General features: G+C 35.6%; 1 protein-coding gene across 1 annotated transcript; it reads right to left on the bottom strand.

The window, feature by feature from the left end:
* Positions 1–6,326: 6,326 nt before the first annotated feature.
* Positions 6,327–39,644, bottom strand: LOC124887045. Its single transcript, XM_047396212.1, has 4 exons — positions 39,501–39,644; positions 39,265–39,390; positions 38,357–38,865; positions 6,327–6,441 (listed from the first exon to the last, which is right to left on the bottom strand). Exons 1-4 carry the CDS (start codon positions 39,642–39,644, stop codon positions 6,327–6,329), a joined length of 894 nt encoding a protein of 297 aa, XP_047252168.1.
* Positions 39,645–66,496: the final 26,852 nt, after the last annotated feature.

The following is a 66,496-nucleotide window of genomic DNA, read 5'->3' as shown; positions in this document are numbered from 1 at the left end:
TCCAGCTATCAACACGACACTAAATTCATATTTTAAGCACATTCTTCAAATTTTTCAACTTATACTACTCAGATTTCACACAAATTTGCACGTTGAAGTCCAACTCATGTCATTCAAACTCAACATAATAGGAACAAAATAAAAAAACAAATCATGCTCTTACACTTAATATGGACAACCAGAAGAGAAGGGTATGCATATACCTAGATTTGGCAGGTACGCTACGTGCTTGAAACTTCAATGACAAAGCTACGTTACAGATTCTAGCTCTTGCATTACTGTTTATTTATGATGAAGAGAGGGAAGTAGTGAGCTAATTTTATCCTTAAAATCTCACATTGGGTCAAATATGGAGTACTTATAAAGAGTACCAATTTAACCCGCCCTAATTTAGAATAAGGGCTAAAGTGACGGTGATATTGACGGTACGTCATAGATATGGTGGACCACCACTTTTAACGTCATTCATCACCAGAGTTTGGGTGTTTTTATTTCCATGTGATGGTCAGTAGGACGGTCAACCAAGAATGTGATGGTCCGCCACTTAGGCCATCGTGGCTTATCCAGTGAATAAACTTTATTTCCATTTCTTGACGGGTGAAAATGGTGGTCTGTCAGGGGACTAGTGGTCCGCCAAGTCATCCGTCACTTTTTTCCAGTAGCTCACTCGTATCCCTCTTTTCCCCTTTTATTGTATTTTTGGTCCTGCACACTTCACAAACTCATCAAAATTGCACAAAAACATAAAATAGACTCTAACTATGGTTACAACAATATGTTGTGGGTTGCCTCCCACTAGCGCCTGATTTATCATCGCGGCATGACTCAGTTATCTTGATTACTTAGAATTTATAGATATAAAAGATATCAACACTTTTTATTGAGTCTTTTAGACCGATATAAAGTTTTATTCGTTCATCGTTCACTTTGAAGACGCTGCCGTCTTCATTTTCAAGTTCGACTACCCCAGATGAGTAGAATTGACTAACTTTAAACGATCCTAACCACTTAGACTTGAGTTTACCTGGAAATAATTTGAGCCTAGAATTGAACAGAAGTACCAGATCACCTTTATGAAAGTCTCTAATTTCAACTCTTCGGTCGTGATACTTTTTCATATTCTCTTTATAAAGGTCCGGTCTTTCGTAAGCCTCGAGATGGAATTCATCCATCTCATTCAATTGCCCTAATCTTAGCTCTGCTGCCTCTTTCCAATTCAGGTTTAACCTTTTTAGAGCCTAAAAAGCCTTGTGTTCCTGCTCAACTAGTAAATGGAATGCTTTTCCATAGACTAGCTGATACGGTGACATACCAATTGGAGTTTTAAAAGTAGTCCGATACGCCCATGGAGCGTCATTAAGCTTTCGAGCCCACTCTTACCTATTAGCATTCACTGTTTTGGCTAGGATGGTTTTGATCTCCCTATTTGACACCTCCACTTGCCCACTAGTTTTTGGGTGATATGGAGTTACTACTCTGTGCTTTTTCACCCCACATTTCACTAAAGCTGCCCGAAACACTTTTTTGTAAAAATGAGATCCTTCATTGCTTATAATAGATTGTGAAACTCCAAAGCGGGAGAAGATGTTCTTCTTAAGAAATGCAACAACTCTCTTCCCTTCATTATCAGACAAGGAAACAACATTGATCCATTTGGATACATAATCCACAGTAAATAAAATGTACTTCATTCCATACGAGCTTACAAAAGGGCCCATGAAATCTATGCCCCAAACTCAAACAATTCCACTTCAACCATCTTGGTTAAAGGCATTTCATGCCTCTTGGAGATAAACCCCTGCCTCTGACATTGGTCATATTTTAGTACAAATTCATAAGCATCCTTGAATAATGATGGCCAATAGTAGCCACTCTGCAACACCTTTCTCGCTGTTCGATCACCAACATGGTGGCCCCCGACTGGGGAAGCTTGACATGCTTCCAATATGCTTAATACATCCACCTTTGGAACACATCTCCTTATTATATTATCATAAGATCACCGAAAAAGATATGGCTCATCCCATAAGTAGTGTGCCACATCATGAAGAAATTTCTTTCTTTGATGAAAAGAAAGATTTTCTGGAATCACCTCGCTCACCACATAATTCACAAAATCAGCGTATCAAGGAAGTTTCTCTGGAGCAGCAGTTAAAATTTCCTCATCTGGAATGAATCATTGATCTCCATCTTATCTCTAAATGCTCGCTCACCTTCCATCCTAGATAGATGATCTACCACTTGGTTTTCACAACCCTTTCTCTATTTGACTTCAAAGTCAAATTCTTGGAGTAGTAACACCCATCGAATCAACCTTGGTTTCGCATTTGTTTTAGCTGTCAAATATCTCAAGGCTTTATGGTCAGTGTGGACCACTACCTTGGTTCCAAGAAAATAAGCTCTAAATTTCTCAAAAGCATACACTACAACTAGGAGTACCTGTTTGGTGATAGTGTAGTTCTTTTGAGCTCCATTCATAGCCTTGCTGGCATAATAGATTGGATGAAACAATTTGTCCCTCTTTTTCCCCAAAGCAGCTCCAAGGGCAACACCACTTGCTTCACACACGATCTCAAATGGCTTGGACCAATCCGGTGCTACATTGATAGGGGCTTTCACCAGTTTCCCTTTATGGAATTCAAATGATTTCAAGCAATCTTCATCAAAGGAAAACTTTGCTTCCTTCTCAAAAAGTTTACAGAGTGGGTTTCTAATCTTGGAGAAGTCTTTAATAAATCTTCGATAAAAACCAGCATGGCCGAGAAAACTGCGAACCCCCTTCACAGAAACTGGAGGTGGCAATATCTCAATAACTTCAACCATGGCTTGATCAACTTCAATTCCTTTTGCTGAAATTTTATGCTCGAGAAAAATGCCCTCCTTAACCATAAAGTGGCACTTCTCCCAATTAAGTACAAGATTGAATTCCACACATTGTTGCAAGGCAATACTCAAGTTTGCCAAACACAACTCAAATGAATCTCCTACAAATGAAAAATCATCCATAAATACCTCCAAGGTGTATTCAACCATATCTGAGAAAATAGACATCATGCACCATTGGAAGGTGGTAGGTGCATTACATAACCCAAATGACATCCGCTTGAATGAAAAAGTACCATACGGGCATATAAAAGTGGTCTTCTCCTGATCTTTGGGTGCAATAAAAATCTAGTTATATCCAGAATAACCATCCAAAAAACAATACCATCCTTTTTCTGCCAATCAATCAAGCATTTAATCCATGAAGGGCATTGGAAAGTTATTCTTTAATGTCTATGAGTTGAGCTTTTGGTAATCCATACACACTCTCCACCCAGTAACAGGAATGAGTGGGATCAATTTGTTCTTCTCATTGGCTACCACTATCATGCCCCCTTTTTAAGGCACAGATTGTACAGGACTCCCCCACTTACTATCTGATATAGGATATACCACCCCTACATCTAACCACTTGATGATTTCTTTCTTTACCACCTCTTGCATAGGTGGGTTCAAGCGGCGCTGATGCTCAATAGTAGGCACACAATCCTCCTCTAGCTAAATTTTATGCATACATATGCCAGGAGGAATACCAATGATATCTGCAATAGTCCAACCAATAGCTCTCTTATATCTCTTAAGAACAGTAATAAGAGCATCCACTTGTTGCTCACCCAGATCAATAACAATAATAATGGGTAGTAAATTACTACTACCCAGGAACACGTGCCTTAAATGATCAGGTAACTCTTTTAATTCCAACACCGGTGACTCTTCGACAGATGGCTTTGTCGGTGGTGTTGGTCGATTCTTAAGATCAAGACCGAGCTTCTTAGGAGCATAAGAATATGATCTCATTCCTGTCAATGTGCAAACGGTCTCTTCATAATCCGTAATATCTTCATGATCAAAACTCATAAGTACTACGGCTAACGGCTCAACAGCAAGCTTCTTTACTATTGGTACTTCCTGGTCATCCTCATAATATATATCAACAATTGAGAGCATGCTCATCTCTTTATGTTTTTTCATTGATTTGCACACATCAAAATGCATAACTTTATCATTCATCCTGAATAAGAGCTCATTAGCTTCCAAATCAATCAACACATTTCCAGTTGCGAGGAAAGGTCGACCCAAGATTATGGGCACCTCAAAGTCCACCTTGCAATCCAGAATTATAAAATCCACAGGAAATATGAAGGTAGCCACCTTCACCAGCACATCATACAAAATACCAATAGGTTATTTTACCGACCCATCCGCCATCACAAGTCGCATGTTGGTGGGTGTGGGGTTTCCTAAACCCAACTTTTTATAAACAGCTAGTGGCATCAGGTTAATGATAGCTCCCAGATCACATAAGGCCTTACCAAATTCCAAAGACCCTACCATGTAAGAAATATCAACACTCCTGGGTCTGCCTTCTTCTGCACCAAGGACCTTATAGCTATAGTGCTACAATAATGGAGATTATCCATCGGTTCATAGCTCACTGCTCTTTTCTTTGTCAATAGGTCATTCATAAATTTGGCATACCCTGGCATTTTTTCAAGTACCTCAACCAAAGGGACGTTTACCATCAACTGTTACAACTAGACATGAATTTACTAAACTTCATATCCTCGTCCTTCTTCTTAAATCTTTAAGGAAAAAGAGGTGGTGGTTTTGGGATAGTGTTCACCACTACTTTCTTTTAATTGTCTTCCTCTCTTTTCAACACATCAGCCTGCTGACTATTTAATGCAACATTATGAATAATCTTATCTGGTTTTTTAGATTCTACTAGATAATCAATATCTTCTTCATCAACATTCTCGTCCATAATATCTACTATAGGCTTACCCACAGATGGGCTTGCCAGTACTTTACCATGCCTAGTAGTAATTTCCATGCATGAACCATCCTTTCTTGGATTTTAAACGGTGTCACTTTGTAGAGTGCTAGCCTTCCTCTGATTAAACACAGTAGAAAGTTGGTTCATTTGCTGCTCCAACTATTTTATTAAAGTAGAGTGCGAGTCAACCAATTGATTCATTGATGATAAATTATTTTTCATCTATGCTAATCCAGTATTGGTTGCTTCCACCCTCTTTATTAATTTAGCCATCATATCTTCTATGGATATCTTCCAGAGCTAGTTGTAGTAGCCTTACGATTTCTAGGAGGCATATACAATCCAACCCTGTCATTCTTGTTTTTCCAATTTCCTTGGTCTCGGTCCTTGTATCCAGATTATCATACTAGTTTTGACCTTGATTTTCTTGGCCACTACCTCAGAACCCCCTTGATTGTTCAAATAATTGGATTCTTCCTCAGAATTGGAGTTAGCTGTTTCTTGTGATACAACAGCTTTAACCTTCTCTATTTTTCCTGATAAAAATGCTTAGTAAGAAGGTCCATCTGTGTCTTTATATGAGCCATGTTTTAGTCACGTTCCTCTTCCCTTCGCCTCTATTATGTAGTCATGCCAATAGATATAGTAGAGCTTGTTACCTTAGAATCCCTGGTATGCCAACCTTTACTCTACTTTGTCATACGATCCAACATCGCAGACGCCTCAGGAAAAGTGAGGTCCATGAATGACCCACCCGTAGCATTATCCATCACTGGCTTATTGACCAAATTCAATGCCCTATATAATATCTCTTTCAGGTGGATATTGGTCATCTGATAATTCTGACACTGTGTAAGCTTCTTTTTGAACCTCTCCCAAGTTTCATAGAGAGCTTCAGTTGAAAGCTGCCTAAAATTACTGATTTTATCTATTAACTGTGCCTTCTTGGATGACAGAAACAACCTTTCTAAGAAAGCATCTTTCAATTGCCTCCAATTTGTAATGGAATTGGGGGTTATCCTATTCAACCATAAAGTTGCTTCTCCATATAGAGACAACAGGAATAATGCAGCCAAATAACACTTTGCCCTACTCTTGGATTGTCGAACAATTTGCATGTCGAGATAAATTTAATCAAATACATATTCAGATCATCACCCGCAAGTTCACCGAACAGTCCCTTAAGATGCAATAACTGGATCATGGTACTCGTGATATTAAACTTAGCTCCGGGTGCTAAGGGCAGAGGAATAATAGCCCCTGTAGCACCAGCCCCATCCAGGTCATCATCATTATTATCTAGAGCAAACTGGAAAGCTCGGTGTTCGGGTCTTATCTTAGCCTGAAAAGTTCTATTGATATTTCTATTCACTGGTACGGCTACATTATCTACACGCCTTGGGTTTAATAACTCATCATCGTCCAGGTCCTCATTATTCGGGTTTACTTCACGGCCATCATTATCTGCATTCTACTAGTTTACTTATGCTGCTGCCAAGGCTGTAGTCTAACCTACTTCTGCTGAGCAACTATTCTTTCCAAGTACTGTTGACCGTTCATTCTGCCAATGAGCTGCGGTTCTGGATGAACAGGTAATAATGGTTGAACTAATCTCTGCATACCTGGCATACAAAACACTCAACCTAAATAAAACAAAAACAACAAATAAAAAGTAAAATTTGGGAATCTTTGACCAAAGGGTCGATTAACAATCACAAACTTAGTTGACCACCGTATTCCCCGGTAACGGTGCCAAAATTTGATATGCCCAAATTACAACTCTCATAAGAAGTGTAAGCGGTGCTGTCAAATAGAGAACCCAACTAGGTTGGGTGTCGAATCCCATAGGGAATACTGTGCCCCCTAAGTATTGTAATCTTTACTGGATTGCTGATCAGAGGTTTCAGAATATGGGGGGGTTTTGATTGGTAACTAATAAAGTAATTAATTAGAACAAGAGTATTCCAATGAATGATTCTCTTTGCAATTAGTACTTTCATGAGATTAAACAAACCAGGGCTATGGTTACCAAAATGCTAGCACAACTAGGGTTGTGAATCACTTAAGTGTTCCAATTAACAAATTCAATTGTAAGAAGGGTTGAAACCTATTCTTTATCCCTTAGTTTCTCAACCTAGGTGGAAAGTTTATCCTCTAATTCTCTCAAACTCAAAGGATACATTGTTCATTCATCCATTTTCTCATGTAAGCTAATCATGTTAAGGTATTTGCCATTGATCCAAAGGTTAAAGACCATAGAATTCATGTAAACACTTTTTTTCCCAACAAACACTTTCCTTTTAGACAAGTGATGTTCTTGGGCTCACTTCTCAAGTTTGCAACCAAGAAAAGTCATTAATTTGAAGAAAGGTTTATACAATATCAGTTATTCATGGAACTCAATTAGATTTACAACCCATAGATGCTTTTCACATTAAGGATCCCATAACCCTAGTTATGGGAACTTAGCCATAAAATTCCATAAATGAAGAAGAAATAATTCTTGTATTATTCATAAATAGATTTAGAATTTACTTACAAAAATCTCAAGAATCAGTTCTTGAATTTTCAATAAAAGATTGAATGATTAACTTCACCAAAGATATGCTTCAATCCTTAAAGTACTAGGTTACAGAGAGTTTCTATAGATGTAAAACTTGTAAAAGATAAAAATCTCCCCTGCTAAAATTTAGTTTTATATGTTCCTAGGTAAAAAGTAACTTAAAATTTAAAATAAAAAAAACCACGTCCAAGTCGCGGCCAAAGTGGTGGTCCGTCAAAAGTTTGACGGTCCACCATTTAGTCCATCACTGAGTCCTTCAGAAGAGTAGTTTCTAGATAAGGCTTGACAGTCCAACTGGTGGTCTGTCACAAGACTGATGGTCTACCATTTGGTTCGTCACTGAGTCCTTCAGAAGAATGATTTCTAGATAAGGCCTAAAGGTCCAATTGGTGGTCCATCGCAAGAATGACGGTCCACCATTTGGTTCGCCATTCTGTCCTTCAGAAAAGTGCTTTGTGGATAAGGCTTGATGGTCCACCTGGTGGTCAGTCGCAAGACTGATGGTCCACCATTTAGTCCATCACTGAGTCCTTCAGAAGAGTGCTTTCTGGATAAGGCCTGACGGTCCATCTGGTGGTCCGTCGCAAGACCGACGGTCCACTATTTTGACCATCAAATTCCCTTTTTTGCTACTTTTTCCAAGTTTCTTCTATGGTTCATTCCTTTCCCTGAAACACTAAAAAGACTTATTAAATACCACTTTGATTTCTTGAAAACATACAATTTTACTAAGAAGATGATGCTAAATATTTCATCAAAATCCAGAACATCAGAGTTCAGTATTCCCACTTGGAAATGGGAGGAGGTGAAAATTGATTTTATGATGGTCTTTCCCTATACTCACCGCCAGCACGACTCGATTTGGGTCATTGTGGATAGGATGACCAAGTTAGCTTATTTCTTACTAGTTCATACATCTTATTCTATTGAGGATTATGCCAAGCTCTATGTTAGAGAGTTGTTTAGACTGCATGGAGTTCCATTGACCATCATTTTAGATAGAGGTACACAGTTCACCTCTCATTTCTGGAAAGCCTTCTAAAAGGGTCTTGGTAACCAAGTTCACCTCAGTATAGCCTTCTACTCTCAGACAGATGGTCAAGTAAAAAGGATAATTTAGACTCTAGAAGATATGTTAAGAGCATGCGTTGTTGATTGTAAAGGTAGTTGGGATGACCATTTGACTTTGATTGAATTTGCATATAACAACAACTATCATTCTAGTATTCAGATGGCTCCATTTGAGGCACTTTATGGGAGGATATGTAGATGTCCCATTGGTTGGTTTAAAGTGGGTGAGGCCGTAGTAGTAGGGCCTAACTTGGTATTTGATACCCTAGAGAAGTTCAGTTGATAAGGGAAAGGATTAAGACTGCTCAAAATCAAGCAGAAATCATATGTAGATGTGTGAAAAAAGGATCTCGAGTTTGATAGTATAGATTATGTGTATTTGAAAATCACTCCTATAAAAGAAGTGAAGAGGTTTGGCAAAAGGGGAAACTCAGTCCCTGATATGTCGGTCCTTACCAAATTCTCAGCTATTTTGGTAAGGTAGCTTACGAGCTTGAGTTGCCTTCAGACTTAGCTTCAGTTTATCCAGTGTTCCATGTATCCTTGTTAAAGAAGTACATAGGTGACCCAATAATTATAGTCCCTATAGAGGGTATAGATGTTCAGAATAGTCTCTCTCATGAGGAAGTTCCATCTAAAATTCTTGATTTTTGGGTTTACAGACTAAGGAACAAAAAGGTTCCTCTAGTCAAAGTTCTTTGGCGAAATAAGTCCGTTGAGGAAGCTACTTAGGAAGCAGAAGCAGATATGCGGATCAAGTATCCTCACCTCTTCTCCATAAACTCAGACATAGCTCAAGGTAATAGTTTTCCTTGAATTTACTTTGTTCCACCCTCAGATTTCCTTTATAACTCTATATCGGTTCAGTTGTATAGCATTCTCACATCATGCATACCTTCATGAAACAGCTTATTCATGCGTCATGTCTTTAGAACTCTATCATGCTTTAGTTATGTATGTTCAGTATGATAACTCAGTATATCAGTAGTTTCAGTCATGTAATCATTCTTCAGTTGTACATGTTCAGAATATAAATTTAGTCTATCAAAATTCTCAACTTAGTCAGTCTCATTCGAGGAAGAATGTTCCCAAGGGGGAGATATTGTAAGACACCATAGAATCCTAATCGCTTGAGTCCTTTAAAGCATGACAAAAGCGGTCCCAGACTTAGAAAATCTCAGCTAAGTGTTAGAACTTAGTCATTTCTAAAGTCCTCAAACTTTGAGGAATTTATTTACGACCTTCCCGGCCTTCGAAAGTTAGTTTTTAAGTTGATTCATGATCGGGGAAGTCTATAGTACATCTCAGGTGAGTTTTGAAATTTTTGGACAAGCATAAGGGCGTGTTTGAAACTCCAAAATAGTGGATCAGGACAATTAACCCATGGCGCCCTACCCAGAGCGGCACTCCAAAGCCCCCGATGCCCTGGCCAGTCCGGTCCAAGTAATTTCTGTAGTTGTGTTCTACATTTTTAAGGACAAATTGGTCATTTTCCCTTCGTCCAATAACTCCATAACACGTGATTAAAGCCTAAAATAGCATAATTGCTTATCTTTTTCACAAAATCCTCTCAAGAACAAGCCCTAGCTTTATCAAGTTCAAGAATAAAGTCTCAATAACTCACCCCAATCTCCACGAAATTGACAATAAAGGTATGTTAGGTGTTTATCCAAGGGTTCCCTTCAACCATTGAAGGTTAAGAACCTCTTTTAAATTACAAGATGATTATTTTCTTTAATTTCCTGTTAAATTTGGTTGTATTCATGATTATGATGTTATTTGGGTTTCTAATCCATGTTTCATGACAAGATTCATGTAAAGTAACTAACCTATGTATATTCATGTGGATTTATGTTAAAAGCCCCTCGAAATTGTGAGTTTGAATTGTAATCATGATGCTTACATGTTTATTATCATTATGTGTATGAATTATGCTCCCCAAGTGTTTGATAAAATGATCATATGGGTTGAATAGAGAAATTATAACATGTTAGCATGTATACAAGTTTATACCATGTATGTTTGATAAAATGCCTCAATGGATAAATTGTGATAAAGTGGCTAGTTATCATACTTTCAAGATTGTGCTATGTTTTACTTTCAATGCTATCGAGTCCTAGGGGTATTCCATACTTGAAACCTAGTTGTTTACTTAGAATATTAGTAGCTACTGAATAGTCTCAGTGATGTCACGTACAGTAGTATTCAGTCAGTTATAGAACCCAGTATATTTAGTCAGCTAACAGAACTCAGTGGACTCAGTCCAGTTCAGTTAGTTAGCACGATCAGTAACAGTTCAGTCTAGCCTAGTACAGTTTAGAAATTAGTTCAGTGTCTAATCAGTTGGGAGTAGGATTCATCATCGAGTGAACCCAAGAATGGGGACTCACTTGCTAGCCGAGGGTGTAATCCTTATAAGTAGTCCTTGAATTCCAAAACTACATAGCCAGCGTAGGTAGAGACATCAACCTTCCAGTTGAGAGTTGATGATGTGTCATACCTGCCAGTTGAGGGCACCACCATTCTCATTTAGAGAACCTGCCAGATGAGTGTGACTTAGCAACTTATCTTTAGTCGGGTACGGTACTGACATCCTTCCAATTGGGGTTGCAGGTTGGACCCCAAATTAGTTCAGAGAGGGGCAATGTCAGTTAGATGATTACCTTCTATGATTTTAGTTTCTTTATCAGTTTTGAACTCAGTTCAGGTCTACAGCACCAAGACTATCAGAAACAGTCACCCAACTCTGTATAGAACTCAGTTCAGATCTACAGAATTAGGACTGTTAGAAATAGTCACCCAGCTAACAGTAATACAGTTATTAGTGATCTCAAATATCAATCATTCAGTTATTAGAACTTAGTACCTAGTGTTAATATAATCTTAGTTATAATATACGTAGTCATGTGTATAGTATTGCATAATCAGTATTTATAGCAATTTCATAGATACATGTACTCTTATTAGATTATATTCATGTTACTCAGCCAGTATTGTTCATGTATACGAATCCATGCATTCAGACTTACATAACTTAGCATACCAGTACATTCAAAGTACTGATGCATACCTTTCTTTTGCAAAATGATATCTTAAAAATAGCTTCAGATGCACGAGCTCCTGATCGTACTTAACAGCCCATGTTATCAGCAACAGACTTAGTAGTGAGTCTTTATAGTCCGAGGAAACAGTTGGTATTTCAGTACATTTTCAGTAGTCGAATTTAGTTGGGGGCTTGTGACTTCAACTCCACCTTCAAACAATTAAAGGCTTTCAGACTAGATTATTTTAGACAGATGCTCATTTTTCAGTATTTATATACCAATATTTGATTTCAGTTATGAACCTTATGGTAGATTCAGCCTAATTTCTGCATTATTACAGCATTATTACTTAGTTATTGCAGTAGGTACCAATCATGGGTTAGCTTGAGGTCGTTTGAAATTTTGAGCACCGTGTGACGTTTGGGGTGCAGACTCGGGGTGCTACATATATATATTTAGAGAGATTTGGATAAAAAAATAGTATATAGATATATGTATACATACATACATACATATGTATACATATATATATGTATACATATATCTATCTATCTATATATATATGTATATATATGTATATATATTTATATGTATATATATGTGTATTTATATATATACACACACACATTCTGGATGCCGTACGTATATATGTATACATATACATAATATATGTATACATATATATACATATATATATGTATATGTATATATGTATATATATATGTATATGTATATATGTATATATATATATGTATACACACACATTCTTGACGCCGACTTCCTTCAATTTTTTTAAAATTTGGCATAATTCCTTTTTTAAGAGTTAAATTAAAAAATATGGACTTTAGTCAATATTGTTTAGATATATTTATTTTATCATATTAATTTGAGAAAAATAATAACTTGAAGTACTTTTCATAGTTTTTGAATATTTAAGTTTTAATTAAAAATATTAAATTAATCTTATCTAATTTAGCTTTGAAAATTAATCACATTGACTCTCGAGAAACGAATCATAAACACTAAAAAATAGACAGAGTAAATGTTTAGATTAGGTTGGGAGTACTACTACGTAAACATTAACTAATTAAATAAAGTCCGATAATTAAGGTACTGCTCGATATTTATAAATAATGAGCAAGTTACACATATTGATATCTCCAAAGAAAATAATTAATCTTATTTATAACGTGTTAGATTAATTTTCATACAAGGTATTTTAGGAAAAAATGTGTTGATTTAATTTAAAATGGACAATATCATATATTATTAAGAATATTTTTAGATTGTTTTTGCCAAGCATACACACTCGGCAAGACACAAATATATTCTCTGATAGGTTTTTCTAACTCTCTCATTAAGATGTTTAAATTCATAAAAAAGAGTGACATACACTTTAACAAGATATCAGAGCTATTTGATGAAAATGACATATGCATGAAAATTCATTAGGACCACGAGCATGATTTGATTTAATTAAACAACCAGACTTTCTTTATCCATCTCAGTTCTTAGTTTGGTTTCTCAATGCCATGGGAAGGTGTAACAAACCAATTCTTAATTTTTAATGTTTATAGATAGAATTGTACTGTTTTAAGACGTTGAATAAGTCTATATAATCATTTTGTACATGACATCAACTTTATCAGTTACTGCAAAACTTCTTTTCTTTATTTAGAGAGAGTTATAATTTATAATTTGATAAATTGATTTACCTATTAAAAGTAGTAAGAGGAGTGTGAATTACTTTTCTAAATACACAGTAGTCTTTTAACAACATACAATTTATTGATAAATGTAGTAACAGGAACTTTAGAATTTAAACTATTGAAAGAAAATAACATCAAATATTTTAAACTGGTTGGGACCTCTAATAGGTCTTACTTAAGTTCCCTTGGGTTGCAAGGGATTCTGCTAGTTCTTTTGCAAATAATATCAAAGTACCAGATTGAGCCAAGATTTTTGGCATGAACACACACTCTATTCTTTTCTTTCACTCTTTGATACAATGCCTCACAACTAACTATTTCTCTTCTACTTTTTTAATGACACAATAAACCTTTAAAGAGAATCCAATACTTGAGTAAAATAGAAAAAAGAACTAGAGAAGGTAGAGATAAGTGTATGTCTATCCTTTAATCTTTCAGTACTTATATAGTAGTGGTTGGGACTAATACTAGACGTGAAAGAAAAGCACACAAGGAAACCCAAAAGATTTTCCTTCTTAGAAAAAGGAATAATGAATATTCAATTTTCAAGGATAATTAAATTCTAACAAGAAAAATATCTATTAATAAAAGATAGAAGGATGCAAAAATTCATGAAGTATGCACCATAATTAATGCAACAATCTTTTTTCTCTTCCATTTCTTTTGTAGATGTTGCTAGATGTTTCTTCCTTTTTGATCAAATCTTATGGAATGCTTTATTCTTTTAAGCATTTGACAAAGTCAAGAATTTTATGCATTCAAATGCTTAATCATTCATCAAAATTTAACATTATCAATCTCCTTCTTTTGATGGATGGAAATTTTTTAGATTATTTAGATTACGTCCCTATTAGACATCCTTGATTCGTGACAGTGAATGAGCTCCCCTTGAATAGGTAAACTCCCCCAACTCCCCCAGCTTAGTTAGAGCAGATTTCAAAACACATAGTCAATAAAAGATGAATTCTCCCTCTTTGACATCAATAAAAAAGGAAGAGAAGTGACTCAAAGGATTAGCTAAAAATGAGTAATAAGAAATATGATTTGTGAAAATATAACTGTTTTAAAAGGATTTAACAATAATGTCAAGGAATTTTCTAACAAAACAAAATCTTTCTTCATATAGAGGTTTGGTAAAAATATCAGCTAATTAAAAATCAGTGCTGACAAATGATAACTCAATGTCTGCTTTGAAAACATGATCCCTAATGAAATGGTTCTTAACATCAATGTGTTTTACTCTAGAATGATGCACAGAATTCTTAGACAAGTAATAACACTAGAGTTATCACAAAATATCTTAATAGGCTTAAAACATAGATCATGATTGTTGAGTTGATAAGACATTCAATGAATCTGAGAACATCATAATCCAATAGCTATATATTCAGATTCAGTGGTGGATATAGAAACACAATTTTGCTTTTTGGTATTCTATGAAACAAAGGATTGTTCAATAAATTGACAAGTGTCACTAGTGCTTTTTCTATCAACTTTATCACCTGTATAATTTGCATCCGAGAAACTTTTTAAAATAATGTTAGCATACTTAGGATACCATAGACCATAAGAGATTGTACCAATAAAGTATCTAATAATACATTTTACAACAGTCAGATAAGCCTCTTTGGGAGCTGACTAAAACCTGACACATTTGCAAACACTAAAGAAAATGTCAGTTTAATTGGTTGTATAAGAGTGAATCAATGATGCTACGATAGTTGATTTCATCAATATTTTTACCATCTTCACAATATTCCAAAACATAGATAGAGCTCATAGGAGTATTAGATGATTTGGTATTTTTCATTTTAAATCTTTGAATGAGATCTTTGGTGTACTTATTTTGGGAGATAAATGCACCTTCAATAGACTGATGGATTTTCAATTGTAGAAAGAATGTTAATTTCCCCATCATTTTCTTTTTAAATTCACTTTGCACTAATTTAAAGAATTCATTGCACAAAACAACATTACTAATTTTAAAGATAATATCAACATAATTTGAATAATCAAGTTTCCAGAAAGGGTACGTTTGATAAACAAAGTAGAATTAATTTTTTCTCTTGAGAAATCATTGTTAATTACAGAGTTGTTCAGATTATCATACCAAGCTCTAGGAGCTTGTTTTAGACCATAAAGAGTTTTAGAGAGTTTGAAGACATGATATGAAAAGTTTGAATTTTCAAAATCTAGAGTTGTTTTATAAAGACTTGTTCATTAATAAAATCATTTAAAAGGCATTTTTCATATTCATTTGAAATAATTTAAAAGAAACATAGGCAAGTTAAATTCTAATAAATTCTAACCTTGTTACTGGTGCAAATGTCTCATCATAATTGACTCTTTCTTGTTGTGAATAGCCTTGAGCGACTAGACAATCTTTATTTCATACAACTTTACCTGATTCGTCTATTTTGTTTCTGAATACCCATTTGATTCCAATAATAAAGACATTTCTTGATCTTAGAACAAAAGTCCACATATTGCTTCTATCATATTGCTCAAGCTCTTTTTTCATAGCCTGTACCCAACTATCATCTTTGAAGGCTTCATTTACTTTATTTGGTTCAAGTTGATATATAAGAGCTATGTTTGAATTTCTTCTATTGGAAGCCCTTGTTTTCATTCCTTCCTTTGAGTCCCCAATGGTGAATTTCTAAGAATTGTCAGGTTCAACTCTCTATTCATTTAGAATTGAATCTTTTTTAGTTTGATTGTTTGGAGCAGTTGTAGACTGGTAAGGTTCTGTGCTAGCGAGATTCGAGGAGGAGATATTCTTGGGGGATGAACTTTGTTAAATTGTACCTACTCAATCTCATCATCTATAGATCTAACATACTTAACACAGTGATTAGTATAAAAAAAACAACATGAACATATTCCACAATGCACAGAGTACATTTATTGAAAATTCTATATAATCTATTAGAATTAGAATAACCCATGAACTTACTTTGTTGCTTCTTGGAACAAACTTACCAATATTGTCCTTGCCATTATTATGAACAAAGAATTTAGTTCCAAAAGCATGGAAGTACCCGTTGTTGGGATTTTTATTATTTCAAACCTCATATTGAGTTTTCTTCAGGATAGATCAAATGAGACACGTGTTCAAAACATGACATATAGTACTATCAACTTTTACCTAAAATTTATGCAGAAGAGAGTATTCACGAAAAATAATTTGTGCCATATCTTGAAATGTGTTCTATTTTTTCACTCAACCGTTTTATTGAAAATATCTTCATTCTAAGAAGTTATGAGTGTATATATGGGTATTACAAAATATTTTAAAATCTTTATTCTTAAATTCTCCCCCATGATCACTTCTAATGGAAGTGATGCAGTAACCTTTGTCTCTTTGAACCTTTTCACCAAAAAATCTAAAGTTCTTTAAGGTATCATTTTTGTTAGTCAAGAACATAACCAAAGTAAATCGAGAATAATCATCAATAATTACAAAAACATATATTTTCCATCAATGTTAGCAATTCTAGTTGAACCAAATAGGTCCATATGAAGCAAATACACGGGTTTAATAGTTAACATAATATCTTTGACAGGAAAGAAATTTCTAGTTTACTTGACAAGATGACAGGAATCACAAATATGTGTCTTTTTGAAATCAAGGTTTGACAATCCAGTTACAAGATCATGCTTTTTGAAATCAAGGTTTGACAATCCAGTTACAAGATCATGCTTGACTAACTTTTCAACATTTCTCATGCTTGCATGACCAAATTTTATGTGCCAAATTCATAAATCATCAGAAATAGACTAGACATATATGTGTTTCTTTCCTTTTGATAGAGTCTAGAACATACACATTTCTGTGTAAGTTTACAGTAAGGACTTACCTTTCATGTTGTTCAATTATACACCCTTTCTTTTTAAATCTTACCTCTAATGCAGTATAGCACAGTTGAGTGATGATTAGAAGATTGTACTTTAAATTTCTGACCAAATAAGCATTCATAATATCAAAGAAATCATTGAAAGAGAGGGTACCAATACTTATTACCTTGCCTTTGAAGTTATCTCCAAATCTGATGTCACCTCCATCAAAATCAATTATGGTTTCAAATAAATTCTTATTTCTTTTCATTTGATTTGAACATTCGCTATCGAGATGCTATTTTTCATTAGATTTTGAGCGGAGTTCCTATAAAATAGATGTATTACTTATTTCTAGGTACCCAAGCATTCTTAGGTTCATTGATATTAGTTTTTAAATTTGTTGACTTACTTTTAGGTCTCCAAATCCATTTACCAGCATTTTAAGATTGAAATATGTTGTTATAATATTTATGATTAGTTTTTTCACAAGGATAAAAAGACATATAGTATTGATTAGTGATTGTATAATAAGTATTGTAACTGTGATTTTATCTCCCAATCGACTGGCTTGAGTTAGTTGATCTTTGAGATTTGCTATAATATATTTTGTGATAGGTATTTGGACTATGATTTATTCCTTTGGTTGACTTACATGAATTAGTTGACCTTTAAGATCTTTCATAGCTATAAAATTCATTACTATCAGTTGACTTAGTTAAGTTAGTCAACTGATTTGACCTAACAACACTATGACTAGGATATTTTTTAAAACTATTAATCTTGATTTTAAAGTCATCAAGTTCTTCTTGAATAAAGTCCTTTTTAATTTCACGGATTTAAAGTATGACTTCACAGTATTTTCTTTCTCTTTAAAGAGCTCTCTTTTCTTTATGGGCTTTATTCAAATCAGCTATGACAAGGTCCAGTAACTTTTGAAGTTCTAAACATTAATTGCAGGAGTTAGTTCTTACCTGGATGGATTCTCTAATGCCATGAAAAATTAATAACCAATGTTGTAATTTTCTTGGTTTGATTGTTCCTAGTTTGAGGACCTATTTATTCAGATTTTTAGCTTTTGCCGTATTTGATCAGTTGTTTTAGTTTAGTTTGAGTCAGCTGGGGGTCTTTCCCAGTGACTCTCTCTTTATTAGAAGAAGAGGCTTATAAGACTGTTAGTAGTATTTAAGATTTCCAGTATTGGTTGTTTATATTTTTAAGTTAAGCACTTTCAGACTCTATGTATCTAAACTCAGATCAGTTAAGACATTAAATATAGTATTTTAGTATTTCAGTAGATTCACATGCCTAAGTAACTTTCATTATGAGATCCAAAATTAGTAGAAGGCTCAAAGGGTTATCTTGGGGGTACTTGTAGTCCTGAGCACCGTGTGACATCTCGGAACACATTTTTAATGTATTAAATATATTGAAATTGTTATTTTACTGTTGTGCATGTTAGATTTACTTTTATCCTTTTTAACGATGCATTAATCAATTATAATCTATTTTATATTACTATTAATTTTAGATAATATGACTCCCAAAAGAAAATAAACCCAATCAAATCCAAGTAAAGGAACAAGTGAAGCAGCTAGGTTACATCCACCACTCCATGAGCTTGCTTTATAAGAGTTATCTCAATCAAGAGCAGAAGATGATGAAAATGGAGAGGAGGAATGTTTCAAAATAAATGATCCAAATTCTAATATCCCTTTAATCAAAGAATTGGTCAAAACTTTTAACATTGATAGTTATCCTGTGAGAATACAGTGCAATGGTGCCACAGATTTAACGGGTGATTTCGTGGTTAGTCATCATGAAAAAATCTTTCGACGCCTTCAGAAAAATACTTCAAGAACAATATTTGGATGCTTATTTTAGGGATAGCTATTTTGGGCAATATCTTTATTTGGCGGAGGAAAAAATACTTGTTTCCAAATGATAGGTTTATGTATATAAAATAAGATAGGATGGATGAGGTGTGGATAAATTACTATGACATGCCTATTTAGTTTGGTTGGAGGGAGTTTGCCATAGTTACTTGACTAAAATATTATCCTCCTCCTCCTTCTCAAGTTATACCTATTCTAACCACAAAAAACACTCCACACACCCAAAAATGGTAAATGCAAGTTGAGTGATCGTGAAGACTTGGTGTCCCTTGTTGGTCCAAGATTCAAAAATAAAATTTTTATAGAAGCATGGAAAGGTAAAATACTTTTAAAGAAGAACAAACAATCATTGTGCTTGGTTTGTTTTGTACATAATATTCTTTGGGCGAGAGACGTTAACAACAACATACAACATGGTTTAATAAAGCTCTCCAAGGATCTTGAGGCATTCAACAGCTATCCTTGGGGTTATGAAAGCTTCAAAATGACAGTCAAATATTTGTTGACTCCGTTAACGCCAAAGACAGTGAACTTATATGGCTTTCCATGGGCTTTCATGGTAAATATTTCTTTTATTATGATATGATTCATTTTTTTATTCAATAATATTTTGATTTATTTATGTTATTTCATAGGCTTGGGCATTTAAAGCCATTCCTTATTTGAGACAACAAATGAACTACCAATAAGAGGTTTCATGTTCAAGAATCCTGAGATGGTTTTCGGTCAAAACTGATAAAAATGCAAAAAACAATTATCTCTTCAACCTCAAGAAGGAAGCAGTAAGTCTAATTCTAATTAAGTTATTATTTTAATTAATGATTGTTTAAATGATTTCATCATCATTCTAATATATGTGCTGATTTATTTTAGCTTTTCATCCGTGGCTTGTTTCGACCAATCAAGAGTTGAAGATGCCATTTTTTCTTACTTTACTGTCTATGAAAAATTTAGTGGACCCTAAAGTCATTGATAGAATGAAAAAAGAATTGTTTGGAGCAACAACCATTATAAGAAAACCAATTTTGGAGGATGGTCTTATTGTTGTTGTTGATGATGGTAGTGGTAGTGGTGTTGCTGTTAGGGCTTACGATTCTCCTCTTATAGTTTATGAAACAACAAACCATTTTGATCATGATCATACTGGTTGTACAGATTTTTCTCCTTTTAGCAAATGTTCCGTTTACAAATGTCAAGACTGCAAGGAGAAACATGATGGAGTGATTAATACTATTAATGCATTAACTACTTCTATAAAAGAATTGACATATAACAGGGGTGCCATTCCATTAAAGAGGATTTTATATCCATACACTCCACTAGATATTAAGGTGGCTAAAAGGAGAAGGAAAGAAATTTCCAAGGTATCATCAAGTATCAAAAAAAGCAAAATTGCAACTCCTCTGTCTTTGTGTTGTACCTTTGATCAATGTATAAGGGAAATAAGAGAGCAACATAAGCTGAAGAAGGTAAATGTATATCGTTTGTTCTAATAAACAAACAGACACATATCTATTTCAATAGATGATACAACTGCTATAAATTTTTAAACAGATATATCATTTATTGCAACAGTTATTTAACCTATTGCATCAAATACGTTATCTATTGCAGCAATTGTCTAATATGTTGCATGAGATGCATTATTTGTTGCAACATATGTACATCTATTTCAGCAAATCAAATAGGTTTTCATACAATTTTAATTTGTACCAACAGATGAGTCATATGTTTCAACAGATGGGTTATTTGTTTAAAATTATCGTACAACTCCTCCTTACCTATTTGAATTTATCCCAAGATAATCCATCTATCGCAATAGATAGATAATCTATTGTATATCTATGATTAGCATTGACAATTCTTGCGTTCTAGATGAAACAACATAATATCACAGTTAATAATCCATCAACTGCTTCTAAAGCAGAAGAAAATTAGAGTCTGTCAGTTTGGGAGAATGGAAGAATTACCCATTTTAAGGTTCAACATCTTAGATGAGGCTTCAAAAAAACTACCTAAGTTGATCAACAACTATTCAGATTGGATTAACGATAGGCTGTTAAAACATTATGCTGGTAGGTAGGGCTGGGCATAAATACCAAAAAATCAAAAAAACCAAAAAACCGAGCCAAAATTTAATTTTGGTTTCGGTTTTTCAGTTTTTCGGATTGATTTTGGTTTTCAATTTTTAAATTTTGGTTAAATGGTTTGTTTTTCGTTTTTCTTAAAAAGGAATTTGGTTAAACCAAAAAATTGAAAATTGAAATTATAAATAATATTATAATATATGTATGTATTATTAATTTATTATATATATACAATCATATATATTATCAATATATTATATTAATTATATATACATTTTAGTAACCCTAGTTCCAACTCCAAGGTGTCTAAATTTCTAAACAGTAAACATATTACCATTCACTAAGCAATTCGGGAGAAGTTTATGAGTTTTGTGTTTGTTTGTGGACAGGACTGTTTATGGAAATTAATATATAATGATCAATGACGTTATGTATTATGTTAATCTTATGATAATTTTATTTTATTTCATTCATGTTGAGTTACTTATAGTTATTTATATTTGGGAATGAAAAATAGATTTGAAAAAAATCATTTTTCTTAAAAAAATCATTAATTTTAAATGCTTAGTTATGAAAAAGAGAGGCTCTCTACTTTAATATTTCAAACCAAAATAAAAATTTGAAATAACCGAAATGCATTTTTAAAAACCAAACCAAACCGATTTTATTTTGGTTTGGTTATGGTTGTCATTTTTGTCAATACGAAAATTGATAAACCGAACCAATATTAAACAATTAGACCCAACAGACCGAACGCCCACCCCTACTGGTAGGTACATAAATTATTTTTAAAGATATTAATTTTTATAATTATTATTGTAAAAACATAACATTAACACATGTAAATCATGTAGAAAACAAAATGATGAATACTACAAAGTGAACGAATCAAGTATTGGTTTTGATATGCTCAACTTTGTTGTTGCACATGCCCAAATTAAGAATTGGTTTAATTTGATGTCACAACCCAAAACTTGTTGGAATGAAGAGGTTTAAATGTCATACATATTATTATTAATTAATACTTTATTTAATTGCATCTATGTATTAATTTTATCATCACGTAATCTGAAATATTTTATAATATGTGTAGCAGATCAATGTCATTTCTTACTACCTCAAAAAGAATACCAACTTGCAAATATAAGAATAATATATATACACGACAAATAATTAATTGTACAAAGTTTACATCAATAATGCCTGGAATAGGTATTGTCAACAACAGCCGGAAGTTTCCCTAATTAAGAAATGTTTAATCAACATCATCAAGGGTTTTAGCATGCCATCTGGCTTACCTTGGCATTTGGTCGATGAAGTGTACATCCATTGTGGTGATAAATTTTATTGGGTGTTGACTGTCGTCGTTCTAAAAGAGAGACGCATCCGAGTTTATGACTCAATGTCGGGAAGGAGAGGTTCTAGAACGCTGTTAACATAAACTAATTTTTAAAGGCCTTTGTATCCATAGTTTTAAATCAACATTATTTAGCAAGCCCTTGGTTTCTATAGATGATTTCAAATTGGAAATTTGAGAGTCAATATGGTAATATGAATTGGTCTAACATGTGTAATTAATCTTGCAAGATTAATGGTATAAAGATACCTAGTGGTTAATTCCTTAATGAATAATTCCCAAGTTAATGGTTGAAATTGTGTGCAACTTATTTTAATTCAGCTTAAAGGGGGTTGTGTAGCTCTTCGTGTAAGGTGGAGGTCCTGGGAGGGGTGATAATTGAAACCACATTTGTTGTTGTGGGGGTCTTGATGGCCGTGTACATGTGTCACACTTTATATATGTATTTAGAACGGCTAGTTACCTTGGTGGCTTTAGCTTTCCCGAGGTGTTTTCTCCGGTTCGTGTGGCTAACAGACACTGGGGCCCTTTCAGTAGGGAGAGCTGAATCCATATATCTCATGCATGCCATTAGAATAGTATGAGCTATAAAATCTAGGTTAATGATTTTAAATTCATTATTAAACCTTGTTCCCTATCCCGACATCTATATATGTATCTATACATAATGTGTGCAAATGGTTTTACTTTGATTTTAAAATTGGCATTATTTTATCCTTATTCCCTGAGTTACTTATTAGTTCTTATCCCACTAACCATCCACAAATGCCTCATCCCCACACGATGTAGGGTCTTAGGGGTTCTTCTATTACCTTATGCAGAGTAAGCAATTAAGATTTATTCATTGGTCAGTGTTAAAATGGTGAGATTCCATTCTCTGGAAGTCCTAACTTTTCATTATCAAGTCTTCATTTACATCTTAAACTGTCATTTTAGATACCTTTGGTTATGGGCGGGGGCCTGTCTCGATCTAGTTTAATGTTCAATTTTGTTAAAGGCTTTTGTGGACAATTGTGGATTGGGTATTTTTGAACTCTTAGAACCCCTGCCTTGGTTCATTAATCTACTATTCCTATTAATGTTTCAATATATTTTGTTGTTATATATATTGTGTTCTTGTTGGCTAGGCTAAGGGGGTGGCCTCTGACCCCTGGTGTTCTTGAGATACCCGTCATGACTAGGCCCAGGGTCAGGTTATGAAAAGTTTGGTATCTAAGCATAGGTTTATTGTCTTTAGGCATCTATAAATTTATGTCCAGTAGAGTCTTTTTTATAAGTGTGTATCACACCACACTTATAAGGAGGAGGATATAAAGTATTTAGGAATGTTTCCTTTTCTTGTGTTCTATTTTTGGGATATAGAGTCTAGTGTCTTAAAATTTCCCTAACTCCTAATTTATTTGCATTTCAGATCATGCCTTCCCAAAGATTCTCATACAAACTCTTCTGTCATACCTGGGTACAACGTGGATAGAACTCGCCTTGTCTATGGAATGCAAACCTAGCCTAGGGTCCCTATTCTAGATTGTACTGACCTACCTAGAGTTCCACAATTTTTACTAGTCCTCCTTGGACTCCCCGCGATGATAATACTAATGCCCTAATATTTCAGGGTAAAGTTTATAATGTAGAGTTTTGCCAATCTATTTCTCTGCTTACTTAGTTAGTAGCACCTTAGTCTCATTATTCTAACCTTGTTGCTCTTATTCATTATTCTTCTAAGATCACTAGAGTTGGTTAGTTCATAAGATGGAATCCCCCAACCTTTATAGGCTCTAAAGTTGAGTATCATCAAGGGTTCATAGATGAGATGGAAAAGATCTTAGAGTGATGTATGGTACCAATTTAAAAGGTGTGGAGTTTCCTGCATATCAATTGAAAGATATAGCTTATAAGTGGTATGACGAATGAGAGCAGTTTAGGGGTCATGATGCTGAGCAGGATGGGTGAGATGACTTTTTAAGTGCCTTTCTTGATAATTTTTTTCCTCAAGAATTGAGGGAAGATAAGGTTAAGGAGTTTGTAAATAAAAAGAAGGTCAAGATGAGTGTAAAAGAGTATTTTCTAAAGTTTTAGAAACTATCTTGTTATGCTTTAGAGCTGTTGTTTAGTCAGAGATCTAAGATGAGGAAGTTTGTTTCTAGGTTGTCTTATGACTTGGTGTTGGAATGGAAGGTTGTTATGTTGAAAAATGACATGTACATCTCTAGACTTGTGTTTATATGTAGTAGGTAGAGGATGAAAAGAATAAGCAAGTTGATATAGGGAAAGACAGAAAAAGTAGTTTAGGTATTCAAAGCAGTGAGGGGGTTAGTAGGATAGTGGGAGAAATGGCAGGCAGTGGACTAAGAAGAAGAATTAGAGAAATTTGTAATTGTCTTTTAGTGCTCCTTATCCTAAGCCATCTAGTGATCATCGTTTTTAGGCCATCAGTGGTCTTAAGGCACAAGGTGCCCAGCCTTAGGCTAGTGGAGCTTAGAGTGCCCTACCTTATTACCCTTGTAGATTTTGTAGGTAGCTTCATCATGGTTTTTATGATGAGGGGAGAAATTAGTTCTATAATTCTGGTCACTTAGGGTATTTGTAGAGAGATTGCCCTTCAACAAGAGTTGCTACAGGTGCTAATAAAGTTTTTATTGCCACATCTTCAGCTTATGCGCCAAAGGGTGCTACTTCTGGTACGAGCATTGTCCAGAATCGTCTCTATGATATCGCTACCCTCCAGGAATCTAAGGCATCTCAAGATGTCATCACTGGTATATTACAACTCTTCTCACATATACATATTATCTTATTTATATAGGGTATACCCTTTCTTACATGACTCCTTATGTGGCTATGCATTTTGGATTTGATCCCAAAAGAATTTTTGATCACTTCTCTTCATCTACTCTGGTGGGTGACCTTATTGTGGATAAGAAAATCTATAGGGGTTATGTGGTGTCTATTGTTCAGATGCAGAAATTGATGGATTTTTAGATTTGGATATGATAGATTTTCATATAATATTGGGGATGGATTGTCTTTATTAATCCTATGCTTCTCTTGATTGTAAGACCCAAAAGGTCAATTTTTAATTCCTTAATGAACCGGTAATAAAATAGGAGGGGAGTTCCTTAGTACCTAAAGGGATGTTTATCTCTTATCTTTGAGACCAGAAGTTGATTTTCAAAGGGTGTCTATACAATTTAGTTCAGAGTAAGAATTTTAATTATAAGGGTCCTCCCTTGCAATCTCTCTCTGTTGTTAATGAGTTTCCTGAGGTGTTTCTTGATAATCTTCCCAAAATTCCTCCTAATAGAGAAATAGACTTTGGGATTGATCTTCTATCAGATACCCATCCTATATCTATTCCTCTTTTTAGGATGGCTCCAGTTGAGTTGAATTAACTTAAGGGTTTCATTCACCCTAGTGTTTCTTCATAGGGTGCTCCCATGCTCTTCAGACGAAAGAAGGATGGGTCCCTTCGGATATGTATAGAATATCGACAATTGAATAAGGTTACAATGAAGAATAAGTATCCTCTTTCTATGATCAATGATATTAGGGCTCTAGATGTTTCTCTGAGATTGATCTTTGATCGAGTTACAATCAGTCGAAGATTTGGGAAGTTGATATTCCTAAGACTACTTTCTATATATGGTATGGTCATTATGGATTTTTGGTTATGTATTTTGATTTAACCAATGCTCTGGCTACCTTTATGGATCTTATGAATCGAGTTTTCAGACAATTGTTAGATCTATTTGTGATTATCTTCATTGATGATATCTTGGTGTATTCTAAGAGTGATGAGGATCATGCTAATCACCTTCGAGTTATGTTGCAGACCCTTAATGATCAAATATTGCATGTTAAATTCTATAAGTGTGAGTTTGGCTGTATGTTGTGACTTTTCTTAGGCATGTTATTTCTAGTGAGGGGATTATGATGGATACGTAGAAAGTTAAGGCGGTTAAGAAGTGGCCTAGACCCACAACTCCAATCGATATTCAGAGCTTCTTAGGCTTTGTCGGGTATCATAGAAAGTTTGAGAAAAGTTTCTCTTCTCTTGTTGCTCTGTTGACTAAGCTAACCCAGAATAAGGTGAAGGTTTTGTCGTCCGATGCTTGTGAGGGTAGTTCTGAGAAGTTGAAGGATAAGTTGACTTCTGTGCTAGTTTTGACCCTACATGAGGGTAATGATGGTTTTGTTGTATATTGTGATGCGTCCCTTGTAGGATTGGGTTGTGTGCTGATTCATGATGTGTTGTGTAGACACGATACTTTCAATGCTTAAAACCATGAATTTTTGCAAGTACCTAGGTAATTTTAGTAGATATGATGCACTTTGGGGTTTATTACAGGTAAAATATGTCTATAAAAGTGTTGGGATAAAAAGAAAATAAAATGACCTGGAAAGACCAATTCTGATCAAGATACGAGTTACCCTATGAGTCTTAGACAATCGATATGACTCATAGGCTGACTCGTAAGCCCAACAGAACCTAAAGCCAAACTAAGAAGTTAAGTATAGACAAGATATAACTGGAGCATCTGAGTTGTAAGTGAGGGTACGAGTCGTACATAAAGTCATAAGCATAACAGAATCTAAAGATGTCATCCAAATTGAAAGTCTTAGAAGTATACGACTCAAAAGTTTGAGTATAATTCATATGAGGAAACTATAAGTAGACCACGGTTCAAAGCTTGGTAAGATAAAAGTCCCAGGTTGATACGAGTGAAGGACACGAGTCATATACTAAGGTACGAATAGTGATCAAAAGTTGTATGTTGAAAAAAGTTGAAGCCTAGAAGACCAAAAACCAAAAAGGATACCAGAGGCACAAGTACGATTCGTATGATGTCGGCATGAGTTAAAGATTGAGTCGTACCGAGTACCGACATAACTTTAACTTTCCCATTTTTATTAGGATTTCTAGGTTATTTTGAGATACTATAAATATCCTAGGGTTTATCTGTTATTAGGTTACACATTCTTACTAGGTTACTTACTTTTACATACTTTAAATTTATTCTTAAGATTTTTTGGATTTTTATTCAATTCTAGACTTCGTCTTTTATTCATCTCATTATTGTGAAATTAATTACATGTCTATTTCATTGATAATCATGGATTTTTGGATGAACATGAGCGACTAATCAACTTTACTAGGTTTGTCAGAACCCTTAAGGATTTGCTACATAAAGAAAGTGTGATATTCATATATTCTGGGGTTTATGCATGTATCTTAATCTTTTTCACAATAATTAATCTCATAGCTACTACAGAAGCTTGAGATAGATTGAATTTGCAAACGTATTCACAAGGGAGTTTGTGATTAGGAAAAGTATATTAAGAAATTAATTTGAGATTTACCTCCACCTTATAATTCCCACCATCTCATCTAATCATTTGTACTCAAAGGGTGACAGTGAACTGAGGTCGTAAAAAGGAGGAGCAAGGAGATGCCCTAAGACTGAACCGTTAAAGAGTGAGATATATCTTTATGTTAACAAAATGGTTGATAATACCTATCTTGTTGACTTTACATGAAAAACAACAAAACAGTTTGGTTGATCACAAGAAATTTATGGAGTTAAGAAGCCAGGGAGAACACGAGAGTGGTGTTCCTCTTCTATTGTTTACAACTCAAAGAACTCAAGTTCAGTTACTACTTACTGACTACTTCCCAAATCCCCCATTTACTTTTCTACACTGCTCGTGAGTTACATCAAGTCAAGAAACTATTTCAACATCTTCCCTGTGGGTTTGACCCCAACCTATTTTGGTTACTATATTTTGCATCAAAAATAACATACTTCTATTGTATTTAGTTTTAGGATACATCAATGCAATATGGTAGGGTTGTGGTTTATGCTTCTAGCTAGCTCAAGGTTCATGAAAGGAATTATTAAGTCATTAGTTTTGATGATTGACAAATTCATAGTTTGGGACCTATTTCTTGGAGCCCTTGTTGTAATGAAAAACACCTTTACATATTAAGAAATAGGTTGGGCTCACCTGTCACTGTCATAGTTAACCTGCTAGGACAGACAGGCAAGTACAAAAGTTGGTGAAAAGTTGCTGCCACCTTTTTTCTAGCTAATGAGATTGCTTCTAGATTTTTTTTATCAAGATATATATATTGCTCATCTTCCATAATAAGAAAACCAACACTTCCATATACTCACAATTATATATCTTTCTAAAGTATTGCAGCGTTGGAAGAATCAAGTGCTGGAATCGTAGAAGGAAACTTGTTGCTCATCTAGTTCATCTTTATCTCCTTGTTATAGTTGAGTCTTTGTAATTTGTAATTAAAAGTTTTCCTACATTTGCTTATGATTGTAGTAGGTGTTTGATGTGTAAGCAGATGCTAACACATTTAAGGCTTTTAAGTCTAAATAATTGTGAAGTCTTAAGCAACTTTTGGTTGTTTTTGATCATTTTCTTGTGATATTTTAGTTGTAGCAAGGATAGGAGGAAAACATAGGAAAAATGAAAAAACTAAGTAAAATCTAGTACAAATGAGCTGATATGAGTCTGAAGGAATTTCTTGCAAGCTGTCAGAGATGTGGTAAGTTACCAAAAAAAGGTGTCAGGAAGAACAGTGAAGAAGAGTTGCTGGATGAAGGTGATAACATTCTCAATATGTCGTCACAAGTGTGGTAAGCCATCATAAGATGCCGTCAAGTAGGATAGAACATGGTGAAATAAGCTGAAGGTCTAACGACATTTGCTACACCCCATCACTCCTCAGGTAAGTCGTCGGAGGAAATCGTCAGAGTGAGGCAGAACAGGTTAAGAAGGCACAACTTCTGATGATATATCTGAGATGCCGTCAGAAGCTTGATGATCAACACCACTATGCCATAAGCTAAATCCGAGCCCAGCTGTGATTTTGTTATTTTATTACCTTAATTAGGCTTTAGTATAAATAATATCTTTTAGGGTTTCATTAAAAACTTGGGAAGCAGCTTTTGACATCTTGTAACTTAGTAAAGGGGAGTTCACTTGTGTTTGACTCTCTTAACTTAGAATTCAATTTTCCATCCTTTGATTTAGTTGTGGGAAATTCTTATTGTACTTGAAGGAGAAATAACTTTGAATTTTATCTTTTGTAAGTTCACATGCTTTAAGTTATGAATTTAATCTTTGTTATCTATTTCTATCTTATGGGCTACTAAAACCCACAACTAGGGTTATGGGATCTATGATTATTATTTCATTAATTTAATAGTTGGATTAGGGTTTGAGTGATTGTGGGAACGTCTTGAAATTCTGTTGTTTTAACTTGAATCTATTGGTTGCAAACATTAGGTTATGCCTTAGGTTTTATTTGCTTCTAATAGAGAAATAGACTAGAGGTCGTGAATTATCAACAGGGACTTGAAAGCTACCAACCTTCTATTTAATGATTGATGCCGTAACTAGATCAATCTATCTGAGATAACATTCGGTTGGAAATATATATGTTATCTAAGTTCGAGAGATAAGTCAGATAGTATCATCGGCAGGGATAATCTATTGTTCCCACCTATCACGAGAATCATGAACAGTTATTATTCAATGGAGATTAATAGTTATACTGATCACAACCCTAGTTTGTCTTTTCTTATTATTTATTTGAATTTACCTTGTAGCTATAGTTTCGAACTAGTTTATTCGCCACTCACATTATTCCCTGTGGATTCGGCCTCGACTCTGAAGTTGGGTAAATATATTGACGACGACCGCCTTGCACTTATTTGAGGTGTAAGTTGAGCGTCATAAAAAATGGCGTCGTTACCGAAGAACAATTTGACGTATTGAGTTGGTTTGGAATTTTACCTTACTTGCTTGAATTTGAACTTGTAAATATTTGTTTGTGATTTCCTTTGTTTCGTGTGTTAGGTAGAATTTCTTTATTTTTGCTTATTTCTTACCATGGAATCATGGAATGAATTTGAGTTTGATGGTTGCAAATCTTATCTGGATGATCCATGTCCATATTGTCATAGACCCCACTTTTGGCATAACTATAGATATGCTCCCCGGAGAGAGATTATGCACCATATCTATCCTACCGAGAGTATAATTGTTCTTTATGTGGTGGTCAAGATGGACATTTGAGTGATTGCTCAAATTCCCCCTCCCCTATTGCGCTAACCCAAGTTCTAGTTCTTCTTATGAGTATGACAGGTCTTATGGTCAAGAAAATGAAGAACGCAGCACTGGAAAGAGTAACATTAAAGCTACGCTTCAACTAATATTGGATCGTATAGACACAATGAATGATACCATAAGTGACATACGTTAAGACATTAGGGCATTTATTGGGGTAAGAGAAAGGATAGAAGAGATGGATCTCGAGGTCAATCATTCAAAACACTTTTCTACATTATGTTTAGATGATATCTTGTCTGTGGAATCATTTAAAATAATGGAAGAGTGTGATGATGAAGAGCAAGATTCCTATACTGATGATGAGATTGATGTTGATCAACCCTTGGAGATTTCCCAACCAACCAAGCCAACTATGAGGGATAATGCCAAGATTGACGAAATGGTGCTAGAGGCAAAAGAAGAAGCCATGCCAATCTCTTATGAAGACTCTAGCCCAATTCAAAGTAAAAATATTGAGAAGATGAATAAAAGTGAGTGTGTAGAGGATAGTGTAAATTTTGATGTAGGATTTGTTGGGCCACACTTGAAGCATTTTTACATATTATGTTTAGATGATATCTTGTCTTGGGAATCATCTAAACTAGTGGAAGACTGTGAAGATGAGAAATAAGAATCCTATATTCTTTATTTTACACTTGATAAAAAACATAAAAACACAGCTCACTTTAAGGTCGAGTTGTTTACCATGCATCATTCATTACTCGGCTTCTTAATCTTTGAACCACCTCCCTATGAGCGAGGAAAGAAGATGTACTCTAAGTTGGGGGTGAAATTCATATCCTCAAAGTGGAGGAAAAAGCTGAGTTGGGTCGTGCCGCGACATTAAACTAGGCGCTTCTTGGGAGGCAATCCAAGGTAATTTGTTGTTTGTATTCATATTATGTGATTGACATCAGATCTTCGCACCCATGGTGCCACAGGTATGTTTCTAACTCTCTTGTTTTGATTTGACATTTTGGGAACAATGCATGATATTAAGTTGAGGGCAGGGCTACTTGTAGGTGTTGATGTCCTCCTGTGGTTTTTGTTGCCGCACCTCTTTTCCCTGGAGTTTTGTTCCTAGTAGAGCCAACATGTTTAGGTGTACTGTGTTTGTTTTGTGATATATTGTGGTTAACTAGAGAAAAATAAGTATCTAGAGCAGTTGACATATTTTTGTTGATTTTTGAGACTGATAAACACCTCTCCATTGCTCTATTTTATAACTGTGTGATATACATTCATGTGTGACCACTGTGCATATTGTTATGACATTAGTACTAGTGACATGATATCCACTGCTAAACAATCTCATGAACTGGATAGGTAGTAGCTTGTGATGAACCTTTGTGCCATGTGTGTGTGAGATACTACTTAGTTCCCTTTGTGTGTTAAATCTAGAACTTGCCCAGTTAGTCTTACCTTGGTTGAAAGATAGAGGTTAGGAAAGGATCATAGGCCATTTTGATTTTTAAGTCACTTTTTTCCTAAATGACCTTCCCTGTATGCATGATATCTCTTGATCCCTACTTTGAGCCTGAATTGACCATTTCTTTCTATTACACCTATCACCTTCCTGTTTAGATCATAATGAATCTGTTTTGGCCCTGGTCCTCCTTGGACACTGTGAACCTAGACTTAGGTATACAACCTAAGTTGAGGGTGGCTATTATAGGGGTGCATAATGTAAACTGAGTATGAAGAAAGGTAGAATTAAAGGAAAAGAATACGTGAAAAAGAATAAAAAGCTGGGTGGTGTGGAAGAAGAACAAGAAAAGAAAAAGAATGAAAAAGAAAAGCCACATCCATCCTGAATAATGTGTGATCAAGAAAAGGAGAAAAAGAAGAAAAAGGTTAATAAGTGAACCCCAAAAGTTAAGGTAGCTCCAAGGAGGCTTAGTCACTCTAAATGCCATTGAATATCATACCAGCCCTTCGCCTACATTACAATCCGAAGAAAAGACCTATAGTGATCCTAACATACCTGTCTGGACACCTTGGTAATAAAAAAAAGGGCAAGCATATGGTATTTGACATGCATTGATTGGAATTTCTTTTTGAGAGTGAGTGTCTTTTGACCGTCCCCGCATTGACATGCTTTAGTTCATATATGAGTAAGGATAAACTTCTTTGTTGTAAGGACACATTGGTTGCATTGCTAACTGTTAACTTATTTGGATAGTGTAATATTGGTACATGCATGGTTGTTGTTCCTGAATTGATGCCATATCTTGATTCCTTTGGGTCACATTATCAATCTTCATGGATATGCACAATTGGATTGAACGTGGAGAGTGGCATGAGTTTTGAGCTAAACTTGATACTCAACTGTGATAGGTATCTTATGTGTCTCTTGGTTAAGCATCGTAGTATGGTGTTATGTAGTTGCTTGTGGACAAGCAATTGTTTTAAGTTGAGGGTGTTGATGTGTGAGCAGATGCTAACACATTTGAGGCTTTTAACTCTAAATAATTGTAAAGTCTTAAGCAACTTTTGGTTATTTTTGATTGTTTACTTGTGATATTGTAGTTGTAGCAAGGATAGGAGGAAAACATAGTAAAGATGAACAAAATAAGTAAAATCTGGTATAAGTGAGCTAATATGAGTTTGACGGCAATTCTTGCAAGCCGTCAGAGATGTCGTAATTTACCAGGAAAAGGCGTCAAGAAGAACAGTGAAGAAGAGTTTCTGGATGAAGGTGACGACATTTTCAATATGTCGTGACAAGTGTGGTAAGCCGTCAAAAGATGCCATCAAGTAGGACAGAACATAGTGAAATAAGCTGAAGGTCTAACAACATTTGCTACACACCATCACTCCTCTGGTAAGCCATGGGAGGACATCGTCTGAGTTAGGAAGAATAGGTTAAGAAGGCATGACTTCTGACAACATATATGAGACGCCGTCAGAAGCCTGACGATCAACACAATATGCCGTCACCTAAATCCGAGCCCAGCTGTGATTTTGTTATTTTATTACCTTAATTAGGATTTAGTATAAATAACATCTTTTAGGGTTTCATTAACAGCTTGGGAAGCAGCTTTTGACATCTTGTAACTTAGTAAAGGGGAGTTCACTTGTTTTTGACTGTTAACTTAGAATTCAATTTTCCATCCTTTAATTTAGTTGTGGGAAATTCTTATTGTACTTGAAGGAGAAACAACTTTGAATTTCAGATTTTGTAAGTTCACTTGCTTTAAGTTATGAATTTAATCTTTGTTATCTCTTTCTATCTTATGAGCTACTAAAACCCACAACTAGGGTTGTGGGATCTATGATTAATATTTTATTGATTTAATAGTTGGATTAGGGTTTGAGTGATTGTGGGAATGTCTCGAAATTCTGTTGTTTTAACTTGAATCTATTGGTTGCAAACATTAGGTTATGCCTTAGGTTTTATTTTCTTATAATGGAGAAATAGACTAGAGGTCGTGAATTATCAACAGGGACTTAGAAGCTACCAACCTTCTGTTTAATGATTTATGCTGTAGCTGGATCAATCTACCTGAGATAACATTCGGTTGGAAATAGATATGTTACCTAAGCTCGAGAGAATTAGATAATAAATTGTCTGGTGAGGTCGAGAGATAAGTCAGATAGTATCATCGACAGGGATAATCTGTTGTTCCCACCTATTACGAGAATCATGAATAGTTATTATTCAATGGAGATTAATAGTCATAGTGATCACAACCCTAGTTTTTGTATATCATTGATTTGAAATATTGAAATCAAAGTTTTGAGATCTAAAATAAGTTGAAAATTTAAAATTTGTTTGATTGATAAAAGCCCCTATTTTATCTTTTCTTATTATTTATTTCAATTTAACTTGTAGCTACAGTTTCGAACTAGTTTAATCGCCATTCACATTGTTCCCTGTGGATTCGACCCCGAATCTAAAGTTGGGTAAATATATTTATGACGATCGCCTTGCATTTATTTAAGGCGTAAGTTGAGCGTTATCAGTGTTGTGGTGTAACTTCTCATTAGAATCATCTAGAGTTAGTTGATAGCATCCGGTTAGAGTTAGATTGAGGAGTCTAGTTAGAGTTATCTGGAGGTGCTGTTAGCTAGAGTTAGCTGAGGCGAAAAGCAGTAGAGTTATTGCTTTGGTTTCTTTGTAATAGAGTTATTTCTATGAAATGAAGGATTAAGAGAATAATCCTTCGAGGCTGAATTCAAGAGTTTGAATATAGTGGACCTTTAAATACTGGAGGCTGGTTATGGTTTTTCTCCTTTGAGCAAGGAGTTTGTACGTAAAAATCCTATGACTTTACTTTTCTGCACTCCTGCATGTACTGTGTTTTTTATTTTCTAGTTCTTATTGCTATTTAATTTTGGGAATAGTTCCCTGAGTCGATGAGCAACTCTCTTTCGACCCTTTTATTTGATATTAGAGCCAGGGATTCCTATAAAAGCTAACACCTTTGAAGGATCCTGAGAAATGGAGGCTTCTGATAACGCTTAAATTTCACTCTTGAATAGGTTTAAGCGATCGTTATCAATATAAAACCCAACTAGGTTGGGATAGAATCCCACAGGGAATAAGGTATGAACTCAAGTTGTTTACGATTTAATTTACTGGTAGTTTACTGTTTCCTAAAATGGGGTTTAAGTTTTGCATATAACTGATTGTCACTTTGAATTTGATGTTTTTAACCAAGATTTTATGAAATAACAAGGATTATGTTCACTAGGGATTATGATACATGACAGATGCTAAAATTTACTCAAGACTCTCACGGTGGTTAGGATCACAAGTTATCTTTACCGATGATATGCTCAAATGTATCTCGACCTATTCAAGCGTCTAATTTCCTAATCCTCTCGGACTTAGGGAATCTCTATGCACTATCCACATTTTACCTCAAGTTAATCAACCTTATTACAGCGCTGATTATTAAACAAAGCCTTTTCGAGTCCCTATTGATAATTCACTTCCTACTGTTTATGATTTATTTCTCAAGCAAACTAAAGTACGTACGCCTACTGTTTGCAACCAACAGACGTAAATTATAATCTCAGAATTACAAAGAAATCCTAACACCTATTAAATCTTGAGTATTTATCACCTTATTATGACCTAACCCTAGATCCCATGATTCAGGTTACAAGTGTTTAGCCACTCATGATGCAAGAAACAAGTATGCAAATTGAATTCATAAATGAAAGGATTAAGTTGCAATGATGAAGAAAATCAAAAGTATACTTTGAATTGAAACACAAGGCAAAACACCAAAATATTGGTCTTAGAAAGAGAGAGAAAAAAATTTTTATATGCTATCTTGTGGGATATGTTAATCGATCCTTGAAACCCCTAAAACAAGGCTTTAAATAGTTAACCCTAAATAAGGAAATAAAACTAAAGTTACAGATTTTCCTCGGAATAGATGAAGGCGACCGTGATGGCCTATTAGGAGTTTGACGGCCTATCACGGATGTCGTCAGATTCTCTTTAAGTTTGGATTTTGCTGTCTCAGGCTAATGGTGACAATGACGTCCTATCAGGAGTCTGATGGCACATCATAGATGTCATCAGCTCCTCTTCCATTTTGTGGATTTTTGCCTAAGGTTGACGGTGATCCTGGCACCTTATCACAACTCTGATGCCTTATCACGACATGCTGTCATAACGTTATTGCAAATCTCACTCTCTGGTTAAGGCTGACGACATCCCTGATGGCTTATCATACTTTTGACATCTTATCTCCGGATATCATCACAGTATTCAATTAATGGCAACTCTCTAGTTATGTTTGAAGACAAATGTGATAGCCTATCATGGGTCTAACGACTTATCACAGATGTTGCCAGCAATACTTCTCTTCAGCTTTCTCCATATTTCAATTTCTTTTCCTTTATTCTTGTTGGTTCTCTACTGCATCAGCTTATACTGTAAAATCAACATAAACACATCAAAAAAATGACAAAATTTGCTTACGACCTCGCAATTATTCTAGGTTAAAGGCCTTAAATATGTTATCAATTGCTCACTCATTAATACCCTCAACTTAAAACAATTGCTTGTCCTCAAGCAACTTAATCCAACTAAGAGAACACATAGCACATTCAGCCACCAATTTTCCATTTAAGCTCAATAAAAAGTTATTCCTCCAATGCCAAACAAACTAATACCAACCGTGCATATCATTAAAATAAGAACAATACTGTAACATAAAGGAATCAAGCGGCGAAATCAATCTTAGCCTCAACAACCATTCACATACCAATGCCACACTATCTAAACAAGCGAGTTGCTAGCAATGATATCAGTGTGCCCTCACAACAAAGAAATCTCCCCCTTCTCATATAAGGAATCCAAAAATACAAAACTGGGGGTCACCAAGAGACTCTTACTCTCAAAAGGAAGTTCCAGTCAGTGTATGCCAAGTACCATTGGCTTGCCCTTATTTTTATTACCAAGATGTTCAGATAGGCCAGCTAGAATCACTATAGGACTTCATTTAGGCTTATAATGTGGTTTGGGGCTTGTATGATATTCAAGGTCATTTAGAGTGAAAATGCCTCCTTGACACTACACTACTTTCTTGGGGCTCACTTATTATCCTCTTTCTCTTCCTCTCTTCTCTTTATCATCCATATTCAAGTTGGGTGTTACTCTTCCCCCCTCTCTTATTATTATCTATATCTCTCTCTCTCTCTATATATATATATATTATATATATATATTTTAGCACCCAACATCTATTCTTTCTCTTTTATTCCACCCTTCTTCATACTCATCCTACACCATGTACCTCTATGATTGCCACCCTCAACTTAGGCTGTTTGCTTATGTTAAGGTTCTTAGTGACCAAGGAAAGCTAGGGATAAATAGGTTTATTGTGGTATAATGGGAAGGTGAAAGGTTTCATATGAAATAAATGGTCAATTTAGTCTCTACACAGGGATCAAGGGGTATTATGCACACAGGGACGACTATTTAGGCTAAAAGTGGATTAATCAACAACGGCCTATGATCCTGTCCTAACTCCTATCTTATGACCATGGCAAGACCAACCATGGAATTTCTAGATTTAGCATATAGAGTGAAACAAGTACTAGCTCACACACAGCTGCCACATAAGTATATCACAAACCACTGCTTATCTAGTTTATGCAATTGTTCATCAATGATCATTAAGAATCTATAACTAATACCAAAACAAGATTCACAATGGTCACAAGTAAATATAATCCATGCAGTTTATCAAAGAATACATTAGAGGAGTGTTCGAAAGTCAATCAAAAACATGTCAGCTGCTTTTTGTGCTTAAATTTCTTCTAGTTACCATAACTACGTTACAACAACAGACTGCCCTACACCCTCAACTTAAAATCAAAGCAATGCTAAATTAAGGGTTAGAGTATACCTGGACTGGATCGATCTCAGAGATCATGGGTTGCCTCCCATGAAGTGCCTGATTTAGCATTGTGGCACGACTCAGGTATCTCGATTACTTCAGACTTAATCGAGATAGATAATGGTTATGCTTTTCACTAATTACTTTGGACCAATATAAAGCTTGACCTGTTTCCCATTTACCTTAAAGGTACTACCGTGTTCATTTTCGAGTTCTACTACTCCTAATGAGTGGACTCGACTAACCTTGAAAGGGCCTAACCACTTAGATTTCAGCTTGCCTGGGAACAATTTGAGTCTAATATTAAACAGAAGTGTCAAGTCTCTTTTTTTGAATTCTCATTTCTCTATTCTCCAATCATGGTACTATTTTATCTTTTCTTTATTTAGATCTGCTCGTTCATATGCTCTGAGATGGAATTCATCCATCTTATTTAGTTGTCCCAGTCTCATCTCTGCTGCTTCCTTCCAATTCAAATTCAACCTTTTGAGCGCCCATAAAGCCTTATGTTCCAGCTCTATTGGCAAGTGGCAAGCTTTTTCATAGACCAGCTGAAATAGTGACATGCCAATGGGTGTCTTGAAAGAAGTTCGGTAAGCCCACAATGCATCATCCAGCTTTCGAGACCAGTCTTTCCGATTAGCATTCACCGTTTTAGCTAGGATGGATTTAACTTCAAGATTTGACACCTCCACTTGCCCACTGTCACTGCTTTGTGGGTGGTATGAGGTACCCACTTTGTGTTGTTTCACTCCATAATTTTCCAAAGCTGCTCTAAATAATTTGTTGCAAGAATGAGATCCTCCATCACTTATGATAGTACGTGGTACTCTAAAGGGAGAGAAAATGTTCTTTTTGCAAAAAGCAACAACCATCTTTCCTTCATTATCTGCCAAGGCCACAGCTTTGATCCACTTAGAGACATAGTCAGCAACAACCAAAATATACTTCATCCCATATGAGCTTACAAACAGACCCATAAAATCAATACCCTAGACATCAAACAACTTTATTTCAAGTATCTTAGTCAGGGGTATCTCATGTCTTTTAGAGATTGACCCCTGCCTCTAACATTGGTCACATTTCAGCACAAACTCATGGGCATCCTTAAACAATGTTGGCCAATAATATCCACTCTGCAAAACCGCTAATAATATCCACTCTGCAAAACCTTCCTAGTTGTTCGGTCACCCGCATGGTGTTCCCCAACTGCGGAGGCATGACATGCCTCCAATATGCATAATACATCTACTTCCAGTACACATCTTCGTGTGATATTGTCTGCGCATCTCTGAAGAAAGGTAAGGCTAATCTTAGAAGTAATGTGTTATATCATGCAAGAATTTATTCCTTTGGTGGAAAGAAAGATTTTCTAGGATGACCTCACTCACAATGTAGTTTGCATAATCCGCGTACCAAGGAAATTTTTCCACAACAGCCGCCAGGATCTCTTCATTAGGAAATGCATCATTTATCTTTGTTTCATCACTGGCTTCCTGTTCACCTTCTATTCTATCCTTGGTTTTGAATCCTTCTGATCCATCAAATACCTCAAGGCAACATGGTTGGTGTGGAACACCACTTTGGCCCCAAGGAGATAATCTTTGAATTTCTCAAAAGGATATACCACAACCAGAAGTTCCTGTTCATTGATGGTGTAATTCTTTTGCTCTCCATTCAGTGCTTTGTTGGCATAATATATTGGATGAAACAATCTGTCCCTTTTTTGTCCCAATACATCTCCCAAGGAAACACCACTTGCATCACACATTATCTCAAATGGTTTTTCTCAGTTAGGTACAATAACAATAGGTGGTTCAACCAGCTTCTTTTTAAGGCAATCAAATGCCTTCAAGCACTCGTCATCGAAGAAAAATTTCACTTCCTTCTCCAAAAGCTTGCAAAGTGGATTTGCAACCTTAAAGTAGTCTTTTATGAAACTCCAATAAAAGCCTGCATGACCAAGAAAAATACGCACTCCCTTCACTAAAATAGGAGGTGGTATTTTCTCGATAACTTTCATTTTTGCTCAATCAACTTCTATCCCTTTTTCAAAAATTTTGTGGCCAAGAGCGATGCCCTCATTTATAATGAAATGACATTTTTCCAGCTAAGCAATAGGTTAAATTCAAAACATCTTTGCAAGGCCACAGTCAGATTTTCCAAATACATTTCAAATAAATCACCCACAACAGAGAAATCATCCTTGAGTAACTTTATGGTGTCTTCTACGATGTCAGAGAAGATTGATATCATGCACCATTGAAAAGTGGTGGGTGCATTGCATAGTCCAAATGACATCCTCTTAAATATGAAGGTGCCATATGGGCATATGAATGACGTCTTCTCCTGATCTTTAGGATCAATACTGATTTTGTTATATCCAGAATAACCATCCAAAAAGCAATACCACCCCCTACCGGCCAATCGGTTAAGTATTTGGTCCATAAAAGGCATTCGGAAGTGGTCCTTCAGAGTCCAAATATTTAAATTATGGTAGTCCATTCAAACTCTCTACCCAGTTACTGGCCTAAGTGAAATCAACTCATTCTTTTCATTAGAAACCACTGTTACACCCCCTTTTTTGGGCACGCACTAACTGGGCTCACCCACTTGCTATCAAAAATCGGGTAAATCACTCCTGCATCCAACCATTTAATAATCCCCTTCTTAACCACCTCTTTCATTGATGGTTTAAGACGGCACTGATGTTCTATGGTTGGATTGCAATCTTTCTCAAGTTGAATTTTATGCATGTAGATGCCCGACGGAATAATAATAATATCTGTGATGGTCCACCCTATTTCTCTCTTGTGCTTCTGAAGTAATGAAATAAGTGCATTAACCTGTTGTTCTCCCAAATCAGTTGTAATAATAACAGGTAGCGTGTTCCCTTTACCCAAAAACACATACCATAAATTCCCAGGGAGCTCCTTCAACTCCAATACTGGAGGCTCTTAAATAGATCGCTTAGCTGGTGGTGTTGGTCGATTAGCCAGATCAAGGTACAACTTTTTGGGAGCATGAGGATATGAACCCATGCCTATCAAGGTGATAACTTTCTCTTCGTACTCCTCATTGCCTTCAATATCATAATTTATCATGACGGCATCCAAAGGTTCGATAACAAGTTACTCAATTACGGGCACGTCCTGTTTGTCCTCAAAATACACATCAACTACTGAGAACACACTCATTTCCTCATGATGTTTCATTGATTTTCCCATATCAAACCATACTACTTCATCATTTATCTTGAATAAGAGCTCATTCGCTCTTAAATCGATCAACACACTTTCGGTTATAAGGAAAGGTCAACCCAAGATTATGGGAACCTCGAAGTCCACCTTATAGTCCGGAATGATAAAGTCTGTAGGGAATATGAAATTGGAATCCTTTACCAACACATCATGCAGAATAACAACAGGTCACTTTTCTGACCTATCCGCCATCACCAGTCTCATGTTGGTGGGTGTGGGATTCCCTAGACCCAACTTTCTATAAATAGACAATGGTATCAAATTAACGCTTGCTCCCAAATCACACAGTGCCTTAGTGAATTCCATAGTTCTAATTGTGTAGGGAATAATGACTGCACCTGGGTCTGGCTTTTTCTGCATTAAGGTCCTTGTAGAGATAACACTACAAACATGGAGATCTGCCTCAAATTCACAGCTTACCGCTCGTTTCTTTATCACAAAGTCCTTCATGAATTTTGTATATCCTGGCATTTTCTCAAGTGCCTCAATCAAAGCCACATTTATTATCAATTGCTTGAGCATTGCCATAAATTTGCTGAATTTGGCATCATCAACCTTTTTCCTCAATCATTGAGAAAAGGGTGGTGGTGTTCTTGGGATAGTTTTCAACACCACTTCCTCTTCCTTCTCCCTTACCTTTTATAAAGCATCAACAAAGCTATTCAGCTTCGCAGACTCCCCTGAATTGCTTTCTTCTTGTTTATCCATAACCATATTATTATTCACAGACTTGTTAACAGAAGGGCCAGGTAAGATCTTACCACTCTTGGTGGTAATAGCAAGACATGAGCCATCAGTTTGCAAAATTTGAGTAGTTTCACTAGATACAGAACTACTTCTTCCATGGTTTAGCACTGTAGAGAGTTGGCTCATCTGCTGCTCCGACTGCTTGATAGAAATTGAGTATGAACTAACCAACTAACTCAGACTAGAAAATTCACTCTTCATAGTATTTACACCTGAGTTGGTAGCCTCAACTCCTTCAACAGGTTTTCCATCAACTCCTCCAAAGACATCTCTCCAGAGCTAGTTGCAGTAGCTTCCCGATTTCCAGGAAGAACATATAACCCACTCCTTTCATTTCTGCTTCTCCATTTGCCTTGCTCTCTATCTCAGTAACAAGGCTTGTTATAAATGTTACGACCTTGATTTCCTTGATATTGCCTTAGAAACCCCCTGATTATTAACATAATTAGCCTCTTCTTCAATCTCAACATTGACTTAGTACTGAGAAGTCATAGCCTTTACTCTCTCAATTTTCCCAGATAATAAGTACTTGTTGAGCAAGTTTATCTGAGTCTTTAGATGGTCCATATCTTGATCCTGATCCTCATCTCTCCTGTATTGTTTAGAAGTCATTCCAATATGAATAGTGGGGATTTCCACCACAGAATCCTTGGTGTACCAAGACAGACTCAGCTTGGTCATCCTATTCAGCATATCTGAGGCATCTTAAAAAGATAGATCAACAAATGAACCACCCGCGGCGTTATCTATAATCAGCTTTGTTACAGAGTTAAGAGCCTTGTATAAAGTCTCCATCAAATATATGTCTGTCATGTTGTGGTTTAGACATTGTGTCAGCTTCTTTGTGAACCTCTCCCAAGTTTTATGCAAGGCCTTATTCGGGAGTAGTCTAAAGTTACTGATCTCATCCCTCAACTGTACCCTCCTGGAAGGGGGAAAGAACCATTCTAGGAAAGCTCCTTTCAACTACCTCCAGTTAGTTGTAGAATTAGGCGTCCGCTTATTCAGCCATAGTGTTGCCTCCCCAGACTGAGATAATGGGAACAACCTTAACCGGATAGCGTTCTGGCTCACTCCTGGGTTATTAAAAGATTTGCAAATAGTGGTAAAATTTATAAGATCCAGGTTAGGGTTATCCCAAGGAAGGCATCCAAACCACCCTTTCAAGTTCAGGAGTTGGATCATCGTCCTTATAATGTTGAACTTTGCTCCAGGTTCTAGTGGTGGAGGAATGATAGTACCCATTGTACCTGCTCCGTCTATACCATCATCGTCATCATCAAACTCATACTGCAATGGTTGTTCTGCCATTTCTTGTTATGCGTTGCAGTTCTGGATTGAGCTGTGCTTGGCGTACACTGTTAAGATCCTGCAAATAAACAAAAACAACAAACAAACTTAAATCCAAAAAACGTAACTAATAGCAAATTAGCGCACTCAAACTTTCAATTTACAACCATATTGCCTGACAATGGTGCCATTTTTGATAACACTCAAATGACACTCTTGAATGGGTGTAAGCGATCGTTGTCAATATAAAACCTAACTAGGTTAGGGTAGAATACCACAGGGAATAAGGTGTGAACTCAAGTTGTTTACAATTTAACTCAGTGGTAGTTTATTGTTTCTTGAAATGGGGTTTAAGTTTTGCAGATAATTGATTGTCAATTGAATTTGATGTTGTAACCAAGATTATATGAAATAACCATGATTATGTTCACTAGGGCTTACGGTACATGACAGATGATAAAATTTACTCAAGATTCTCACGGTGGTTAGGATCACAAGTTATCTTTATCGATGATATGCTCAAATATCTCTCGACCTATTCAAGCGTCTAATTTCCTAATCCTGTCAGACTTAGGGAATCGCTACACACTGTCCAGATTTTACCTTAGGTTAATCAACCTTGTTACAACGCTGATTATTAAACGAAGCATTTTTGAGTCCCTATTGATAATTCACTTCCTACTGTTTATGATTTATTTCTCAAGAAAACCAAAGTAGGTACGCCTACTGTTTGCAACCAACAAACGTAAATTATAATCTCAGAATTACCAAGAAATCCTAACATCTATTAAATCATGAGTATTTATCACCTTATCATGACCTAAACCTAGATCCCATGATCCATGTTAAAGGTGTTTAGCCACTCATGATGCAAGAAACAAGTATGCAAATTGAATTTATAACAAAAAGGATTAACTTACAATGATGAAGAAAATCAAAAGTATACTTTGAATTAAATCACAAGGAAAAGCTCCAAAATATTGGTCTGAGTGAGAGACAGAGAGAGAAAAAATCATATATTCTATCTTGTGGGATATGTCAATCTATACTCAAAACCCCTAAAACAAGTCTTTAACTAGTTAACCCTAAATAAGGAAATAAAACTAAAGTTACAGATTTTCTACGAAATAGATGACGGCAATCGTGATGGCCTATCAAGAGTTTGATGGCCTATAACGGATGTCATCGGATTCTTTTTAAATTTGGCTTTTGCTATCTCAGGTTGACGGCGACAATGACGTCCTATCAGGAGTCTGATGGTGCGTCATGGATGTCGTCAGATCCTCTTCCATTTTTTGCCTAAGGTTGACGGTGATCCTGACGCCTTATCACAACTCTGATGCCTTATCACAATATGCCATCACAATGTTACAACAAATCTCATTCTCTAGTTAAGGCTAACGTCATCCCTAGCAGCTTATCATACATTTGACGTCTTATCACCAGGTATCATCACAGTATTCAATTCATGCCAACTCTCTCGTTATGTTTGACGACAACTATGATAACCTGTCATGGGTCTAATGACTTATCACAGATGATATCAGCCATACTTCTCTTCAGCTTTCTCCAGATTTCAATTTCTTTTCCTCTATTCTTGTTGGTTCTCTACTCCATCATCTTATACTGTAAAATCAACATAAACACATAAAAAAATGACAAAAGTTTCTAAAGACCTCGCAATTATTCTAGGTTAAAGGCGTTAAATGTGTTAGAAATTGCTCACACATAAGCTTCACAAGCTACTTACACCTCAATAATTAGTGTATTAGATACTATTATAGGCAGATTTCTCAAAGCCTTGGATAGATCTAATGATTTTTCCAATAGTCAGCACAAGATGGTAACCAAGAAGTGCAGATAGAAAGCTAAGGATGGCAAAATTGCTAGTCTGGTGATGGAAGCTTTGTTGGATGATTCTTCAAGTGACTCAAATGAGTCAGAGCAAATGGAAGACACTCTTATTGTGGCTATATAAGAAAAAGTTAAAGTCATTGATGCACTCCATGCTTTGATGGAAGACATAGATGAAAATGAAAGTAGACCTTCGACTTTCTTAGATATTAAAGAGAATATGAAGGATCTCGGTAAGTTAAGATATCTTGCCTCCATACTGATTAACTCCTTAAATGAGATAGCTATAGATAGAAAAAACTTAAAGGAATCCCTTGAAAGGTTTGAATAAGAAGTTATTGAGTTGAGTGTCAAAGTGATAGATATCGCAAGTGAAAAAAGAAAATTAAAGGAAGGTCTGAGCATGTAGCAAGAAGAATAGGTTGAACTAAGTGTGTAGGTTGTTGATTATCAACCAATGTACAAAAATCTTTCATGTTAAAAAGTTCTCCTAAGTAATAAAATGAGAAATGTTACCAAATCAGTGTCCAAAGGAAGGTAGAGGGATAGTTTAAGTTCAAAAAAGAATTAACAGAAGCTAAAGTAAATATGGACGCCTCCCTTGAAAGATGCTCTATTCTTCAAAAGAAACTAGCTAGAGTTAAAACTGAGCTTGCAAAGGTACTTACTTGGAATTATTCATCACAAGGAAATGGATTCTCAACAAATCAAAAACCAATCAGCCACAACACTTCAGACTCTCATTACAAAGTTGGAAACTCCAACTATGCAATTAGGCACACAAAAGGAAAGGACGCTTACTCAAGATCACAGTATGAAGAGGTTGGACAGTCAAATAAGTATTTCCTCATAAATAAGAAAATTAGAGAAATATGGGAAAATGCATCACACCAAGAAGATGGAAAAGAAGATTACCTAGATAGACTAAGAAAAAGCTAATCCATCCGCTATCCACCTTTTGGGAACTTATACTAAAATAGGTTCCCAAGACTAATGACTGATTTTAATGTAGGGCAATAAAAAGGGAGGCATCCAATGCAGGAGTAAGTAAAAGAAGGTTTCTCAGAACATTTAATGGGAATATTAAAAGAGCACCCCTTGCATTAGGACCTGGAAAGAGACAATGTCTCTTTAATATAAACTCGTATCCCTCAGGAATATTTGTAGGGAACTGGTTGAGAAAAGGACTAGGAAGACAGAGACTGAGAGACTCAGATAAATGGTGGATTTTCTTAAGGATTCTCCTTGGTGACTATTAATGGGTGATCAGGTATTAAGGTTAGATAATATCTTCTATGTCTAATTTAGTCTCATATCTCTAAAGAAATACACCCCTGGCAAAGAAGAAAATGTATGAAGGTGGGGTGAGACAGCACAAAGTTATTGTAAGTTTATCCTGCTAAGGAACCAGGTTCCTAATCAGGTTGCCACTCACCATTTGTAAATAATGTTTATTTAAATATTTAAATAATTGTACCATGTCATTTTAATGTCAGTATAAAGGGAAAGAAACTTGATCTCTGAACTCGACTGTCACGTCCATCTATTCAGACATGTTCCCTTAGACTCACCGTAGCCTTAAAATCAACCATTCTTCTTGTTTAAAAGCCCAAAATTAGATTAACTTCTCTTCTTTATCTAAAATAAACTCTCCCACTTCAAATCTCCAACTACTCAAAATCCCGTTCCTCTTATCTCTTTCTTATTTTTCTTCATCAAAAAGAAAAAGAGGGGGGAACTTCCATTACAACCATGCACAAAAAGGTAGGAAAACCTTACCAGACTAACTCCAGTACCAAACCCTTATTTATACCGAATATCTATTTATCAGGCAATAGAAGTAGTCAGGAAATCTCTGAAGAATCAAAAGACAATGCTAAGAGCCCTTTCAGTGGGGATAAAAGTAGTGAGATTATATGTATAAGTGTAAATTTGGGTGAAAATGAAGGGGAGGAATCTTACTATGATTATGAGAAATACATTGCTAATATCAATAAAGGCCAGAAAAAGGGGAGAGGATGGAGTTCTTAAGAAGGGGAAAAGAAAAAGGTCTTGTCATGATGCTAGTAAAGAACCAAGCTGCAGCTCAAGTATCTCAAAAAGGGAAAGGGAAGCGAAAAATATTTTTAAGCATCAAGAAGTGTTAGGATGACAAATTTTATACCCTGTAGGACCAGAAATCAGAGAGTTTGTCTGTATGCTGAAATTTAAAAATTGGGACCATTTATTCCAGTTTGATGTATCCTTTATATTTAAGGAGGTAGAAAAAATATTTAATCAAAATCTTGATATCCCTGCCTATGGTATGTATCTCACAACTCTAATAAATGGTAAGAAAATAGGTTTTGATAAAGAAATTATCACTGATATCATGTGTATTTCACGCTAGGGATCCAACGCATACACTCCATCATTAAGCCTACTAAGTTTTTAAAATCATGTGGTTTACCTGATGGATCACACCATGAAAGTCTTGACAAGAGAGCCATCAAGAGAGATTTTCAATCATTGTGTTAGCTAGTGACAAGTACACTACTTCCAAGGCCCAATAAGAAGACCATACTAATAATTCCCGATATGTTTCTAATGGAGATGTTGTTTAAGCACAAGAGAGTTAATTTCTCATCCATTGTTATTGAGCACATGAGAATTTTCATAAATGCCAATACCAAAGGACATGAGCTACCTTGTGGTTTCTTGATGGATAGAGTGTGTGCTTACTACAACATTAAATATAGGAAAGATAGTGCTGAGTTAGTTAGGGAAATGTATGGCATCTCAGATCATAAGGAAATTGAATACGCTCTCAAGATGAGTGATAGAATGCCTAAGTATCTGGTGTCTGATTTGATGGAGAAACAAAGACAACTAAAGAAAGAAATCAAGACTTTGACTACTTTGCATTCTCTTAGACATGTAGAGATAAATGTGTTAAAGGATGCTTTAGCAAATAGAAAGTGAAGTAGAACAACCTGTATATGCTGAAATTGATACCTCATATGCTATAGAAATATAGCACTTTTGATGCTTAAAACTAGGAAATTATTCAAGTTTCTGAGGTTATTTTGTTATATATGATGCATTTTGCGTATTTCTATAGGAAGCCATGTTTTAGATGCTAAGTTCATGACAAAGAGAAAAGGAGTGTTTTTGGTTACCTTTTGGTGAAATTATGAATGTTTGGGATAATGTCTAGCTTGTTCATGATTAAACCATATTTGATAATCAAGGAAGAATTGAAAAACTGACTCCCAACACTTATTAAGTAAACATGTGGACCACAAGTAAAACCTATAGAAGCTATATAGGGAAATTAAGTGCCAGAAGTCCAAAATCCTGAGAGTTGAACTTGCAGGATTTTTTCATCCGCTACCTGCGCTCGAGGTTAGGACCGTAGGTACTACCTATGCCCAGTGCCATATCGCGGTTATCGACCACGTGTGGCCACCACCCAATTTTATCCTATTTTATTTAGGCATTGGTTTTAGGGTTTATTTTGTGCTATAAATATCATTTATGTCTTTTTGGTAGGAGGTACGTACTTTTGATATTCATAAACATATTTTGATTCCAAAATCTGATTTTGATCATGGGATTCTCTTGTATTGACATCAATTGATTAATCTAGTTACGGTTTTGGGTCTTTATAAATTTTATCATTGTTATTTCATCTATGTTTTCTATTTTGAATGTTATTGATTTCTTCACAAGCATGAGCGGCTAAAAAACCATTAGCTAGGATTGTGCAAACCCTGGCGGATTGACAAAGTAGGGGAAGTGTTGTTGTTCTGAACCGATACACCTGTATGCATTGATTTACCTTCATTATAATAGTTTTATTAATGGGTGAACAGTAGGATCCCGCCAATATATCTACTCACTCAAAAAGAGGAGTAGTTACTAGTAAAAGATGAGGACATCGGTAATTTAGATTTTAACTGTCGATCTATGCTTCTGGATTTTATCTAGGTAGGATGGTTCAATTTAATAAAATAACTAGAGACTCAAAGGTAATAGTTAACTTGGACAAAAATAAGGGTTAGTAAGGGTAACACCCCAATTTTTCTGAATCGGAATGATACACGGTGCTCATGACCCCAAAGGACCATAAGTCAACCCATGACTGATATCTGTACCTGTATACTGCATAATATATCATAAAATGCAGAAACATGTACATGGAAGACCATAAGGTTTGAACTAAATAAATGTCTAATAACAAAATGTCTGAAAAAGGTATAACAATACTAAAACAAGTCATAAATACTGAAAATAATGAGATGTGACTATCTAATCTAACATCTAGTTTGAAAGCCTCTAACTAAACTGAATAAGGAGTTGAAGGAACATGTCTCTAACTAACTCCATCTAGCAACTGAATAGTAAATGTACAAATAATTATATCATCCTTGAATGAGAAGGACTCACTGCAAACTCTGAACACTAGAATGCTACTATTGATCTAGAGCTCGTGCCTCTAAACCTATGGTGTAATATAAGAGAAAGCACCATAGCGCAAATGCATCAGTACATTTGAATATTTTGAGTATACGAGCGAGGTAGGCTAAATGCAAAGGGTTATATTCATGAAAAATGTTAACTAATATGAACGTGAGAATACATACATGCATAAACAACTATAACTGAACTCATGATGATACTGACTACTAAGTCTAAATGCTGACGATATGACTTTACTGTTATTGAGGTACTGAATAGATTATTGATTGTTTCTAATAATTCAAATTATGAAGAACTGGTTTGAATGACTGTGTCTAATAGTCATGAAACTGAATACTGGTAATGTTAGCTATTTCAACTGATATAGCTGATATAACTGTAATGATTGGACTAATCGATATAACCAATATCGAATGACTGTATTTGACAGTCTAAGTTTTTGATGAAACTATCTGAGTTTCGTTCTACTTGGAGTAACTAAATCTGAGATTAGTCCTATCTAGCGGGTGATCATAAATATACTGATAATAAGGATGATTTGACTTAGTCTGAGATCAATCCTAACTAGCAGGTGATCTTTAAATATGATGATTCTGATACTATTTAACTATAGTTGAGATCAGTCCTGTCTAATGGGTAATCTTGAAGTCTATTTACAATGATAAGCATTGACTGTATCTAATAGTACTGAATCTGTACTACTAAGCTAAATTGATTGTGTATGAAAGCCCTGATTCTGTAACTAAAATTATGGGATGTGTTCATCTGACCGACATGCCCCAAGCTAAGCTGGCTGGGGTCCAATCTCTGCTCTGACTGGAAGGGTGTCATTACCACGCAACCAGTAAAGACATCTGCTATGGAGTCAGTCCTAATCTAGTGGGTGACTCCTGGGATCAGTCCTATACATATAAATGTGCTAACGGGTGACCCCTGAGTATGCCAGTCCTATCTAATGGGTGACATCTCATACCTTCGCTGGCTACATAGTTCTAGAACTTAGGGATTGCTTCAAAGGATCTCAGTCTTAATCTAGAGGGTGAGTCCCCATCCCTAGGCTCACTCGGTGCTGAATCCTACTCCCATCTGAAAGACACTGAACTGAATAACTAGGCTGAACTAAATAACTTAACAGAACTAATTTGCCAAACTAATACTGATTAACTGAACTGATACTAGTGATATTGTTTAGTGGTTCTAAAACTAAGTTTATTGAATTCCGATGATGGATGGAATATAATGAGTTCTGAGGACTAATTAACAGTACAAAAGTTACTGAGATTTACTGTGATTATTGAGGTTACTGAGCATTGATATTAATGAGACTACTGAACTACTGAGATTACTGAGTTTTCCTGAGTTACATGACTGACTGATTTCTATAGATCATGGCTTGACTGACAGTAGTGTGAAAACATGACATGGCCCTAGGCACACAACTATATTTTTTGGGTACAAGTACCCCCAGGACTCGATAAAAGGAAACTAACACATATAACTGACTTGATCATAAGAGTAGAGTCCATAATCCTCAATATCATAAATAAGGGATTTCATACTAAGCATTGTTCTCAACAATCTATTTCATGGAAGGGAATTTCATACAACATGTATATACTTGCATAGCTTTCAATATCATGCTCATTGCATATTACAACCACAATCCATAATATCATAACTTGGGGAATTTCATGAAGTACATGGGTAATCTACGTCTTGTACATGAGTGGGTTTTGCAAGTAAGCATAGCATAATTCCATAAGACTAGTTCATGAGTAATCCAAAGTGTTCACAAGACACATTATCAACATGGATGACATTGAATCATAGAGGCCTATCATGAATCCTCCACTTAGTCAAAATTTAGCTATAATGCATGATTTCTAGTCTCTTAGGTATTTTATCAAACACCTTACATGCACAACTTAGGCATAGACGTAAATCATACAATTACTCATCATAAATAATCAAACTTACATGTTTTCAACTCATATGATGTCATAGATCCATAATAACATGTAAAGATTCTGTCTTGCCATCATTTAACACATATATATAATCAACAATCCTTTCATAACATGAAAACCATAATAGATAGTTTTAGAAAAAAAAGTGTTCTTGTACTTCATGGATGAAAGGAGTTCATGAAGAACACAGGCATACCTTACAAAGGAAACTTTAAAGATTTGTTGGAGATTTCTTGAATTGGAAAACTTAATTCTCGATTATCTTGGAAAAAGGCTTACATCTTGCTTTTGAGAGATGAGTTTGATAGAAACCCTAATCTTGTGGTTAAGAGTATAAGAGAGGGTTTTTGAGATGCTTAACTGAAGAAAAATGGGAAAAATTATGCCTCTTTAGGGTTATACGTCGTGGAAGGTGAAGAAAAAGACTAAAATACCCTTACGAAATAATTTCCCAGTTGCTAAAAATCATAGCTGATGACCTTCGTGATAGGGCATCACAAATGTGATAAGCTATCATGAATGTCGTCACTTAGGGGCTGGTTTCTGCCTAAGGCTGATGACCTTCATGATAGGGCGTCACAAATGTGATAAGCTATGACGAATGTCGTCACTTAGGGGCTGGTTTCTACGTAAGGATGACGACCTTCATGATAGGGCATGACAAATGGGATAAGCTATCATGAATGTCATCACACTATTTCTAGCCTGACATGCTGGAGTAAAATAGGCATAACTCTTTGCTCCGATATCGGATTTAGGCGAAATTAGTATCCTTGGAAAGATAATTCAAAGTGATTTCATTTGATATATAGTAAACCACTCAGTTCTTCAAATACAATGATTTATGGTAAATTAAATTTGACTCAAGTTTTGACGCTCACTAAAACTTGAACGATAGGAAAACTTTCAACTAGTACTTGAGTTAGGGGACCTCTATGATCTAAATTCATGTTCAAATAGATTCCCACACTACATAATTGATTAATACACTAAATTTATATAGGATTTGAGGCTTTTGAAACATCCATGCATAGGAATGATGAATTTTCATTCTAGTCCAAAATATGGGGTATTACAGTAAGGAGACATCCTAAGACTCAAAAGGTAAAGGGTGAAATCCCTGTGCTCGTCCAAAATATAGTGGAAGGTACATAACTTATTGATTCTACATATGAAGTATCCGGTTGGTTAAAAAAAGCACAATAAGCCTACAGAGTTAAGAATACAAAGGGAACACAATTCTAGTGTTCACCTATGACAAAATCAACCGAAGTTAATATAGTTGTTCGAAATTACTACACAAAATCCCCTATTTGCTTTTCTTGTTTACCCATATACTACAACTACTGATATCCATAATTCCATATGTTCCCATTGGAATTGACCCCAACCTCTGTTGGTTTACTATAGTTGACAGCGACTGTAACATCTTCTGAGAAGAGGTGTACCTTTGACATCACCAAAATTTGAAAGCATTGTCGGGCATCACATTATTTATTTGTGATTTGAAGTTGTTGCAGTTTTTGGGTTTTTCTTTTTGTTTTTGTTATTAGTTGGGCATACACTAGTGTATGCCTAAAACACAGAATATGGGTTATCCCTTACTTCCACTAAATCCAAATCCAGATAGGATCCTACAAACACCTAGTAGGATGTCAGATTCAAAAAGAGATGAACTTCCTGAAAGGGTTCCTGATGTTGTACTGACCCCTCCCCCCAAAGGAGTAGAATATATTATTGATCATCAGACTGGTGAGACATTACCTCAATAGAAATCTGAGAGGGGAGCAATGAAGGAATCTCAGAGGGTAGCTCAGGAGGCAGAGCTAGCTAAGCAGAGACAGGCAGCAAAAGACTGAGCAACACTCAGTGGGAATTAGATTAGACCTAGAGGTGATTGTGTTTAAGTAAGACCATCATATCAGTATGTACAGGCATATATAGATGATGAATAAAACTTGGTATACAATGAACCGGTGGAGATCGGAGCCATAGTTCCTAGTATTTTGACCCTGTGCATCAAGTTTATCATCATGAGCGTAATGATATAGCTCTTAAATATAAGGAGTGTGTTTTAAGGACTTCCTATAGGTGATGCAAACTTTTACCTTGCCAATTTCATACTATATTCATTTTGTATACAAATCTAGGGGTCAATCAGAAAACACTTAGACTAAAGCTATTACCTTTCTCACTTATAGGAGAAACCTCTTTACGGTTAGGGGAACTGCTAGGAGGCTCTATCACTACATGGAATGAGTTATGCAAGCAATTATTAAACTATTTCTTTCCTCCATCAAGGATATTGTAGCTTAAGGATTATATTTATTATTTCAGGCAACTGTAATCAAAATCTATGTATGAGGCATGGTTCAGGTTTAAGAAAAACCTAAGCATTGTGCCCAATCATTAGTTGTCAGGGATGAGCTTACTGGAGATGATCTAAGATCTCTGACCATCAGCTCCAAAGCTATGGCAGACACCATATCTGGAGGATCTTTTATGAGAATAAATTGGGAGACACCTTTAGAGATGTTAGATCATTTATCTCTCACTATGCTATTGGTGCCTCCTATGATCATAGAGTAGCTTATGACATAGTAACGCAAGAGATTGTGTTTCTAAGAATTGATCTAGGGGTACTAGCAAAGAATTTTCCAGCAACTACTTCTAAGAAAGTGAATGCAGTAGTAGCATATGGTTCCTCTTCCAAAGCATACAAGTCAAAATTAGATGAGGAAACAAATTATCTGGATAATCAAATAGCAGTTTTCTGCTCCGAAGGGCACGGGAACCAAGGTCAGAACTATAATAAAAAATACAGAGACCATAGCAGAGAGTGAGATAGTAATTGGAAGAAGAAGGATGACTATAGAGAGAAGGGAGATAGGTAAATTCCACCTAAAAAATGAGATACAGAATCCAGAATGAAAGAAAGGTTGGCTAAGCTGGTGAAGGGACAAGAAAATTAAGAGATCAACGTTAAGGAGACTAAGGATGATATTTCAGTATAGAGCCAGAAAGTCGAGTCACATGCCACAACTATCAAGAAGTCGGAGCACCAATTTAGGTAGATGTTCACAACTCTAAACCAGAGGAAATAAGGTACCCTTCTAAGCAACACAGTGCAAAATCCTAAAAAGTATGGTCACGTACTTTCTATTACCATAAGGACTCATATCAGTACTATGGATCCCCTACTACTTGTTGTAGAAGTTGTTGATTATGAGACACCTGTTGTTGAGTTCGATAAGATACTATGTGATAAAGATAAGACTGCTGAAGATAAAATTAAGACTGCTAAAAATAAAGGTAAGGTTCTGGTCATTGAGTCAGAAGTCAGACAAATTCCGATACCACTCCTACCCTTTCCTTAGAGATTGTAGCAAAGAATGAGGAAGGTTAGTTTAAGCATTTCATTAAGATGTTAAAAGAGTTGAAATTGAACCTACCTATTCTTGAGGTGTTAGAGAAGACACCTAGATATACCAAGTTCATGAAACAATTGGTCATAAGGAAAAAAGGAGCGACAATTGAGTATGTTGATTATATGCACCACCAGTGCTGTAACGACTAGGTATTTGGCATAGAAAAAGGGTGATCCCAAATCATTCACTATACCATGCACTATTAGGTCATCCCAATTCGCTCGAACCTTGTATGACTTAGGTTTGAACATTAATTTGATGTTTCTAGCCGTATTAAAGAAATTGAGCTTAAACCCTTCAGAACAAACTTTGATGCGGCTGTTTATGGCTGACCACACAGTGAAAAAGCCTATGGGAATCTCATTTAATATGATCATGAGAGTGGATAACTTCATCTTTTCGATTGACTTTGGCATGCTGGACTGTAAGGTTGACAATAGAGATGCCCATTATATTGGGAAATCTGTTTATGGCCATAGGTTGAGCTATGGTTAACATTGATAAAGGTGAGATGAAATTTAGAGTCCATGGTGAGGATGCCACATTCAACATCCAAAAGTATATAAAGCATTCAACTGACATGAGAGTAGTGTTGGTGATTGATTATATGGATGACCCTACCCTTATGGGTATCTTGACTAATACTGAGTAGTCAAGATACCTGCGTCCTACCATAATGCTAAATTAAGAGTTGTATGGGAGGCAACCCATGGGTTTATTGGTGAATTCTAAGTAACCAACACAGTCATGTCGTGTTGCGATATTAATTCAAGCACAAAGTGGGAGGAAACCCACTATATTTTTAATGTTCATATTTTTTTTTTCCTTTTTGTAGGTTATTAGCTCTTGAACTTACTAGGAATATGGTAAAAATTACTACATCCATCGATTTCTAGGTAAGAGGTTTGTGTGATCAACCCGTCATGGTCACAAGTCCCAAACAGTAAGCTGAGTAATAAGTTGGAATGTTGAAATTTTGAGGATGAAAAAATGAAAGGTTATAGACTTTTACATCTTATCATACTTTTGGACCTCAAACATAGATTGTGGGACCATAAGTAGCTGGAAAATATAGAAACGCCAAGTCCAGGTTGCAGGAAAGAAGGCCAAATACGCCCAGCACCTGCTGGCCACAGATGACACCTGCACGCAAAACCTGACTGCTGGTGGCGCCTGTGCCCAAAACCTAATCACAGATGCTGGCCTCAGGTAGGCTTTATGTGGGCCCAATTTTTAATTCAAAATTTAGGCCCACCAACACTTGAATATGTCCTAAAATAGTCCCCACCTCTATTTAAACAACCTAAACTTTTTTCTAACTCATTCAAATCTTCAAAACATCACTTTTCTTATGAATTCAAATTTCGCTCTTAAAACACAAACCAACCCCACACTTAAGTAAAAGCTAAAGACACTTATTTCAGGTAGAAACTTGTACTAACACAATAAAAACAAGTTCCAACTTTGGTTTTGATTGACTTCTTCATTATTTACTTTCTTTTCTTCATTAAAGAGGTAAATTTCTGGGCTCCTAATAATTATACATTGATCTATTTATTGTTTAACCAATTTGGTATGTGTATTCTATTATAGAATATATAGAATATATCATGCTTGTATGTAGGAGCCTTGAAATAGCCTATAATCTTAATATAGGTCCTTGTTTTGAATTAAAATCTAAAGTTAGGCCCTAAGTGGAAGTTGAACCTGAATGAATTGAGTAATACCATTCGTTGAGCAGGTTTGTTTTCTTTGAAAGTTTTGATTTATGCTATGTGTGTGCAAAATGGACTTTATGGGATTTCCAATAGGTTATGTGGGTGTGAAAATTGAGAAACAATTTGAACTTGTTGAATTTTGAGTTTTCCTTCAACTTTTTCTACCCCTTATTCTTGTTTGAAACTAACGATAACTTTTTTCTAGTACATATGGCACCAAATCTAAGGCTAAGAAGACTGAGACTTTAAGGAAACAGGATGAATCCCCCAAGCGTAGTGGTTTGGCAGAGACGTACCTGATTTTGCAGAGAAAAAAGGCAGTAGCTGACATGCAGGGTTACTAGAGGAAAGATGTGTTAGCATGCTAAGACAGCTTAACTTGGCTAGGATGAAGTCAGAACTTATGTCACCCCCCATACACTCCTATACCTAATGATAATGATGTTGAGGAGAAGACAAATTCTAAGTCTACTCCAAAGGTTGTGTCTCAAGACCTATAGTCTGAGAAGGGGTCCCATGATTTATCTAAGAAGGTAGAGAAGGAAGAGTCATCACCGGTACCCCAATATAAGGAGGGTTTTGCCAAAACATGTACAACATACATATGTACCCCAGCATGAGGGGATAAAAACAGGTTGATGTTTTGGAGTACATATGTATGTTGTTCATATTTTGATGGTACACATGTATGTTGTACATGTTTTGGTGGTAAATATGTATGTTGATCATGAATTTCACCATGAGGTAGACACAGCTTGATCATACATTGGTTAGAGGGGTCAGAGTTTATATTATAGAGGAGACTATCGAAAGAGTTATCTTTGGCCCAGATTACATCATTCTTGCACCTATAACTGAGTTCGACCATAAACTGAGGGTCGTACGAGATCGACATATCATTAAGGAGGCTGAGCACTGACAAGAAAGGGTTGAGATGACTAGATGAACAGCCAGTTATATTTCACCATTGGATGATGAGACCCCATAGATTGAGGGGTAAGTTGTGATCAAGAAGGTCCTACTGACATTGGAAGCCAAGTTTTGGTGGTTGCTAATCAGATATCGATTGATACCCACTGATTCAGATAATACATTAATGTGGGAAGGAGCAACACTGGTTGTTTGTTCGATGGCCGGTTATGCTATTGATTTTACTGCATCCTCAAGTATGAGTTACATGATAGAGCCTTTGGGGAGTTGACTAATCTTCTATTTCCTTGCATGATTCAGAGGTTGTGTGATGAGGCTGGTGTTAGAATTGATATGGAGATATGGGAGCAGAGGGAGGCTCCAGATTCTAGTACACATGGCGGTGGGATACAGGCCATTTCATCTTCATCCCTAGACATTGGCACATATGTTCGATTAGGAATTTTGGCGACTTTGGGAGTTTTTAATCTTATCCTATACCACCTTCACCTTTTACATAGCTTGGTAAAACAAATCCGGGCCTAACATCTCAGATTCACCAACTTTAAACCACCTAATGGGAGATCTACACCTCCTACTATACAACGCCTTAAACAGAGCTAAACTAATGCTAGACTGATAAAATTGTTGTTATAAGAGAACTCAATTTGAGGTAGATGGTTGACCTAGATACCACCAAAATCGATCAAACAAGCGCAAAGCATGTCCTCCAGTGTTAGAATAGTCCTTTCCACCTGTCCATCCATTTGCAGCTAGAAAATGATACTAAAGCTCATCTTACTCCCCAAACCTCTCTGAAATGATTTTTGAAAATGAGATTATAATTATGAAACTCTATCCAAAATGATGGACACAGGAGCACCATGCAATCTAACAATCTCCTCAAGGAATATCTTGGCATAATCATATCCATAATAATTAGGCCTTACGAGCAAAAAGTGAGCGGACTTGGTTATCCTATCCACGATGACCTAAATAAAATCAAATTAATTTCGAGACCATGGAACACCAGTAATAAAATCCATTTTGACCATTTCCTATTTCAACACTGGCAACTCCATCTCTTGAGACAACCCACCGGGTCTTATATGCTCCACCTTCACTTGCTGACACATCATATATTTAGCCGTAATGTTGGCTAGATCCCGATTCATGTTATTACACCAATAAATTTCCTTAGTATATGATACATCTTCATTGAACTGAGATGAACCATATACTACTACTCATGGGCCTTGGCCAAATTCCAGCATTGCAACCCATCAACATCGGGAACACACAACCTCCCTAGGTATCTCAAGATACCATCACCGCTAATCTCAAAAGTCATTACCTTCTTCCTACCCACATCATTCTTAATTTGCATCATAATAGGATCCAACACTTGCTTCTATTTTACCCCAGTACCAAGAGATGACTTTATCACCTCTAGAATAAAAACACCACCATCCTCAAAATCTAAGAGTCGAACTCCAAGATTTTCCAAATGGTGAATATCCTTCACCAACCTATGTTTTTCCTTATCCATGTATGACAAGCTACCTATATATAACCTACTAAGAGCATAAAAAACTATGTTAGCTATACCTGGGTGATAGTGAAGTCTCAAGTGGTAATCCTAGAGCACCTTAAGCCACCTCCTTTTCCTAAGATTAAGCTTTTTCTGGGTGAACATGTGTTTCAGGCTCTTATGGTCAGAAAAGATGTCAACAGGAACCCCATATATATAGTGATGCCAGATCTTATATTCAAATACCACAACTAATAATTCCAAATCATGAGTTAGATAGTTCTTCTCATGAACCTTCAATTGCCTAGAAGCATAGGCTACCACCATGTTGCATTAATACACGACCAAGTCCCACCTGGGATGCATCAAAATAGACCATGAAGCCATCAGTACCCTCGGGAAGGTTTAAGACTAGATTTGAAGACAATTTATCTTTCAGCTTCTCAAAACTCCCTTCACAGGCAGCAGACCATAGAAACTACACCTACTTCTGAGTCAACTTAGTCATAGGTGCCATAATCTACAAGAAACTTTCCACAAATCTCCTATAGTAACCGGTTAAACCCAAAAGCTCTAAATATTAATTTGATTCATGGGTCTAGGCCACTTCTTAACCATCACAATTTTCTGTGGATCCATAGTGATCTCATTACTCGACACAACGTGGCCCAAAAAAGTAACAATGTTCAACAAGAATTTACATTTTGAAAATTTAGCATACAACCGCTGATCTTTTAAGGTCTGCAACATAATACGGAGGTTATCAGCATGATCCGCCTCAATCTTAGAATACACCAGAATATCATAGATGAATACAATGATGAAAAAATCTAGAAATTGATGAAATTCCTATTCATTAAATCCATAAATGTCACCGGAGCATTGCTCAACCAAAAATACATGACCAATAACTCAAAGTGACCATAACGGGTTAAGAGGGCAGTCTTAGGGATATCTACCTCCCTAATCTTTAACTGATGATACCCGGACCAAGGATCGATCATAGAGAAAAACTTAGCACCCTAAAGTTGGTCAAAGAGATCATCAATCTTTGGAAGATGTTACTTATTCTTTATCATCATCTTATTCAATTGCCAGTAATCAATACACATTAGTAAGTAACCATCCATCTTATTCAAGAACAAAATAGGTGCACCCCATGGAGACACATTAGAATGGATAAAACCCATGTTAAGAAGATCCTTCAACTTCTCCTTAAGCTCCTTCAACTCCGCTGGAGCCATTCTATAGGTAGGGATAGAGATAGGATAATTTTCTAAAACAAGATCAATCCCAAAGACCATTTCCCTATTAGGAGAAACACCAGGAAGATAATCATGAAAGACCTTAGGAAATTCAGTAACCACGGGGATGTAATGTAAGGAAGGACCAAATGATAGAAACACCTCTTGGAAATTAATTCTTAGGTTCTAAGACATCATGTGAACTTCAAATTAGGCACTAGGTAAGTACCTTCCCACTCAATAACTGGCTTATTAGGTAATTTAGAAATGACCTTATGGGTTTGATAGTTTAAAGAGGCATAGAACAAGTGCAACTAATCCATCCCCAATATGACATCAAAATCAACTATGTCTAGATGCATAAAATCTACTAAAGTTTATCTACCACCAACAGAAACCACTCAACCCCTAAAGACTCTTCTAGCAACCAACAGTCACCAACCAGGGTAGAAATAAAAAAGTGTTCAAAATATACTCGAGTTCAAAATCAAAGTGCACAACCACAAATAAAGTCACATAAGAAAGAGTCGACCCCAAATTAAGAAAAAAGTACACATCACTGCAGAAGAGTTTTAATATATCAGTAACAACATCAGGAGATGCCTCAAACTCCTAATGGGTTGATAGCATAGAGATGCTTCTGACAAGTGGAAGTAGAACCCTTTGGCATTGGAGATGATGAAGAGGCAATAAGAACCTTATTTCCCTCCATAGCAACATCTCCTGAAGGATAGTTCCTCAAAATATAGCCAAAATAGATGCATATAAAGCACTTATTTCTCCTTTCATCGCAAAACCCGTGGTGCAACCACCCATAAAATAGGCTATGGTGATATGGTGGATCCAACTAAGACCCATTAAGCCTAATATTGGGCACCTTTTTCCCTTGATCCATCGCCACTTTAAAATAGTCAATCACCTTACGACTTTGGTCAAGGAGCACTAGCCCTTGAATAGGACCTAGAATTGCCCTACTTCTTTTTGGACCATTTTCCACTATCCCTACCACTTTGTTGTAGACCGCTATTCTATTCAGAATACAAAAATTTCTTATTCTACCTTTCCTTAATTTCAACCTGCTTCTTCTTCTCCTCTTAAACTTGCTGTATATAAACTACAAGTTGAGAGATATCCAAGTTATTATTCAATTAGACAACCTTACTCTCCAAAATTAAATATTGAGACAACCCAGAAGCAAACTTCCTCATCCTAGCCCTTATTCTAGTCACTAACTAGGGAACATATAGGGATAATGGATGGAAATTCAAGGCATACTCCTTGACTTTCATCCTTTCTTGCTTCAGATTTACAAACTTCTCTTGTTTCGCTAAGCTAAATCTTTCAGTTGATAGGAAAAAAATTCCATACCTTCAACATCTATAACATGTATAACGTGGAAGATCTTCTACATATCATCAATGAAACTTTGAGGATGCTTCTCAACCTTAGTTCCTATAAATATCAAAGGATGCAACCTTATAAATTAGCCAACTCTGGTGGCTTCAGATGAACTTGTAATAACACTAGTAGAACCTAACTGTTGTCTCTGAGATGTCACCAAATAGGTCAATAAACAATTGGAAAGAACTAATAATTGGTAATGTCTCCTTGAGGTTACTGAGTATGAGTGTCACCCTTAAAAATTAGATCAATGTAGATAGGTAAGACTATACAGGGGCAAGCAGATGCAACAAACTTTGACTAGGTCAATACGCAGAAGGTGGAAGAGCTACATCCATATTGTCCTCAGATAGAACAGAAGAGTTTCCATTAATATTTGATCTTCTTAAAGGCATGATCTGAAAGGCGAACAAATATGAATTTGATATATAGAAGACTTACTCTGTAGCATGAAAATAAAAGAACAAGAAATGGAAATATTTCTAAATGCCTCATAGATTCTCCCTTATAAGTATGATGAGCTACATACTCATAAAAGATACTCTACATGATATGGATATGTGGACACGTAATTTACGATAAACCTAAACTCTGATACCAACTTTTCCACGAGTCGAACTAGGGTCTGTCTATGGCAGGTATCTCAACTCCACCGATAAGGAGAGACCATCCCTTTTACCTAACTAAATAGGACATAATGTGTCTAGCAATTGCTGAATTTCAAATTTCTAACAAGATAGGAATAATAGTGTTCAATGTTTATGAAATGTCAGCCAATAATATAAGATCTTCAATTCTATACTAGGAAAGGAAACTTATGAAATGACCAAGTATTTTAGAGAATGGGAGCTCACTACTTCAACACCAACGACCAATGAATCGAGCTGATCCATTTAACACTGCATAGGAAAAGTAGAAGTATCGCCAGTCCTTATATCGCATGGGGATAAAATCTTGGAAGATGGTTAGTGGGGTTAACACTGTCATGTACCTCAGGGAGAATGGACCAAATAATGCCATGATTCATATTTGCAAATTATTTATGCCAATGCTCATAATCATATCCATACATATAAATATGTCATGCTGAGAAAGAGAACAAGTTTTAGCATAAAGTAAAAATTTATCCTGGACTATGTAGCTCAACTGTCATATAGCAACCCATGGGCTATATGGGTTCAGCTCCGCCTACTGAAAGGACCTAGTGCGTGTTAGGCACATAAACCAAAAGTTATAAAGAAAGGCCATGGAATTCCCCAACCCTACATAAATCCAGGATAAAAATATATCAATAATGTGAACCATACTCACAGGTTATTAAGATCAAACCTCATGTCATAAACATGAGTTTCCAGTATAAGTCATCAAAGACTCACACTTTCACAGCTTAGCTACATAATCCTAATTTAAAACAAGTCTCACATAACCTATTTATTAATCAATGAACCATACTTTAAGTCATACATGGGTATCATCATACCCTTACACTTGTAAGCTTATCTCTATGCCAAAACAATCATGTTTAACTTGGGGTAACACCTTGACCCCCTTGTCATTTATCAAATAAAGTATGGGGGAATGACTCAACCCCCTTTTTTAATGGATTAAAACATAACCAACAAGGCCTTCAAAAGTCCATTTTTATTGGTTAACCTTTTATGCAATGCAATTTCATAGGTGGGTAAATAAAACCAAGTGACAATCTCAGAATTCAAAACCATTTTTAGAAGTGGGTTGATGGAACATCATTATTCAAAACCAAATTCAAATTTCAAAGCATTAATATGGGGGAAACAAAGACCCCTTAGTTAATTCACCATTACCATGCAACTCACAAGCTCAAAACCATTAAATACACATATAGTATTAATAAATCATGGGAAACAATTTAAGAATAAACCATGTCAAAACCCACAACCATATAAAAACCCATATTAAAAATCCATGCAATTAAACTATTTAAAACATATGAGTTTCATAAAATAATAATTAGTAAGAGTAACATGCTTGAAATAATAAAAAGTACATGGAGAAATCACCTTATGAGCCCTAATTGATCAACTTCTTGAAAACCTAAAGAGTTCTTAACCTTGAGATTTGAGAGTGTTTGAGAAGTTATCTAGATTTGTTTAGAGTAATAATGACACCCTAAAAGAATTTTAAGTTATGGGTTAAAATTATGGAATAGAGGAAATGTCCCAAGTTTGAAAAGCTGAAAAATTGTCGCCAGTGATAGCGAGTCACTATACGACTCATAAGGAAACATAACGACTCATCTCCAGGAGTCATATTAAAGAAAGTGTAATATAGATCACATACTGATGACCCTTCGACTTACATCATGTGACTCATTAGGCGATACCATGTCTCGTAGAGTCCTAGTCATCACCAGGACAGTAACACTTGGAACACACACTTGTTTGGCTATGGTTGGGACATCACGACTCATAATGAAACCATACGACATGTTAGGAGCCACTCGTACTTAGGAAAGAAAATATAGCCACACACATTGGACAAGTTATGATTTGGGTCCAATGACTTTTTAAGACTCCCTAAAACTTGTAAGGGGAGTCTTAGTCTAGACAGTGAGGATAACATTTCAAAAATTTTCAAGGAACAAAAATCCAAGTTGTCACAATGAACTACTCTGGAGAGGATTATGCTAAGTTGTTTATTCATAAGATTGTAAAGTCGAATGAAGCATCGATTTATATTATTTCAGATAGAGGTACATAATTTTTATCTCACTTTTGGTGTTCGTTTCTAAAAATTTAAGGAATAAGGTGGACCTTAACACTCCTTTCCACCCACAAATTGATGCACAAACAGAATGAAATATGCAGACTTTAAAAGATATGCTAAGGGCTTGTGTGATTAATTTTGTAGGTAGTTGGGTGAATTACTTACATTTCATTGAGTTTGTAAATAATAATAGTTATTATTTGAGTATTCAGATAGGTACATTCAAGGGTCTGTATGGTAGGAGGTATTGATCTCCTATTAGGTGGTTTAAGGTTGGTGAGGCTTGATTATTTGGCCCTGGCTTGGTTCACCAGCCATGGAAAAGGTAAAAGTAATTAGGGAAAGACTTAGGATTGCTAAAAGTCACATGAAGTCTTAGGTGGATATGTGGTAAAGAGAATGAGAGTTTGAAGTATGTGATTTGGTGTTCCTGAAAGTCGCTCCTATAAAAAGAATGATGATTCTTAGGAAGAAGGGGAAGCTTATTCCCCATTATGTTATCCATATCAGATCTTGAGGAAAGCTGGAAATATTAACTATGATTTGGATTTGCCTACGAATTTGGGTTTTATTTATCCCGTCTTTCATGTATTGATGTTGAAAAAATATGTAGGTGACCCTTCCTTAATAGTTCCTATTGAGAGTATTGGTGTCACAGATTTCTTATCTTATGAGAAAGTCTCAATTGAGATTTTGCATAGTCAAGTTAGTAGATTAGGAACAAAGGACATAGCTTCAGTGAAGGTTCTTTGGAGAAACCAAAAGGTACAAGAGGCTACGTTAGAAGATGAGAAAGATACAAAGGCCAAGTATCGATTCTTATTCCATGTTATCGATAAAAGTGATTGAGGTATGATTATCATTTTCCTCCGGTTACTTTTAAACAAATTTATTTGATTCTGGTGTGTTCTTGCTATTCTCGTGCTAAAATTTTCCTAATTTATCATTCAGGAAAGAATGATCCTAATGGAGGGGGGGGGGATATTGTAACACCCTTAAAATTTTGAGTATTTTATTTTTGTCCTTTTCATGTTCATAATATTGATTTTTGACTTGAATTGTGTTTAAATTTTGTATAGTTTTATTTTTATTCACTTGGGGTGATAGGATTTTGGGTATTTTCACTCTTGTCTGAGATTTAAACATAACATAAGCTTATTCCCATCAACTTTGAAAAATGAAATCCTTCTATTGAACTCTCAAATACAAAACCCAAAAACATTCATGGGTTTCACTTTGCATTCATCATTTGGGCTCCAAGCTTCAAATTGACTTCAAATTCTTATATGTTTAAGTCATATATATCTTCCCTAAACTTTAAATTTATATTATGGCATTGATTTCATGGATTTTTTTGTATTTAAATTGTGGGTTTTGAAATTAGGTTGAGGTTTGGTTGTTGAGGATTGAATTACTTGTCCTATGATTTGAATTGATTATTTATGTTTTAAATTAATGATTTTGAGTCTAAATTGGTACATTGTTTAAATGGATGGAATGAGGGATGAGTTACCTCAAATTGGATAAATTTTGATTTGGAATTTCTTGGACCTCAACCCACTTGGCATAATTGTTTTGCATTATGGAAAAATTGCATAGTTTAACTTGATTTTGAATCCAATACTTTGAATTGAAGGACTAATGGACATAACCTGATTTTTAAAGGCCTTGGTGGTTTTGGATCAACATTATTTTAAAAGGACTTCGGGGCCATGGATGGTTTTAAATTTGAAACTTGGGAGTCAGTATAGTTATGTGAATTTGTTTAGCATGTGCAATTAAGCTTGCAAGCGTAATGGTATAAACATACCAAGTAGATAATTCCCTAATAATTGACCCTTGGGTTAATGGTTAAAATTGTGTGAAACTTGTTTTAATTGGGCTTAAAGGGGGTTATGTAGCTTACCATGGAGGGTTGAGGTCTCGGAGAGACCAATAATAGAAATCACATTTGTTGGCGTGGGGCTCTTAATGGCCATGTGCATGTTTCACACTTTATTTAAGTATTTAGGACAACTAGTTTCCTTGGTTGCTTGATCTTTCCCTCTATGTTTTCTCTAGTTCGTGT

This window comes from Capsicum annuum, chromosome 9 (genome assembly GCF_002878395.1).
Source record: "Capsicum annuum cultivar UCD-10X-F1 chromosome 9, UCD10Xv1.1, whole genome shotgun sequence".
NCBI classification, from domain to species: Eukaryota; Viridiplantae; Streptophyta; class Magnoliopsida; order Solanales; family Solanaceae; genus Capsicum; species Capsicum annuum.
This window is presented reverse-complemented; position numbering and strand designations above follow the sequence as displayed.

Bases quoted from the DNA above. Each gene is read 5' to 3' on its own strand.
- LOC124887045 (XM_047396212.1), bottom strand. From the start codon at position 39,644: ATGTGTGATGCAAGTGGTGTTTCCTTGGGAGATGTATTGGGACAAAAA. The intron at 38,866-39,264 runs GTGAGTGAGGTC...TTTGATGTCTAG, and splicing joins CGGATTATGCAAACTACATT to GGTATTGATTTTATGGGTCT. The intron at 6,442-38,356 runs GTTGAATTTGAA...TTTGTATGCCAG, and splicing joins GCTTTATGGGCGCTCAAAAG to GTATGCAGAGATTAGTTCAA.